This window comes from Barbus barbus, assembly GCF_936440315.1.
Source record: "Barbus barbus genome assembly, chromosome: 24".
Classification (NCBI taxonomy): Eukaryota; Metazoa; Chordata; class Actinopteri; order Cypriniformes; family Cyprinidae; genus Barbus; species Barbus barbus.
Genome location: NC_136752.1, coordinates 30,015,489 through 30,087,493, shown reverse-complemented (window position 1 = coordinate 30,087,493; position 72,005 = coordinate 30,015,489). Strand labels below are relative to the sequence as shown.

Here is a 72,005-nt window from a genome sequence, read left to right as displayed (position 1 = left end):
CACCAGCGTCAGCAGGTTTCTTCTTTGTCAAAAAGAAGGATGGAGGATTACAGTCAATGAGATCACAGTCAAGTTCCGCTACCCTCTGCCACTGGTTCCAGCCGCCCTAGAAATGCTCCATTCTGCAAAATACTTTACCAAGCTTGACCTTCGCAATGCATACAACCTTATCCGGATGAGAAGAAAATCAACTCAGTGTTAAACTGGCCCACACCCAAGACCACAACGGATCTGCAGCGTTTCCTGGGGTTTGCCAACTTCTACAGACGTTTCATACGCAACTTCAGCACCATAGCCGCTCCGTTAACGTCATTGCTTAAGGGAGGCAAGCGCTACCTCGCCTGGCCTACAGCAGCATCAGAGGCTTTTCAGCAACTCAAGGAACGTTTTAACTCCGCACCGATTCTTCATCACCCCGATCCAGAGCTCGAGTTCACGGTTGAGGTGGATGCCTCTCACACAGGCATTGGAGCCATCTTGTCTCAACGTCAAGGTAACCCCGCTAAGCTCTATCCATGTGCTTATTACTCCAGGAAACGCAACGCTGCTGAGAAGAACTATGATGTTGGGGATCGAGAACTACTAGCCAAAGTAGTTGGCTTTCGAGGAGTGGAGGCATTGGCTAGAGGGCGCCAAACGACCTTTCATTGTACTCACTGATCACAGAAATCTGGAATACATCAGGTCAGCCAAACGCCTTAACTCCCGTCAAGCAAGATGGTCACTGTTCTTTTCCCGATTTGACTTTCATGTTACTTACCGTCCTGGCTCAAGGAATGGTAAAGCTGATGCTCTCTCCAGACAATTTGAATTCAAACACCACCAACGAACCGGTCATTCCCACATCTCTCATTCTCGCTCCCGTACAATGGGACATTATGACAGAGATTACCGAGGCACAAGCCGATGATCCCACGCCACCTGAATGCCCACCTAACTTAACTTTTGTTCCAGTAGATCTTTGACAACGCATCCTACGGATGATTCACGAATCTCCCAGTTCCGGTCATCCCGGCATCACAGCTACTGTTCACCTTATTAACAACCGTTTCTGGTGGCCATCGGTACAGAAGGACGTTGCCATGTTCATCCAGCACTGTGCCACCTGCAACATTACCAAGTCATCTCATCAATGCCCAGCTGGCTTACTTCAACCTCTACCCATACCTCAACGACCCTGGTCCCATATCGCCATCGACTTTGTCACTGACCTTCCTCTTTCCAGAAATCACACCACCATACTTACAGTGATCGACCGCTTCTCCAAAGCATGCCGCCTCATTCCTCTCCCCAAGCTCCCCACAGCCTTCGAAACAGCAGAGGCTTTGCTGGAACATGCGTTTTCCGATTCTACGGACAGCCCGAGGACATTGTCTCTGACCGTGGACCACAATTCACCTCCAGAGTCTGGTCTGCCTTCTGTCAGCAGCTCAACATAAACATCAGTCTAACCTCTGGCTATCACCCCGAGTTCAATGGCCAAGTGGAACGGCTCAATCAAGAACTAATTTGGTTTCTAAGATCTTACTGCCACAACAATCAGAACGACTGGAGTCGATATCTGCTTTGGGCGGAATATGCTCAGAATTCACTACGCAAGCCTTCGACTGGTCTAACACCGTTCCAGTGTGTGCAAGGGTTTCAGCCTCCCCTATTTCCCTGGTCAGGGGAACCCTCTGATCTGCCCGCTGTCAATGACTGGCTACACCGCAGTGAGGAGACCTGGAATTCATCTGCAACGTGCTGTACGCCGGGTCAGAGAACAGGCCAATCGTCGTTGGAGACCTGGTCCCCCCTATGCTCCGGGTCAGTGGGTGTGGTTATCCACCAAGGACCTTCGCCTTCGTCTCCCGTGCAAGAAGCTCAGTCCCAGATACGTGGGTCCTTTCAAAATAATTTGTCAAATTACACCAGTTTCATATCGTTTAGCACTTCCTGCCAGTTATCGTATCTCACCCACTTTTCATATGTCTTTGCTCAAGCCCGCCGGTGGTCCGAGAGGAGAGGGAACCAGGAGGAGGCCGCTGAGGAGCGCACCCCTCCTATCGTGGTAAACGGCGAGGAGGCGTATCGAGTCAGGGAGATCTTGGATTCCCGACGCCGAGGCAGGGTGTTACAATACCTCATCGACTGGGAGAGGTACGGTCCCGAGGAGAGGTCCTGGGTCAACGCCCAGGACATCCTGGACCCCACGCTCACGGATGATTTCCATCGTCTGCATCCCAACAGACCCGCTTCTCGCACCCGTGGAAGGCCCCGGCGGAGAACCGCCCCTCGCTTCAGGAGCCGCTCGCAGGAGGGGGGGCTCTGTCACAAACTCGCCCTCTGTGGCTCTCCCTGAACACCACCGGAGGGCACCATCACCGGAATATTAACCGAACTGCCCTGTACAATGCCCTGTACCTGAGACTGATTGCAGCACAGGTGTTTCCCATCACTGTTACCCCATATAAGCGGCAATCTCCAACAACTCACCGCGAAGTCTTGTATTGCCCCGGCTACACTACTGGGCGTTTAGTCCATGTTTATTGATCTCCCGTTTACGACCTTGGACTGTTTATCCGACTCTGTGATTCTCTGCTACCTGCCTTTGTGACCTGATCTCTGGACTGTTGTTTACTTCCCCTGTCTGCCGCCTGCCTCGACTCTAGCCTGGATATCGTTTATGGATTCTGATTTATCTCTGACACCCCTGTCGCTGTTGACTGATCTCTGCCTGTTTGACCCTGTCTTATCAATAAAGCTGAAAATGGATCCCTCTGCCTCAGACCCCTCATTACAGTAACTTTGAAATCGGGCGATAATTATCTAATTCAAATGGGTCGCCACCTTTTAACAAGGGGAGAACTATAGCTGATTTCCATGCACGAGGGATAGCATTTGAGGTTAAACTTAAATTAAAAATAAAAGAGATGGGCTCTGTTATCAGTGCTGCAGCAATTTTTTAAAAATAAGGTTCTATTTTATCAAACCCTGCTGATTTTTTACAATCCAAATTTAATAATGCTTTGTAAACTTGTATATCCGAAATTGGAGTAAAGGCAAAAGACTGAGTGGAACAAGATGATGTGGTTTCCATAGCATCTATGTTAGATGTTTTAATTTGTTCTTTAAGCAGAGATAAAATGACTATTAAAAGTATTCACAATATTTTCTTTTCCTCTAATTACGCACTTATTTAATTTCAATAATCAGGCAGACTGGTAAAAGTTTTTGAACCAGAATTTGGTTAACTTCCAAAACTTTGTTGGATCATTCAAATTTTCATTTAACATGTTTAAATAATAATCACGTTTTGAGTTTTTTACCAATTTAGTACAATTATTTCTTGTTGTTCTGTAATTAACCCAGTCCAATTGATTATTTGTTTTCTTAGCTAAAGCCCACGCAACATCTCTTTTTTTGAAAAGTGAAGATATTGACTCATTAAACCATGGATTGTCTCTATTACTTATTCTAAATCTGTTATAAGGTGCATATTTATCACATAAAGCTAAAAAAGTTGATCTAAAATACTCCCATGCTAAGTCAACATCAGGTATTTGTAAAACAAAGCGCAAATCACTATTATAAATATCTTGCAAAAAAGCTTGTTCATTAATATATTTAAATTGTCGTTTCAAAATAAAACGTGATTTACCCTTTGGAATCCTGCAATCTCTCAAACATATATTGCACAGTGATCACTGACACCATTACAAAATACTCCAACTGCGGTAAATCTATGAGGAGCATTTGTTAAAATTACATCAGGTAGAGTGGATTTAGCTGGATCTTTCTGATTTAACCGGGCAGGCAAATTTATAAGTTGCTCCAAACAAAGAGAGTCACAAATACCCCTGAATGGATCAGACATATGTGATGACCAGTCCCAATTCAAATCCCCAAGTAAAATCAATTCTGATGTTGTCCACTCGTTAAGAAAGTCAATTAATGAAGTGATAGCTTCACTTGATGCCGATGGTGGGAGCAATAACATCCCTCAACGACGATATCAGGTCCATTTTGAAAAAGTAATCTAATTGCAAGACGTTCAAAGCATTTTGGTTTGCTGATGGAAATAATACAAGTGCAGTTTAGTTTAGACTTAACATAAACTGCAACTCCACCACCTTTTTTTGTACGGTCTTATCTAAAAAGTTGAAATCCCTCAATAAGTACCATGGAATTCGGCACTGATTTATTTAACCATGTCTCAGAGAGAACGATAATATCGGAATTTGTTGAATCGGCCCATATTCTTATCAAGTCCATTTTATTTACCAGACTGCGTACATTAAGATGAAAAAAACGTAATCCGTTGCTTGACTTGAATTCATCTGGAGTTTGAAGCTGCACCCTCTCTGGGCCTGGATTCGGATGAATATTGCCCGACAATAATAGCAAAACAAGAACCCACCAGTTTTTCCTCGCTGAGCCGGCTGACGGGCCATCGCTACAGATGGACACTGCGTAGGGAGATAACTTTCCATTTCCCCAGGAACAAAGGCATCGCAGACCTCTTGGTTCATCTCTCAAATCGAAAGGCGTCCGAGAAACGAGGTACTTCTCAAACGCCCGAGTCATCAGGATACCACCTCCGCCATCTGGCTCCAGGATAGTCATAGCACTCGGGATAGTCCACCTGTGCCATAGCGCAGGCTTATCTCACCCCTCATCAGCATTAGCGTTAGAGAACATGCCGACAGTGGGGATCCACAACGCCAGGCAGCCAAGCAGGTAAACGAGTCCAGAGTGTATCCGCATTTTCGCAATACAATTTAATAAAATGCAAAAAATTATACAACGAACTCAGGAACAATCGTAAAACAATCTTTGATATCCTTATACATAAAAACTGAAAACAAAACACGCGCACTACATACAAGCCGCCATTTTGGATTTGCTTCAAGCTGTATGCCAAAACCGTTGCCTAACGGTTTGCTATGGTTTCCAGATTGAACGACATGTTTCCTGGAAACGGTGTAGAAACGGGGTTTGAGATACGTTTTCTCATGTTTGGTGGGTGTGTCAAACATGTCAGCCCAATCAGCAGCAACGTGTATATAAACCACGCGGTATTAAAGAGACAGCTCGCACTATGGGTCCAAGTGAAGTCGTTTACAAATGTGTCCACTGCAGCTCAGTATACGCGACAATTGAAGATATTAAAACGTTTGTCATAAGAGTTTTATAGTAACATAGCTTATCAACATGATGATGGTGAATTTGTAAGTAAATGTAATTAACATCAAAATAAATTCAGAAGAGCAAGTATATTGTTTGCACATGTTTATTTACATTAAAAGCAAAATAACTGAAATAATAAGAGCACAAGTATAAATCTGGAACTTCTTTGTCTGTCTAAATATCATGTAGTAATTGCAATGTCTTCTGTTCCGGTCCGTATGCTTTCCTTAGGAAGGTGTGCTAGACACTGATTAATGTAACATAAAAATACTATACATATTTATATATTTTGCTATTGTATTGGGGAGTGACACTTTCATAAACTTTTCTATGCTCCTCTGATTATATAATGGTAAATATTACAATATCATAGCACAAAAACAGTGATCAGCAATAATGATAAGCCTGATAATCACAATAAAAATAATAAGGTCATATAGATCTCGGAGGTAAACAGTGGATTATCCTTCACCTGAAATTTATTTTCATCCTGAAATGCGAGGCAAATGTTGGATCACAATAATTAGGAATAATCATAAATCCTTTCACTCGACTGGGATGTTCTCTTTTATTCTGGGCGGCAAGGGCAGTGACTGTAACATCAAACGTATTTTGCAGTATTAAACACGTATTTATACCAATTTCACCAGGCTCCGAAAATTATTCAAAAAGAACACAGAGAGTGGCCTTCTCAGCTGCCATAGTTGCAATATTTGTGTCATCAGAACAAGGTGTTCAACGAACCACCGTTTCCGTTCAATAAACGATTTGCACCATTTTATAGGGGCTGAATGTGGCCCTGGATTCAGTTAATGCAGGATAAAACCAAGGCCGAATTCAAAATGGCAGAAATTAATACAAGTATGCTATTTTTAATTATGCTCAAGTTTGTTTTTCATGCATGTAACAAGGATAATTGAATCAATGAGAATCACACAGTTGCATAAGCTCCAACTCATGCAAGTCTGGAGAATCGTGAGGTTTAATCAAGAGGGAGGAGCTATCATTAATTAGCTGAAATCTGTAGCGTACAAAAAGACCAAAAGGCTGCACTTCTACTTTGCGACTAGCTGTTGAACAATGGCTGGAAGTTGGTGTTTGTTTCAGATTTTGGCAGTTTGTACTTTCTGTCATGCTGTTCCACAGTGGAGTAATTTGCTTCAGAACCCTCAATCTCTGATGTTCCAGCAAACTGACCAGTGGTTTCAGCAGCCAGCTCAACGGCAAACTGACCAGCGGTTTCAGAAGCCAGCTCAACAGCAAACTGACCAGCGGTTTCAGAAGCCAGCTCAACAGCAAACTGACCAGCGGTTTCAGAAGCCAGCTCAACAGCAAACTGACCAGCGGTTTCAGAAGCCAGCTCAACAGCAAACTGACCAGCGGTTTCAGAAGCCAGCTCAACAGCAAACTGACCAGCGGTTTCAGAAGCCAGCTCAACAGCTAACTGACCAGCGCTTTCAGAAGCCAGCTCAACAGCTAACTGACCAGCGGTTTCAGAAGCCAGGTCAACAAACTGCCCAGTGGTTTCCTCCGCAGTTTCAGAAGCCAGTTCAACAGCAAACTGACCAGCGGTTTCAGAAGCCAGCTCAACAGCTAACTGACCAGCGCTTTCAGAAGCCAGCTCAACAGCTAACTGACCAGCGCTTTCAGAAGCCAGCTCAACAGCTAACTGACCAGCGCTTTCAGAAGCCAGCTCCGATACAAACTGCCCAGCGGTTTCCTCAGCAGTTTCAGAAGCCAGTGGCCCAGGCAGAGTACCTTGATAAATGTGCTGTAGCTGATTATGAGCAGATCCAATGTGGACAACCTGGGATCAGTGGTGCTGAGTGTGAAGCTATCAACTGCTGCTTTAACGGACAGCAGTGTTACTATGGGAGGGCAGGTAAGCTTTCTCAATCTTACTGTTCATGTTAAACAGATTCTCAGCACTAACCTGTTCTTGTACCTTTTGTTCCAGTGACTGTCCAGTGTATTAGAGATGGTCAGTTTGTGGTAGTGGTGTCTAGAGACGTTACTCTGCCTAGACTGAGTCTGGATTCGGTTAGTCTACTGGGTGGAAATGACCCACCTTGCGGTCCTGTGGAGTCCACGCCTTATTTTGCTATATACCAGTTCCCTGTGACCGCATGTGGCACGAGCATGATGGTGAGCAGCTGCTTCTGGTGTAATTCTGCTTTGCTTATGGACTGGATGCCAACAGTGTTGCTATTCACAGGAGGACCGCGGATATGTGGTGTATGAGAACAGAATGACCTCCTCGTATGAAGTTGGCATTGGACCGTTTGGTTCCATCACTAGGGACAGTCATTTTGAGTAAGTGATCTATGACTTGGTGTGAATTTTAACCTTTGATAAATGCTACAAGCTCACCGTCTGTTGTCCAGGCTTCTCTTTCAGTGTAGGTACTCTGGAACTTCTGTTGAAGCTCTGGTTGTGGAGGTCAACTCTGTTCCTCCACCTCCACCAGTAGCTGCTCCTGGACCTCTCAGGGTGGAGCTCAGGCTGGCCAATGGCCAATGTGTAACCAAAGGGTGCGCAGAAGGTGAGGTCTTATCCTGTGTCTCCCTAAAGCCTTTCAAACTTGAGTGTGGTTAAACCCCAGTGTTCCTCAGGGGATGAGGCCTACACGTCCTACTACAGTGACGCTGATTATCCCGTCACAAAAGTCCTGCGGGAGCCTGTGTATGTTGAGGTGCGCATTATGGAGAGGACTGACCCCAACATTGTCCTGATGCTGGGACGTTGTTGGGCAACTTCAACCCCCAGTCCACTCAGTCTCCCCCAGTGGGACCTTCTGGTTGATGGGTGAGTGTACAGCCGATCTTATCCAGTTTGTCTACTGGGAGGCGCTTTCTAACCTTCTCTTTCTTCAGATGCCCTTACCAGGACGACCGTTATCTGACCACACTGGTTCCAGTGACTGGATCGTCTGGTCTTCAGTTCCCAACCCACTACAAGCGCTTTGTTGTGAAGATGTTCACATTTGTAGCTCCAGCCTCACTGGCTCCTCTGCAGGAAACCGTATGCCCCCCATTACTTGACCGGTTTTGTTTTTACTACTTGTGGATTCTATGACTTGCTCCTCTCTTCCCTGTCAGATCTTCATCCACTGCAGCACAGAGGTGTGCCATCCATCTTCTGGCTCTTGTGAGCAAAGCTGCACCAGGAAACGTGAGTTCTTGCTTTAACTTGACCAGCACAACTGAACATTTATAAGCGGGTTCACGCTCCTAAAATCTTCTCTTTCAGGAAGAGACACTGCTATCAAGGCCAGCTCGAGTGAGCAGACAGTGGTTTCTAGTGGAGAAATTACTCTGGTCCTGTAAATCTAGTATTTTTAATAAACCTTGCAGAACACCAAGATCTTTTTGTCTATTGGTACTTTTGACTTTGCCGAATCTGATATTACTTGCCTCTTCCGCGTTTGTGGGGTTTTTTTTCTCCCCCACACTTTTAAACCAAGGTTCCACGACCTCTTGTACAGTCATGCCTCGACTTGATAACCTGGGCCACTGCATAGGGTACCAAATTAAGGGTTAATCACTAACTTTTTGTTAACGGGACGTTTAGCCCAACCAACATGCATTCATCACATCCAAGTCACTTTTAATTATATAGTGCTTTTAACAATGCAAATTGTCAAAGCAAAACTGCACTATCAAAATAGGAAAATGTTGTCAATGTAAAATGACAAGATTAAGCTCCTTTCAGTTGAAGGAATTTCATTATTGAGTTCAGTTTAAATGGTGTCTTTTGCAATCAGGTCAACATCAGCAAGGAACCAAAACTCCATCGGTGCCAGAATGGAGAGAAACCAGGCTCTGTCGGGGGGCAAGTTCTCCTCTGGCCAAACGAACCAGCAGTTCAACTGCAGCACAGTCAGATTATAAGGGTTCCAGTGGTCTTTCCCCAATGTTGTCTAAGTGGCGGGGTCCTCTCAGGGGCTCATCTAGGTGTCCAGGGGCCTGTTACATAAGTTTACCAATTAGGTCAGGTTTATTTTAGTTGGTTTGATTTATTGTCAGTTGATTTGGTTCTAAATAAGTCAGACTAACTGAAATAAACCTGACTGACTTGGTAAACTTGTTTTATGAAACACGACCCTGGTCTCCACTGATGTTCAGGGCTGTAGAGGTCATCTCTGGGTGCTGATCCACTATCTGATCTGGATATGAACTGGATCTGGGGACTGCAGTGACCATCTTGTCTGGATACGGACCGGATCGGGTGGCTACGGTGACCTGGAAATAAGAGAGAAACAGACTAATATTAGTGTAGATGTCAATCTTCTTACGATGTAACGAGTACATTGTGTTACAGGGAGTGTTCCTGGACCTAATTAATGCAGCCTAACAATCCTCTAACGGATTTGACTATTAGAAGTGTGTACGCCAGGATAAAGAGATGGGTCTTTAATCCAGATTTAAACTGACAGAGTGTGTCTGCCTCCCGAACAGTTTTAGGTACATTGTTCGGCGCTAAATAGAAAAAGGATCTGCCCCCGGCAGTTGACTTTGATATTCTAGGTATTATCAAATGGCCAGAGTTTTGAGAACGTAATGGACGTGGAGGACTATAATACGATAAGCTCTCAAGTTCTGAGGAGCTAAACCATTCAGGGCTTTATAAGTAATTAACAAGACTTTAAAATTTATACAATGTTTAAGATTGCCATAAACGACAATTCAAGAGCCAGTGCAATGTTGACAGAACCGGGCTAATGTGGTCATACTTCCTGGTTCTAGTAAGAACTCTAGCTGCTGCTGCATTTTGAACCATAGCTGTCGAAGAATTTACAGAGCAGCCATCAAGTGTTAAACAATGTTCTAGGTTATTACTTTTGGGGATTTTAGGTCCTAAATTAAGACCTCTATTTTTAACCTCCAACCTTGTGTTTCCTGATGATATTGTACATGTAAATCGTGAAAGTAACGGCCCTAGTACTGAGCTTTGAGGTACTCCATGCTGCACTTGTGATCGATATACCTCTTCATTCACTGCTACGAATTTATGGCGGTCAGATAAGTACGATTTGAACCATGCTAATGCACTTCCAATAATGTCAAAGTTTTCTAGTCTATTCAAAATGTTGTGAACGATAGCGTCGAACGTAACGCTAAGATCCAGTAGCACTAATAGAGATACAACCACGATCAGATGATAACAGCAGGTCATTTGTAACTCAGAGCAGTCTCACATTTACATTTACATTTAGTCATTTGGCAGACGCTTTTATCCAAAGCGACTTACAATTGGGGAATACAAAAAGCGATTCATCTTGAAGAGGCAGTCAGACAGAAGAAGTGCTCGTAACACCAAGTCTCAGTCATTGTTCAAATAAGTACAAACTAGTAGGTGGAGAGAAAGATAGAGGGAAAGTTTTTTTTTTTTTATTTTTATTTTTTTTAAGTTTAGGATGAAGTCAAGTACTGCCGAAAGAGATGAGTTTTCAGTTGTTGCTTGAAGGTTGCCAGAGATCCGGCGTTCCGGATAGGGGTGGGAAGATTATTCCACCAGCCAGGAATGGTGAACGAGAATGTTCTGGAGAGTGATTTTGAGCCTCTCTGTGATGGTACCACAAGGCGTCTCTCACTAGCAGATCTCAAACTTCTGGAGGGGATGTAGGTTCGTAATAGTGAGTGGAAGTAGGAGGGTGCAGAGCCTGTGGTAGATCTGTACGCAAGCATCAGTGACTTGAACTGGATGCGAGCTGCCACTGGTAGCCAGTGCAAGGAGATGAAGAGTGGTGTAACATGCGCTCTTTTGGGCTCGTTGAAGATCAGTCGTGCCGCTGCATTCTGAATCATTTGTAGAGGTTTGATTGCGTTTGATGGCAGACCAGCCAGAAGAGCATTGCAGTAGTCCAGTCTAGAAACAACCAGGGCCTGGACAAGAAGTTGCGCAGCATGCTCTGTCAGAAAGGGCCTGATCTTTCTGATGTTGTGTAGTGCAAACCTGCAGGAACGAGCAGTACTATGGGAAGGTCTAAATCCTGACTGGAAATCCACACAGATATAATTTTTCTCTAAGAAGGACTATAACTGTCAGGATACTACCTTTTCTAGCATCTTTGACAGAAAAGGGAGATACGAGATCGCTCTGTAATTAACTAGATCTTGGGGGTCAAGTAGTTTTTTTTTAAATGAGAGGCTTAATAACAGCCAATTTAAAGGTTTTGGGGACATATCCTAATGACAAATTAATAATAGCCAAAAGGGTTATACAATACCAAGGGTTCACACAAAACAAGGGGAGTCCGCTTTTAGCTATTATGTCACACACCATTGGAACCAGCTTCCAGAAGAGATCGGGGGGCTGTTCCATAAAAGACGCTAAGAAAAGCGGGGACTAAAGTCCAAAACCTGACTTGAAATAACCTAACAAATCAATCGGGACTAAAGCGGTTCCATAAACGACAATTCAAGTTCATGCAATCTGACTAATGCTATCCAGGTTCAGTGAGTCAGGATAATGTGATGTACACGCTTATTCTGAAGCAGCCCTTAATGTCGATCATGGATCAAATCGATCCACCATAGCAAACAGCGAATATTTGTGCTGTTTAACGCATTTGAAACATTGTGTTTTCCTCAGTGCATAATTGATACGTCACAGGTATATTTTTTACATCTGTAAATGTCAGAAAGCCATGCAAATATATCCATTTAGCTGTCAGGAGTGGGCGGGGCTTATGCGAGAGAACGAGCGCTGCGCTACACACACAGAGCAGAATAGAATACTAGCGCAAGAATTCTGAATAAAATATACATTCTGCTAAAATATGTTGTTGGACATTAAATGTGACACATAGAATTTTAATTTCCTACATATAAGTGTATTTTTATAATAGCCGCAACTGTTAATCACTAGCTCAAATGAGTTAAATGTGTGTTCCTCTTATCAGTTAAAATGTACTGATTTCTATTATAAATTTACATTTTTAATTCAGTGATTTTAACTTTTGATTGTGTTTTTATGCTTTAATGCTTTAAAGAGCCATTTTAGATTGTAATGTTTTAATGTTCTAATAACCATAAAAGGTACAGCTGTCATAAATTCAGAGAGAAAGGCTGCATGGCTAGAAACTTCTGATCAACTGAAGTAGCAACTGTGTTAAAATGTCATTCGCCTACATTTTGGGCACAATACATTAAATACAGTTGGTTGTAGCCTATTTTTTTATTTATTTGATTATTTAAGGTGTATTTTCTGTATACTTTTATTTTTGGACCGATAATAAATTAAACTGACTGTATGTGAGAGTGTCAGTGGTAATATCGATGCGTTCCTATTGGTCAGAGTTAGAGGAGCTCAGCTTAGCCTGACAGTTAGCCTGCTCCGGACCAGGTTAGTTTGCCAGCATAAGTTGCCACAGTGACTGAGCTTGAGCTATGGTAATTTTGCTTTCAGAAACCAAATCAAGTGAAAATAAGTCAGAATTACTGAAATAAGCCTGGCTTATTTGGTAAACTTGTTTTATGGAACAGGCCCGGGCCTTACTCTTAAAAAGATTCTAAAAAAATAATAATAATAATAAATAAATTCAGCGGCCTCTAGTGGTGAACTCAAGCAATCTCATTCTAATTCAGATTTACAGAGTATTATGTATTAGCCTCAACTAATATACAGGGGTTCTGCAGGCGTTATGAAGGTAAAATAAAACTTTTCCCCCGGTTTCACAGACAAGGCTTAAGCAAGTCCCAGACTAAAATGCATGTTTGAGCTGTCTCAACTGAAAATATCTTGCTCTGACATATCTTAAAACAGGTCAGTGTCATTGTTCTGTGTCAAGATTCACACCTTAATGTTTTCTTCCAAGGCATTTTTGTAAAAGTTGCTTAAATATCTTAATTTAACTAAGGCCTAGTCCTGGCTTAAGCTAAACCCTGTTTGTGAAACCGGGCCAATAAGAAGTAAACCGAATGTAACACAATGTCAGTATTTTCTCCAAAGGTATAATCAATGCTTTAAAGTTTTAAAAAGACACCACTTTCAATGCATCTCCATTACTTTTTCATTCATTTTGCAAAGAACAATCAATCAAAAATGCATGGATTGAATGTGTGTGCTTCCAAACACTATAACATGAAAATAACTTTTACTGTACCTTGATCACTCTGCAAAAAATTGCTGTTCTTCCTCTTTGTGAGAAACTGATCAAAATGAAGTGAGTTTACAATTAAAACAAAAATCTGCCAATGCATTCAGAAAAATCATCTTGATTTAAAGAGAAAACAGGATTTCATTGCTATTTACAGATCTCATTCTCATTTTTAGCAAAAACTCATTTTGTTCAGTCTCTCATATCATCATCTTGCATCTCCAATAAATGTATCTTGATTTAAGGATGTTGTTTTTTCTGGAAAACAAGATAAAAATACACAAAGCATTCATGCAATGCATTTTTTTTGCAGTGCATGCAACATTTAATGCAATGACTAAGACTTTGGACCCTTCTCATTTTGTGAATATAAATATAAATGAATACAAATGTAAAGAATTGAAGCGAAACAGTCTGTCTGTATGCAAAGATCACTTTTATTCATGTCATGATTTGTGATTGTCAGTGCACCTTGAGTTTAAGCATCGGTTTGGATCGGTCCGCTGTGAGAAAGCAGCCGCTCGTACAGGTTTAAGTGCATTGTGGCAGTGGTAAGGTCAAAGGTCAGGACTCTTGACTGAGATCGAGGTTTTATTCAGTGGGTCAAACACAAGGTGCAGCATCTTCACATCTCATTCCAAAGGGACAAAAACGACAACAATCCAACAGTTTTTCACGCCATCCAGTGTGGGACTACATCATACAAAAGCAAACACGACCGATCCCGTCTGCGGTTTACTGAAACACACACGCGTTTGCGCTGGAAATGCCATTCCCGTTGACCTCTGAGAGAGAAAACCCTGTGGACGGCGATGCAGGCACATATTCGACAATCCTAACCCTGCTAACCACGCTTGTAAACTTGGACTAGTGTAAACCTGAGCTGACCCGTCGCCAGGTCGAGAATGAGTGGAACAGCATTTACTGGAGCTCGTTTGGAAGACGTAGAGACACAGAGTTGGATTTTCTGCTACAAAACGCCACGGATTCTCCGTTTCAAGCATAGATTGTGATGTCTAAGGAACACAGGCTGTCAACGACCCCTTTCTCAGTCTCAGAGAACTAGAGTAGCCAACATTTGAAGTGGATCAAAACCTTTCATCAAAGTTGTCCTAAAACCAAAATGCGGTCTTGTCTTGATGAACGGCTTCGATCCACTTCAAATGTTGACTCTTGTAGTTTAAGGGAAGCAGCAATTCCAGAGGAAAGCAACAGATCACCCAAAAATGAAAGCATGACCGTTATGTAGCCGGTTGAAAATCAATTCAAATCTGTTGAGATGTTAAACGAATCGCTATGTATGTATCTCTGAGGAGAACTGACTGTCTTTAGAAACGTTTAGATGGTATTTTCTATTCATTTAGCCTCTGTATAATGTATTTGCGCTGCTTTGTTTACAGCAATAATCAAGAAAACACTATCGCTGCTGTTCCATAAGCGCCCCCTGCTGGCTTTAAATCAGCTCGTCTGCTGTTTCTGTTTCGTTTACATGTTTTATGTAGTATACTTTCACAAAACTAAAGTCAGACCTTTCTCTTTTTGTTCAACTTTCAGAATTTGATTTAGATTAAAAATGTTTGCAGCTTCTTTGTTTGGATTGTGATTAAAACACAGTTTTTGCCTCTAATTTTAAATGGAAAGAGCACAAAGCCTTGATTTGTTTATATGAACATATGTTTTATTTGTGTTTTTTTTTTAATTCAATTTAGTTTTGTTATTTCACATATTTCAGTTTCACAAAGAAATGTGCAGCATTTTGTCCAAGCAATAATAAAAGGAGACCTTTTCAATTATAATTTTCTTAAGTCTCATTTAGTTAAAAACAAATTGAGAAAATGATACCATGTTATCAGTGTTGTGAATCGTATTGCATCATCCAATTAGTCACATCCCTACCATTATTCCGATCCAAACCCGTATGAATGCAGTCTTCATGCAGCTCTTTTCTCTTAAAATCAGTGGCATTTTAGTGTTAATGACGTTAAATGTGGTGCAATGCACCAATGCAGCATTTTTAATATGAATATGATCTGTGGTGGAGATTCAGTGCATAGTGATTTAAAGCATCATATCATTTGAAATATAGTGCATATTTATTTTTTCTAACACATTTTATGTCTTTTTCTCTTTGCATGAAAAGAGCTGCATCAAGATTCTTCAAAATGTTCCTTTTGTTGTTTTCCCCACACATACCGTAAATGCTCGTTCATTTTTAGGTAATCTGTTGCAGAGATTTGAGAATGCAAGGAACTGGCTACTGCAACGAAGCCCTGTTTCTAGCGTCCTAGAAAGCAAACAATCAAGCACGCGTCGCATCTCGTAAACACAACAATTTAGAAGCGAAAAGTAATCCAAACGCTTTATCGGCCTGTAAAAAATACGGTCATGAACTGAGGTCTCTTCTACAGCTTGTGAGGTAAAGTAGAGCTATTCTGTCTCTAAACCCTGCAATACAAAGCTTTGTCAAGTGCTTAGCTTATAATGCTCAGAGATGCACAGTGCGAGGTGTGCAGGCATACGTGTAACGATTATCATCCAAATACCAGCCCGTGTCATTGTTCTGGTGACGCTTTAGAAATATAACTTTCATCAATAACATTTTTACACTGGACTTTTAATTAAAAGTAGTTCACCCAAAAATGAAAATGTGCTAAAAATTCACCATCAAGATCAGGATGAGTTTGTTTCTTCATCAGGTTTGTAGAAATGTGTCAAGTTAAAAACATCTTAATGCTGGATTAGTTTGATCTTTAGTCTTCTCCAGATGTTAACTGATGGACTGGAGTGGTGTGGATTATTGTGATGCTTTTATCAGCTGTTTGGACTCTCATTCTGACGGCACCCATTCACTGCAGAGCATCCATTGCTGAGACACTGATGCAGAGACACATTTATACAAACCTGATGAAGAAACAGAATCTGGGATGATCTGAGGGTGAGCACACTTTCATTTTGGGGAGAAACCTTCCTTTAAAAGTTGTGACAGCTAACTGCAACAATTTCCTACAGTGCACTAATATGCATAACAGATCATTAGTCATTTTCCGAACGTATAAGCGCATCATAAAGTGTTCATTCGTGATCAAATTCATCATAAAGCACTACCAGCCTTTTAAAAGCGAAACAATTAAAGATTTTCCAGCAGTGCAGTGAAGTTCAGCGCAGAACAATTGCAATTAAAATCAGTGTTTAAAATCATCGTTAGCACCAGGGAGATTGGAGACGGTAACTAAGCGCCGTACATTCATCACACGGATTGAGCGCTCGCTGCAAAAAATGACTGTCTTAGTATTTTTATCCTTAATATTCTAAAGATTCTTGAATCAAGATGCATTTACTTGACGAGTGAAATATTAAGTCTTAAAAATTATCAAAATGTTGTTAGTTTTTGCTTAAAACAAGCAAAAATATCTGCAGATGGAGTAAGAAAAATTATCTTAATTCAAAGACTAAAGATTATTTTTCTTACACCGTTGGCAGATATTTTTGCTTGTTTTAAGCAAAAACTAACAACATTTTGATAATTTTTAAGACTTAATATTTCACTTGTCAAGTAAATGCATGTTGATTCAAGAATCTTTAGATATTTAAACTAGAAAACAAGATACTAAGTAAGAGAATAATGTCTTGCATTTTTCCATGGTTTGCTGTCGCATCGGAGAATTCTGTCTTCAGCAAGCTCTCCTGGACTCAAATCATATCATGTACAGAAAATAATATATATTCATATATATATATATATATAGAGAGAGAGAGAGAGAGTTATATATAATCTATATACTGCTATATGTGAAACACTTGTATATAAAACAATCTGACCTTAAGTCAAAAGTTTAGTAACACAGTCATGTAGAAAAATATGACATCTTGACAATCCCAAACAACTACGGCATATACTGCAGCTACAACTGTCATTAAATGCTAAAACAATCAGAAGAAGAAACAGAAGAAGAATCTAAAACCAAAAGAAAAGAAGAAAACAAACTGAATCACAAGGCCAGGTCGAGCCATGTTTGAGCTGAAGGAAGGGAAGTACTCGGCTCGAACCGCTTCGTGTCCTAGTCGCTTCATTCTACAGGGTTTATTGCTGAAAACAAGAGTTGTAATAAAGGATTTTCTAGTGTGTGCGGTGTGAGATGTTGAGGTTCGGTCCGTGTACTGAGAGCGCTGGAGGCCGTGGAGGAGCGAAAGGAGTCAATCTAGTTCGCTTCGGTCCCATTTTGGTGGTTTGGGACTGTATTACAAACCAATGCTGCCTTCAAGTGCTGCTGATGGAAATCACAATCAGTGGCTGTTGTCTGGTCCAAATGCATTCATTCTATTCATTTTATTTTTCAGGATTCCCAGATGAATAGAAAGTTCAAAAGAACAGCATTTATTTGAAATATAACTCTTTTCTAACATTATAAATGAGCTTTTGAGCAATTTAATGCAGCCTTGATGAATAGAAGTGTTAATGAACGGTAGTGTAGTTTAAATGTTAGCTGAATGTTAATGTATATACCAACAAAAGTAGCTATAAACAGCAGCAATTAATAAAAAAGTGTAAAATGCCTCTCAACTGGCGAATCATTTTTTTTAACTGATTCACTAAAGTGAATCAACGCTACACATAAGAGAGAGGAGATCTGCAATCGCAGCTGATGCAGTGATTTACACCACATATTTTTGGCAACATTAGATTGTTAGTGGAGCAATAAAGGTCACACTACTGAAACCTAGTTAAAGGGACAGTTACCCGGAAAAGACCATTCTGTCCCCATTTACGTTCCTCATGTTGTTCAAGACATGAGTTCTTTTCTTACATTGAACACAAAAGAAGATATTTCGCAGAATGCTGGGAACCAAATAGCTGACGGTCGTCATTTAATTCCATAGTATTTTTTTTTCTATAGAAGTCAGTGGCTAGCAGCAACAATTTGGTTCCAAACATTGAAATATTTCTTTAATGTTTCACTGAAGAAAGAAACTCATGCAAGTTTGACTGACATGAGTAAATGATGACAGAATTATGATTTTTGGCTAAACCATCACATTAGTCACGTTAGTTATTCCTCGACACGACTTTAACTCGTCGAGTTGGCACTTAGAGATATAAATTATGAGACTTGAAGGCAGCATATTTCTACCTATATTAATTATATTATTATCTATTTTGATGCGCATTGTGGAATTTATTCAGTAAATGTGTTTCCATCGTAGTTTTGCACGTTTTCTTATCGGATAAAAATAATTTATGAATAAGAATTTATGGCATTTTTAGAATTTATCTTGGCGTTTCCGTTCAGAGTTTTTTTATGCGATAATTCAAAAATGCACATAAAAATAGGTGGATGGAAACAGCTATTGAGAAATTTTAACGAAAGTATGTTATAGACTTTTCATTAAGACCCTAAAGAATCATACGTGTCCCTGCAGCACAAAAGCAGTCTTAAGTCGCTGGGGTATATTTGTAGAAATAGCCAACAATACATTGTATGGGTCAAAATTATACATTTTTCTTTTATGCCAAAAATCATTAGGATATTAAGATCATGTTCCATGAAGATATTTAGTAAATTTCCTACCGTAAATATATCAAAACTTCATTTTTGATTAGTAATATGCATTGCTAAGAACTTCATTTGAACAACTTTAAAGGAGATTTTCTCAATATTTAGATTTTTTTGCTCCCTCAGATTCCAGATTTTCTAATAGTTGTATCTCAGACAAATATTGTCCTTTTATTATCCTAACAAACCATACATCAATGGAAAGGTTATTTATTCAGCTTCAGATGATGTAGAAATCATCTCGATTTCAAAAAATTGACCCTTATGACTGGTTTTGTGCTCCAGGGTCTCATATCATATAAGATATCTAATAAGATATAAACGACACTGATGTGACTTGAAGGCAGCATATTTCTAACACAGACTCCTTTCGGCCCTCGTTTGGCCCCCTCATCAATCGATGGGGCCCTGGAAGATGAGGCGTGTGACCCCGGGACCGGCGGCCAGCGGGGCCGAGCAGAAGGGACAGGTGGGTCTGAAGGCGTGTGTCCCGTGAGGCAGCGGCGTCTCGGCCCAGTATCGAGCCGTGTTCTCGGAGCACACGTGACCGCAGGGCACAAAGGCGTGAGTCGGGGCCCCGGCGTCCGTGTAGAAGCCCGGCTCGGCCCCCAGCCACAGCGGTACGTAAGGCCCCAGGCTCCGGCAGAGTGGGCACTCACGGCGGCCGCCGGGGCCCTCGCTGCGTTCGCGGTGGCCCTCAGGCCGCTGGCCCCAGTCGTGCCGGCCGTGCACGTGACCGCAGCTCAGGTAGGCCCAAGGCTGGCGCTCCTCCAGGCTGTGGCTCCGCGGGAGGCTGGGGAAGGCCAGCGTGCTCAGGCCCACCGGACACTGCGGCCGCGCCGCGTTCAGCTCCAGACGCAGGGCATCCAGGTGCCGCAGGGTCGGGGCCTTCAGCAGACCGTCCGCCGTTCTCCAGAGCAGCGTCGCTCCGCACAGATCCACCAGAGAACCGTCCTGCAGAGCGCTGCTCTCACCCTGCGCCTGCAACAACAGCAACACAACTCTCACTGAACATGCCGGCTGAGTGCAGGCCTGGCTCAAATCTTCTGATTATTTACATCAATACTGCTATGAAATAATAATAAATAATACAATAATAATAAATAAATAAAAGTAACAAAATAACTAAATTATCAAATACAAGAAAAAACTAAAATACAATAAAAATAATAATAAATAATGCAATAATAAATAAATAAACCGGAAATTATTAAAAACAAAAATTACAATAAAATAAATAATTGAATAATAAATAAATAAAGAGAAAATTATTGAATACAAAAAACAAAAATGCAATAAAAATAATAATAAATAATACAATAATAAATAAATAGAGAAAATTATTAAATGCAAAAATACGAGACAATTTTAAATAAATAAATATAAAATTATTAAATACAAAAATTAAATAGAAATATACATAATACAATAATAAATAAATTAATTAATATATACAAAAACTAAAATACAATAGAACAAATAAATACAATGATAATTAAATAAAAACAACTAAACTAAGTTAATAAATACATAAAATACAATAGAACTATAAAAATAGTTTTTTATATTTATTTTTTACAATTTGTCTGATTATTTATATCAATATTGCTAAACAATTATGATAAATAATACAATAATAAATTAATAAAAATAACTAAATAACTAAATTATTAAATACAAACCCTCCCCCCCAAAAAACAAATACAATAGAACTATATAAATGAATATTTAAAGGGCTGCACAATTTGGCCAAATTCTTTGATTATTTACATCAATATTGCTATAAAATGATAATAAATAATGAATACTATGAAATATTACAATAGCAATATTTTTTATTCTGTTGAATAATTTCATAATAATACTAATATTAATAATAGCTAAAAAAACAAATGACTAAAAAACATTACATATTACTATTGTAATATTTCACTGTAAAATGAAAAAATATATATAAAAAATAATAGTTAACTAATAATGGTTAGATTTAATTTAATATAATATTATTTTATTTTAAAGAACAACTGTTAAATTACAATACTAATGCTTACGGCTGTCTTCATTTCAACAATTTACAGTTGAACTGTAAAATTGTAATGTTGTAATAATAATAATAATGATAACAATATTAAGTAAATAAAAACAAAAATTACCTAATTAAAAAAATACATAAATATTACTATTATAATTTCACTGTAAAATTAAAAAAGGGGAAAAAAATTATATAATAATTTTATTTTAAAGTACAACTGTAAAATTATAATACTAATGTTTATGGCTTAATTTCTTCATTACAACTAAGCTATAAAACAAATGTATTATTATTTTCTTAAATACTACTACTAATATTATGAAATTGTACAGTAATATTAAATAGTACAAAAAAATCATATCATTATTAATAACAATAATAATAATAATGTATTAATATCATTATTATTATTATTTGTATTATTATATTGATATATCAATCACACAAAAAGGCCAAAACTTTGAGTTTTGTTTTTGTCCCCAATGGAAATCACAATTACATTTTTTATTCATAAAGTAAAAAAGTATAAAACGTTTTTACAACTTATTATTAATTAATTTTTATCAGAAAAATCGCAGTTACATTTCCCTCCACATCATGCAGCCTGACAACAAAATGTTCTTTTAAACAACTTATTTCTCCAAAATCTGCCTCTCTCAGTTCACTGCAGGTCTTTAACTCAATCTGTGGATATAAAGAGGAAGTAATCAGCTGCTGACTGAGGCTTTCACAGGTCTCCCATCGTTCAGAAGCTCTCACTGCAGATGTGAATCACATTAAGAGTGCAGACGCGCAGGCCAGCGATCAGAGCGTTTGTGCGCTTCACAGAGTAATGAAGAGCAGTAGTGATTGGCAGTAATGAGTGGATGTGGTTGTTATTAGGCCAACACATCATTTAACTGCATTATAACACGTGTGCTTAGAAACACTCAGGATTTAAAGCTCTGTCTTCACAGCATATTCAGTCTAGAGCGGCCAATTCTGGATAATTCGAGAATCACGATTCTGAACTAAACTAAATAATGTGTGACAAAATATTAATTGCTGCAGTCTATTCGATTCAATTCAATATTGATTATTTTGTATATATATCAGGTACACATGCCAAAAAATGCTGTAAAATATACACGAAGAGTCAGTTGGTACTGCATTACTAAAATATTGAAGTTTAATACAATTTTTGTTTATTGATTTTTTAGGCTATACAACTGCTTAAATTACACTTAATGAAGTTTTTATAATAAAAGTTACAATTACATAATATTTCTACTTCAATTAGATTTAAATGGTAGCTGTCATAAAATATAAATTAAACATTGAAGAACAGTAAAAATTATAATGAATGTATTATATGGTGCATATATTTAGCAAAATGCCCCTCTGTACAGTTTATTTTTCTATCTGATTAATGAGTTTATGGTCACTGAATATGTTTTTTCTGAGATAAATGTGACGTTACATTGTTTACAAGCCGTTATATTGACGTCTTTGTGCGGCTGAAACACTGATTGAGTAATTACAAGACAGGGTACGGAGTTGTACTCTTTCAAGTTTATTTTGTGCTATAACTAGTATTAAAGCGCAGGAGATGATCAGTTCATGTGCGCTACAGCGCTCTGTCACTCCACATTAAACAGCGTCAAAACGGCATTTATTGTATATTTATTATCTCTCGAATGAATGATTCAATGACACATACATTGTTTAACAGTCACCTGCTGCCATCTAGTGGAGAAACAATGCAATAGACACAAACTTTATTTGAAGCGCCAGCTACTTTCAAAACGTGATTAGCTCTATTTTGATCACAACCATAGACATCAATGTTTATATCCGAACGATAAACTTTGATCCCAGTATTTCTGTGATGATATGAATGATTGTAAGACAGAAATAATACCGTGTAGTTAAAAAGACTGTTTATGAAGCTGTTTCTTACCCAAACATGGTAAATATCTGCTCTCTGTGTCAGCGGCAGATCTGAATGCTCCGGGATGATTTTATTCAAAGGTTTAATAGACACAGGTGAATCGCTGTCATTTAGAAATTAGATTGCGTGGGTGTTTGAACAGAGATCGCGATCTTTTAACGATTAATCGTGCAGCTCTAATTTAGTTCCATCATGAGCCCTGAATCTGGCCGCTTGTGGTTAAGAGGTTAGTTAGTTGTGGTGTTTACCAGCTGGCCGCGGATGGGCCCGGATCGGGTTTCTCTGAGAGCGTAGACGTCTCCACACACCGAGATCTCTCTCCACAAGCCCTGCTTGGGCTCTTCTGGGAAACCCACAGGATGCATCACCAGAACACCGTTAGTCGTCAGTCCATCCATGTGACCGTCCGGGTTCTTCCATTTAGTTGCTTTCTCCTGCGTGACAGATGCATCAGTTAGGAAAGTGCATGAACTGATCAAATGTATTTCCCGAATGCAACAGTTAAGGCTGCTCTGTGCCTGTGTCAAAATGCAACGTGTTTAAAAGCTAGATTAAGCTATACGAGCTCTGACCCAACTCGAAATCTGCTGTGTAAATGCATTCATGCCACATCTGAGCTGCATTAAACAGTGTGTAAAGATGCACAAATGCCACTTCAGAAGCGCCTCTGTGTGCCACCTTTGCATGAAAGCGTGATGCATTACTGCCTAATGCATCAATGTGGGAAAAACCATGATGCCTTAAAAATACAATGCTCAAGCACGATAAAAATATTAAGGTAATAAAAATAGTGAGGTCTCTATGAAAGCTTGTTTTGCCACAGAATATAAAAAAATAAAACTAACTTTTTATTCTGTGAATTCTGAGTTTGAGTGTTGCAATTCTTTTTTTTATGCCATGGAATAAAATATAAAAAAGGTAACTGGGACATTTTTTTCTCACAATTCTGACTTTTTCCTTGCAATTCTGATTTTATAATCACACAATGCAAGCTTTTTTTCTAAGAACTGCGAGATATACATTCAGGAATAAACTTTGAGACTTTCGAAATACTGACTGTTTCCTCAGAAAAATCTTGTAAATCAGTAATTGTGGCTTTTTCTCTCACAACTTCTATATCTCGCAATTCTGGCTTTATTTCCTCATAATTCCAACATATTTTCCATTTCAAAATTCCATACTTTTCCAGATTCAAATTTCCAAACCTCTCAGATTTTCTCTTTTTATTATTATTATTGAGATGAGCTGAATAAATAATATTTCCATTGATGTATGGTTTGTTAGGATAGGACAGTATTTGTCTGAGATACAACTATTTGAAAATCTGGAATCTGAGGGTGCAAAAAAATCTAAATATTGAGAAAATCTCCTTTAAAGTTGTTCAAATGAAGTTCTTAGCAATGCATATTACTAATCAAAAATTATGTTTTGATATATTTACGGTAGGAAATTTACTAAATATCTTCATGGAACATGATCTTTATATCCTAATGATTTTTGTCATAAAAGAGAAATGTATAATTTTGATCCATACAATGTATTGTTGGCTATTGCTACAGATATAGCTGTGTTACTCATGACTGATATTTTAACAATATTATTATTTCTATTAATAATTGGCGGCCCCCTGCAAACCCCTGCTGTCACACTGACCCCGAGGAAGATGTTCTTGGAGGAGTCGAAGCCGGCGGCGTAGATGCGGGCGGTGTAGGGCGGGTTTCGGTCGCAGACGATCCTGCAGGCGAAGCGGGAGATGGTGCTGGGCGCCGAGGACGAGTCTTCGCTCTCCTTGGATCCTCCTGGAGTGTCTGTCACCACGAAGTCTATGGGGCTCTCTGTGGAGCGGCCGATCTGCAGAACATCAATCACACACATCACATCTCACCTTTAGATTATGGGCTGCTCCGTTTGACCCGTGAGTCAGTGATGGGAAGCTTACTTGGGAAATGTAACAGGTTACAGATTACAAGTTACACTAACTAAAATATAATAAGTAGTGTAACTATTTCAATTACTTTAGTTAAACTGATTACAAATTTCAACTGTTTTCAACTATTAATCATTTTCAAACATTTAAAGCAGGCAGAGGTAACCTTAAAGTAGTGCTCAACACTGATTACTGTCAAAATCCTTCATCACTTAAAGGATCAATTTAGTTTTAATGCACAGCCAGCACAAAACCAGACTTTAGCTCCTCTTTTTACTTTGAGATCGTTCTGAGGTTAATTCAGATTTAAATGCCGCGACGCATCTTTATCAGCACAAAAACACATTCTGTGTGAATGCCACCTAGAGATATATTCTACTCACGGTGCTTCACTGAATGCGGTCGCTCTTTTCTCTTATGATTGTGTTTAAATGTTTAAATCTAACGTTTGATAATATTTCCATTCAAAACCGCAATTCCTTGATTTCTAAAAAATAAAACCGTAAATATAACCGCAAATATAATATATAATATAAATACAAACACATGCATATATATATTTTAGAAAAATATGTTACGTTTATATATTAAATATATTTACATATAATACAAAATATAAGAATATGGATATATAAATGTATTAACGTAAATATTTTCTAAATATATACTGTATGTGTGTATATTTATATATACATAATAAATATACACAGTACACACACACACATATATAATGTAAACAAAAACTTTTATTTTGGATGCGATTAATCGCGATTAATCATTTGACCGCACTAAAAACTCAGTGTGCAAGGACCTTTAATGTTCATTTAAAACTGATTTTTGTGCAACTGAAATAGTATTTGAACATTTACTGAATTGATAGGTGAGTTTGACCTGGAACATGTCTGTGTCGTTATCATGGCAGTACTCCACCACCACGGTCTGGTTCCTGGAGAGCGTGAAGGAGATGCTGTGCTGCCCCCTGCTGTTAACCGCCTGCAACGAAAGGTCAGACGCAGCGTCACTATCCCACAATGCACCGCGTGCAATGCACTACAGCGTGAAGGAAGCATGCACCTTGCTGTCCTGTGGGTTGCTGAGGATGTGCACGGCGCTGGGCTTGACGCCGTTCGCTTTGGCCCTTCTGTAAAGAGCGAAGCGGCTCCTCTTGTGACCGCGGTCTCCTCCGGGCAGAGAGCCATTATACCTGCAACACAGCAGCACAGACGCTAAAGACTGCAGTACAACATGCTTTACAGCACATCAGACATTATATCATAGAATGAGTAACCATATAGCACAATAAAGATATTGTTTTCCTTCAAAAATGGTGCAACAACTAATCAGAAATTAAAGGTGCTTCATGTCACTTTATTATTCTCTCTTTTATGTGGACTCAAACCAAAATATCACACGATTCATTCATTAATCGAACGAATCAATTTGAATCAGTGTGATTCACATTATGAACAAACTAAAGACTCAAAACAGACAAACTAATATTATAAATAACGAGTCTGATTCTGATCAGATGAGATGGTTTGCACAGGTTTGTGTTTATCATCTAAAACAAACCAAAAAAAACAATCTACAAAAAGAAAAAAAAGAATTTTTAATAAAAAATAAAGCTGAAATTTTCATCAATTATTTACTTATTGGCTTTTTTATATATAGCTGAAATTTTATATAAGATGAAACATTATTTCACTTAGTTGCCAAAGCAACATTTTTAATTTTAATTTAGTGTAAGATGTATAATTAGTAACTGGAAATAAAACTAAAACAAAAAAATAGAACAAAAACATTTATATCTGGTGAAAAACTTTTTAATTTTTAATCACAATTACTAACTGGAAATAAAATAATTAAAACTAAAATTGAACAAAAATTAAAACGAAAAGAAAATTAACACTGATCAAAATGACGTCACACATCATCAGCATCACTAATAAAAATTACTGCTGTCAAACGATTAATCGCTTCCAAAATAAAAGTTTTTGTTTACATAATATATGTGTGTACTGTGTTTATTTATGATGCATATATAAATACACACACATACATGTATACATTTAAGAAAATATGTTAACTTTATATATTGAATACATTTATATCTTATATAAAATATCTTATATAATGTGTGTGTATTTATATATGCATCATAAATAAACACAGTACACACATATATTATGTAAACAAAAACTTTTATTTTGGATGCGATTAATCGTTTGACAGCACTAATAAATATATAAAATTAAAATGCAAACTGAAAGTGTAAAAGTAATAATTTAATTTAAAAAAAAAAGTGCAATAGTATATAAATAATATTAAAATGCCACAGTTCTAGATTTATATAGTGAATTTACTGTAAGTCTCCAAACTTCATATCACACAATCTCTTCGTTCTTCTAGTTCTGAGTTTTTTTGAGACATAACATCCCAGTCTATATTTCTGCATCGTTCTTCTGTGTAAATCATGTTTATACTCTGAAAAACAACATTAGTATCACAACTTCTGTCACCATCAATGATAACGAACGCTTCTGATGATGTCAGGCTTCTCACGAGCATCTAGTTTTCTGTCCCAGCAGCTTCGAGGGATTCATAAACATTTCTCTACTGTTGCTTTTGGCTAATAATATGTCATTACAGCATACACACTCACACTCATTGTTTGTAGAACATACCATTAATTATTATTAAATTATTTTCTTTATTTTTACTGTTCATGTTATATGAATTGCATTGTATTTCTACATTGTTTAAATTTATACATAATTGTAGCGATTTTTTATTTATTTTTCCTTTATACGTTTATTTTTGTTATTCATGGTGCAAGAAAACAAAACTGATTTTGCTGTATTTTATGTACATCTGCATGAATATTTTACATTTTACATATATTTTATTTTTATTTTTGCTATTCATGGTGCGACCAAACATAATTGTGCTGTATTTTTATATTTTGCATATTTACATATAAATTTTTTTCATTTATATTTTTATTTTCATTATTCATGGTGCAACCATAAAAAAACATATTTTCCTGTATTTTATGTACATCTGCATGTATATTTTATATTTGACATGTTTTTAGGGTATTATTGCCCTCTCTGTTTTTTACTAAATCACAGTCATTTAAACTCTGATATGATGTTTTACGGTGTTTTTCAGAGCTCAACCATGTCTGTCTACATCGATGGCACAGAAAACATCAGCATCTCTTTTCAAGCTCTATAGAGGAAAGAACAACACGAGGGTGAGTAAATGACAGATTGCTCAATTATGATTGAATAAAGAGTCGTCATGAACAGATTCACTCTAATAAATCAGCAGAAATTCACTCCAGATTGTGAGCCGAGCGCAGAACGAACCCAGATCAAACCCTCAGACACCGAGGTGCCAGATTAGGGCTGGAAGCGCTGGAAACTCTAGAGATTTGAGGATATCGAGAGGAAATCGCATGCATGTGACGTCCATAATAAGTCCAGGAGACGGCGCGCCGGAGAAAGGCGCTTTTGTTCACTCACAGCTGCACTTGCACTGACGCTCGTTTACAGAAACCCCAGCGCTTTAGTGCATTTTAGTGCATGCACAGGTGAATGTTCACATATACCTCACTGATTCTGCTGTTAAACGAGCCGGAGCGTCCAGAGGAGCGAGTGCTGCAAACACATCGACTGCATGCACAGCGGTCAAAGTGCCACTTCAGCACTGCACACACACACACACTCACACTCACACACACACACTCACACACTCACACACTCACAATGAAATATTCAAACGCATCTTCTTCCTCTATATAGTGGCATTCTGACCTGACAGTGGGTTTCTGTTGAGATGCACCAATGCATGTGTTCATGTTGAGCCACAATGCACAGAACAATGACATGCCAGGGCGTTGCTATGTGGTTGCTAGGGTGTTCTCACTCTCTGGACCAAAAGTCAAGTCACTAATATGGCGCTTTATACAATACATATAAGGGATGCACGAAACTGGATTTTGCCGATATTATTTTTGAGTAAATAAGTATTTTTCGACTCATTTTTGCCGATGCCGATATATTTCCTTTTGTTTTTAAACAACACCAAGTCTCTCATGTGCAGAGATTCTAAACTTTTTTTTTTTTTGGTTACTTTTTAACAAAAACTTATTTGTTAGAATTACATACAATAATGAAGTTATTTTATAATGAGAGTACATTGAGAGCTTTGAAAATAATTACAAATCAACTAAAAATCAATCACTTTTTTTCAGACGGATGCAGTGGTAACCTTTTACATTTTATTTAAAGATTTTACATTTGTAGATGGTTTAAAGAAAAAAAGTTGTAAACATTCTGAAAATCTTTCAGCGCTCATAATCTGTTTGAAAAAAGAACTATATATACATATATTATATATATATATATATTACACATTACTGACATCAGTTACTGCTTTATTTAATCTGCTTCGCTCCGCAAATTTGCTTCAAGGACCACAATCTACATATCAGCATAATTGTATATATCAGACCGATGACTATGTTTACATTTAAAGCCATTATCGGCTGATTCCGATATCGTGCCGATAATATCTTGCATCCCTAATACAGATTGATTCAAAGCAGCTTCACAGAAATAAAACAAAGTTTCCATCCCAAATTCAATGCATAAAACTGGAATATCGCATAAAACACCTAAAATAAAGCATTCAATGAGTTTGAGAGAACAAAACAGCCACTTCCTGTGAAACTGGAGCCAAATATCAGAAAGAAAAATTGAAGTTTTGGCTCCTTTCTCATGCATAATAAATTGCAGATGAAACGTAATAAACATGTTATCTTGTATTTGGAGGGTGGGATATTCTAGGATGTCATTACACCGACTTTGGCTCAGGCATTTCAGAACGATTAAACCACCGTCTCATATGCATGTTTAATGTGATCGGCCCGCTGGTTGAGGCAAAATCACATTATTTTTGATGCACATCAAAGAATTTATTTAGTAAATGTGCTTCCATCATAGTTTACATGGATGACGACTTCTCAATTGAGTGCATAAGATTTTTATGCACATTTTTGTGCCTTTTTATGTGCATTTTGGCATTTCCATCCAGCATTTCTTGTGCAATATCACAAAAGTGGGGATGGAAACACAGCTAGTGCTAATGTTGTAAATTCATCAAATATGAAATTAATTCAATTTCAGCTCTACAAAACTGACAAAAGTGTCATTATTCAATGCAGTTCATTGTGAATTCAGTTCAGCGTTGATTAAATTCAGTTCAATAACTGTCAAAATAATTGATCTAAGTTCTAAACTCTTAAAAATAAAGGTTTCAAAAGTGATTTTTTACAGAGATGCCATAGAATAACCATTTTTTGGTTCTCAAAGAACCTTTCAGTGCTTACACTTTTATTAATAATGCTTCTTTATTATCTGATCACTTAATAAAGTAATAATAATACAGATGCATGCTGTAGCAAACACCACTAATGATATTTTATAGCCTGTTTCACTTCAAACTGCTCTCAAGTGGCATTATTAATTAATATTAATAGAAAAACAAAGCATAACAACAACTAAATCCATGATGCATGCAGCCGTATGAAGTGTTCCTGATGCAGATCTGGTTTTAGAGCAGGGGAATGCAGATTATGTTGTAATTGCATGTTGATGGCGCATGATTTGAGCGTGTGCAGATCAGAGGAGTTCCTGATATGACAAACACATGTGGGTGGAAACATGTTACGCTCTCGTTTCCTGATCCTGTCACGCGCTCACAGCTGCGCTCCGCTTAATAACACGCTCATAAATCAGACTGAGTCGTGAATCCGGGATATTTGGCTGATGCTGGCACCTGATTGGCTGATTCATCGATTCAAATAAAACACTTCCTAATCCAGCTTTCTAACAAAGCTGACATTGTTATACACTCTTAAAAGGGGTTTTTCACAGCAATGCCATTTTTGGTTCCTGCTTTCAGTGAAAAGTTCCAAAATGAGCCACAGAACAATCAATGCCAATAAAGATCCTTTATTTGTGAGACCGAACTATGAATATTTTTGATGAATTGCTTCTGTTCCTCTATTGTAAGTTGCTTTGGATAAATGCATTACTGCAACCATTCTGAGATTATCTGCTTAACTTCCAGAATCTACATTGAAAAAGACACTCTTTTTGCTCAGAAATTGTTACATTTCACAAATTTTCACAAAGGCACATTGACGTTTAAAAAATAGAGAAACTGAAATAGAGTTCTTGTAAAATGTACTTGTTTTATTTACAACGTCAAACATCTTTTCTTTTTTTTTTACAGTGTAATTTTATATTTTCTTATAATTAACCTTATAAATTAAACATGAATTTTTCACCAGAAATACAAAGAAAAAGAATTACAAAGAAACGGCATGTAATACACTGAATTAAATGTGAAAGTAGAAAAACCGAAATGGTGTTTTCTTGTAAAATGTACTTCAATATTCGGTTTTATTTATAACACACACACAAACAAACAAAAAAATTTTTTTTACAGTATACATTTTTATTATTTTTTAATTAATTAATTAAATGTGAAATTTTCAATCAGAAATTGCTGGTAAATTTCACAAATAATTACATAGAAACTGCGAGTAACACATTGAATTGAATGTGAAATATTGAAAGAATCAAATTGTGTTTTCTTGTAAAACACACTCCAATCATGTTTGTTATATTTACAATTTTGAAAAATATTATTTTTCTACAATGTATGGACATGATTGGTATCATAACACTAAACGTAATGCAATTTAACAAATACTGTGTCAAATAAACATTCAGTTTCATATATTTCGCGTTTTAAAAAGTTATCATATAAATATTGGCCATATCATTCAGTAAATATCAGTCAACTACTAGTACTAGTTAACAGGTTTATTATACATAATAATATTAATAATGTAAATGTGATGCAAATATGCCATAATAAAGATCGGATACCGCGTGCATGTGGTCATTTTTATTTATTTTTTGTTTATTTACAATTTATGGACATTTCATTATCGTTGAATATCGTTAATTAAATGTTAGTGCCTTTTTAATAAATACTGTGTACAATAAGAATTCAATTTCCTACATGTCTCATTTTCTATCATTAAAAAGTTTCCATGTAAATATCGGCCATACCGTTCTGTAAATATCGGCCAACATCCAGTACGAGTTAATAACACTATTTGATATAATAATGTAAATATGCCATAATATCATATATGCCATTTTTTATTTATTTACAATTTATGAACATGTTTGGTTTTCATTATCGTTGAATATCGTTAATTAAACGTTAGTGCATCTTTAATAAATACTGTGAAAAAAAACAATCAATATCCTATACATCTGGTTTTCTATCATTAAATATTTTAATTTAAATATCGGTTGACTACAAGTGCTAGTTAATAACGTTATTTGACATTATAATAGTAATACTGTAAACATGCGTTTTTTTATTTTATTTTTGGACATGTTTGGTTTTCATTACCATTGAATATCGTCACTTAAATGTTAGTGCTTTTCTAATAAATACTGCATAAAAAAGCATTCAATATCTTATACGTCTAGTTCTCTATCATTAAATATATTTTTGATGTAAATATCGGTGGACTACTAGTACTAGTTAACTTTACTGACAGGTTCTAAACACTAATGTCTGGTTAACCAGCACCACGATGTCTAATGATCTTAATAACAACACAAATCATTTATAGCCTAGCATTTCATGTAACTGTGATGAAAATATGCTCAATAATCGGTTTTACGGGAAGCTCAACTCAAGCTCGCGTTGAAACACTCGGTAAACGAGGATCCGTAGTAAACGCGAAGCACTCACCCGAGAATCACCAGTTCTCCGTATTTCACCGGATCTTTGGAGCGGTCACGGTCGTGTTGGTTCGGCTGCAACATGGGACCGGCGCTCCGTTACTCCGGTCCGCGGATCGAGCCCTGGAATCCGCGCGAGTCTCTCAAACACACCGAGCGCTGGTTTAGACGGAAAACGCGCGTCAATCTCCGCACAGCGGCTGTCGCGAGCGCATGGCTCTTCCGTGACTCGTAAAACGTGAAAATCCGGACCGAATCCGTTCATCTGCTCCAGAACTGAGCGGTGGCGGATGAAAGAACGGCTCGCGGCGGAGTGGACCGTACCATGAGCGCGGCGGGGGAGACGCGCAGTAACACGTCTTTCACATCACTTTCTCTCCGCGTCCAAGATGATTGTAGATTACTGATTTGGTGACATATAATGGATTAACATCTTTAGCTGAAAGCCTTGAAGGATTAAAGTGAAGTTTATGTTTTCATTCACGAATCTGTGACCCCCCCCCCCCCCCCCCCCCCCCGCGTTGCGCTCAGTCACGTGTCCCGGATTATCTTTGAGCATTACGTCAGTGTAAAACAGATGCTGGAGTCCAACATAATCGAATATGGATCATAAACGAGACGCTAAACAGCTTTAGAAGTGATGGAAGTGATGCAATTAAATACTTCAGTAGTCATGGGATCACACAATAGAATAAAAATGTTCAAATGCTTATTTCAGTTACTTATTTATTTTTTTAGTTCATAAAAGGTTATTTAATTTTAGTGTTTGCATTATTTAAACCATGTAAACTCACATCAATGAGAGGGATGAACTCTAAAAGTGCTGTTCTTTTTATTTGGTAAAACATGTATATGTTGAAACGGCTAATAATAAAATGTGACATTCTGTAGTTTTGTCTCATATTCATCTTTTAATCATATTTGCACTTGACTCCACAGCCAACAGAGCAATTTTGTCCTTACTGTTACAATACTTATGGAGGGCACTGTATATATATATATATATATATATATTTAATTTATATTATTTATAAATATGTATAATATATAAACATAACATATTTTTCTTAAATATATACATGCATGTGTGAGTTTATAAATACATAATATATATACACAGTACATACACATATATTCTGTAAACAATAACTTTTATTTTGGGTGCGATTAATTTTGATTAATCGTTTGACAGCACTAATATATATATACATAGATACACACACATTTATTTTTATTTTAGTTTGACTTATTTTAGTATATCAAGTTGAACTAAATTAAAATGAGAAATATGACAGCTAGCTGAAATAAAATGTTAATTTCAAGGATTTTTTTTAAGTTACCACAACACTTTCAATCCTGCTTTATCGTTAATATAAAACATCAAGTGGCTCTAATTACATTTGAAGTATTAATAACTGAAAATGATTAGTTACAGAACTGAAAAACCCAGAGGACCTCGTGCTAATAATTACACCACTTTATTTTGCTCAATCAAAGCTTATGAGCTTAATTTACTGAAATATGATAAGAATTAATATATGTTTGAGTTCTTTTGGCTGTTGTTGTTGTTATTTCTCTGGTCGTTGTGTTTAAAGTCACTGTTTGATAGCCAGTGATAGTGAGCGTTTAATGCCTCTTCAGTGTTTCTTTAAATCATTCAGACTTGTTGTTTTAATAGACTGTCTCTGTTCCTGGATGCTCTGCAGTGAATGGGTGCCGTCAGAATGAGAGTCTGATAAAAACATCACAATAATCCACACCACTCCAGTCCATCAGTTAACATCTGGAGAAGACAAAAGATCAAACAAATCCAGCATTAAGATGTTTTTAACTCAAATCTGAGTCCATAATCCATAATAACTCATTCTGTGTTCCACTGACAATCTATTATACGAGTTTGGAACAAAGTGCATGTGAATAAATACTGGCAGGTGAACACGCATCAGAACAGATGAGCTCGTTTTATATTCATCACGAGAGTTAAGTTGCTGTGACGGACGGGTTATGAGCGTATGGAAGGCATTATGTTTCAGATTTATTGCATATGCAGAAAAGTAAACAGAGCGTCTTTTCTTCATGGCTTCAGGCATAAACACATGAAAACACTCATATGTTTGACTCACAGACGCAACAGAAACCAAGTCAGGCCATTAAAGCAATGATCTTTTTTTATGATAATAGTTGCCATATATGTTTTAAAGTTCCAGTGCATGATGGGAAGGTAAAAGTGTTTGTTGAAATGACTCCATTTGGAAAGTCAGGAGAACATTTGGACAAGTATGTGAGCAAAGATCATCAAAACAGCGTCTTATTCTGGTTCAGTTCATACAGAATAATAAACTATAGCATGTTTGCAGCTTTCCATCAGCAGGAAGGAAGGAAGTACAGCTCAGGACGACTTCCTGTCTAATTGTTTGCTGCTTTAGAACAGAATAAACAGCAGTTCATCGCCACGGAAACAGAAGAAACACTTCCTGTGCTGTAGAGCGGCTCGTCCACTACTGAGGGTCCCTAGGAAACCAGCAGCAGTGTCTCTCTCTCGATGTCTCTGATGGGATTCAGTTTTCAGAAACACTGCAGATGACAGTAAATGGTGTTAGTGATCTGAAGAAACACCAAGAAATGACAGACAGGACTCCTAGACTTGTCTTGAAGGGTTATTATAATTTACTAAAAATAGAACCATTAAAGAGGCATTTGTGGTCCTCAAAAAAAACAAATATATACAGTATCTATCTATATATATATATATATATACAGTCATGGCCAAAAATATTAGCACCCTTGGTAAATATGATCAAAGGTGGCTGTGAAAATTAACCTGCTTTGTTAATCCTTTTGATCTTTTATTTAAAAATTCACAAAAATCTAACCTTTCATTGGATAATAAGAATTTAAAATGGAGGGAAATATCATTATGAAATAAATGTTTTTCTCTAATACACATTGGACACAATTATTGGCACCTTTTTATTCAATACTTTTTGAATCCTCCATTTGTCAGTTTAACAGCTCTAAATGTTCTCCTATAATGCCTGATGAGGTTAGAGAACACCTGACAAGAGATCAGAGACCATTCCTTCATCCAGAATCACTCCAGATCCTTCAGATTCACAGCTTCTTCTCTTCAGTTCTCACTCATTTTCTACAGGGTTCAGGTCAGAGGACTGGAATGGCCAGCAGAAGCTTGGTTTTGTGCTCAGTGACCCATTTTTGTGTTGTTTTTGAGGTTTGTGTTTGGATTATTGTACGGTTGGAAGATCCAAACACGGCCCATTATAAGATTTCTAACAGAGTCAGTCACTTATTGATTTTTTTATCTGTTGGTATTTGATAGAATCCATGATGCCATGTGTCTGAACAAGATGTCCAGGACCTCCAGCAGAAATATAGGCCCACAACATCACAAATACAGCAGTATATTTCATTGTACACATGGGGTACTTTTTATCCCTGTGTTCACCAAACCCATCTTGAGTGTTTGCTGCTAAAAAACTCATTGTTTAGTTTCATCTGATCATAGAAGCCAGTCCCATTTGAAGTTCCAGTCGTGTCTGATAACTGAATATGCTGGAGTTTGTTTTTGGATGAGCTAGGAGAATTTTTCTTGAAATCCTCCCAAACAACATGTGGTGATGTAGGGGCTGTTTGACAGTTTTTTTTTAGGTTTTCTGACCCCGAGACTCAACTATTTTCTGCAGTTCTCCAGCTGTGATCCTTGAAGAGTCTTTAGCCACTCAAACTCTCCTTCTCACCGTGCATTAGGACGATATAGACACACGTCCTCTTCCAGGCATTTTCATTACATTTTCTGTTGATTGGAAATTCTTAATTATTGCCCTGATTGCCACTAATTTGTGAAGCTCAGTTATCTTTTGCTGCTCATCAGAAATATATTCTGTGGTTTTTCTCATTGTGATGGATGATTAAGGGAATTTGGGCTTTGTTTTCCCTCCTATTTATATTTCTGTGAAACAGGAAGCCATGGCTGGATAATTTCTTGTTCATAATCACCTGGAGTGCTCAAAATTGTGAATATGAATGGAATATACTTCAGAGATATTTTACTCATAAGAATTTATAGGGGTGCCAATAATTGTGTCCAATGTGTATTACAGAAAAGCATTTATTTCATAATGATATCCCCCCCCCCCCATTTTAAATTCTTATTATACAATGAAATAATAGATTTTTGTGAATTTTTTCTATAAAAGATTAAAAGGATTAACAATGCAGATTAATTTTTACAGCCTTCTTTGATCATATTTACCAAGGGTGCAGATATTTTTGGCCATGACTGTATATATATATATATATATATATATATATATATATATATATATATACACACACACACATAGATAGATAAAAAACTTTTTTTAGCATTTCCCATTTTCATTTAGTTTCACTTGATGTACTAAAAAAAATAAAACTAAAACTGAAATAAAAATGAATAAAATAAAAATAATAAAAAAAATAAAAATTACGAAAACACACAACAAAATTACTATAGCTTTTATTAAAATAAAAATGGAAAATATTAAAATACAAAATAATTCAAATTGTTACTTAAAAACTCAATACACTTATATCAAACTGACTTGTTAAAAAATATATATCAAAAACTTAATCTTATTTTATTTCAGCTATTTGCCAAGGCAACATTTTTCATTTTCATTAGTTTAGCTAGATGTACTAAAATAATGAAAACTAAAACTGAAACAAAGATTAATGAAAACGATAGACGTATTTAAAAAAAAAGACAAAAAACAAACAAATAAGCAAACAAACAAACAAAAAAACATGTCAAATCCATCACTAGAGGAAGCGTTATTATGGATTATGGACTCATATTTGAGTTAAAAACATCTTAAGGCTGGATGTGTTTCAGCGTTTGTCTTCTCCAGATGTTAACTGATGGACTGGAGTGGTGTGGATTATTGTGATGTTTTTATCAGCTGTTTGGACTCTCATTCTGACGGCACCCATTCACTGCAGAGCATCCATTGCTGAGACACTGATGCAGAGACACATTTCTACAAACCTGATGAAGAAACAAACTCATCCTAATCTCAGATGAACTGAGGGTGAGGATATTTACAGCAGAATTCATTTTTGGCTGAACTATTCTTTTAAAGCCCATTGATTTGAATCCATCTGAACCCAGACGGAGCAGCCTGTAATGTGTGTGATGTGTGTATGAACACACACTTATAGTGTCCTGAGTGAGTCTATGATTGATGAGCGTCTCTGACTCAGCTTCATCTCATTCGCTGCTGATAAACCTGTTGTGTGGGAGAAAACTTTATGATTTAGTTTTATTACCAAAATATGGCAGAGATCAGTGCTGCAATGTTTCAGGTGGAGAAAGCAACTCAAGAAACACTAAAAAAAGGCATGAATCTGAAGTGTTTTCTGTGTTTACAAGACTGAACCTGATTAAAAACTGTGGCGTCAAAACCAGCAAACAGACCGCCAGCATCCAGCCACAGATTCCATAACGTCTGAAGTGTTTAGAGAAGAAAATCCTCAGAAACAAGCAGATGTTCAAACATTAACCCTGAAAGGATCAACCCTTAGTGGGTTTCTAACACAAACATTGCTATGCAGGTAATAGTGATACAGAAATGTTATAATGCATGCAAAATATACAATATATGCATAAAGAATTTTTCTAAGTTATATTAAAATGAAGATCATTGGAGTGTGTTTTACAAAGTATTTCAGTTTTTCTACTTCAGAATTTCACTGATTCTTCGTAATTGTTTGGTGAAATGACTAAAGATTCTTAAATCAAGATATATTTACCAGAGAATTAAAATGACATCAAATAAAGTCTTGATCAAAATGAGTTTATGATTAAAACAAGAACAGATATCTGCACTCAATGGGCTCAAAAAATCTATTTAATTCAAGAGGAAAGGTTTTCACACGTCACTGGCAGATATTTGTTCTTGCTTTAAGCAAAATCTCACTTCATATCTTCATTGTGCATCAAATGCATCTTGATTTAAAATGAAGAATAAATTGAAGGGAAAACACAAGGGAAATAACTTTTACTGCACTTTCCTTCCTCAGTATTTTGTCTTGTTTTCCAAACATCTAAAGATTCAATAATCAAGATGCATTTATTTGAATGAGAAATTCATCAAAATTAGTTTATAATTAAAACAAGAACAAATCCGGCCAACGGAGTCAGCTTAATTTTCCTTCTCCGCTGGCAGATATTTGTTCTTGTTTTAATCATGAACTCACTTCATTTTGTTCAGTTTCTCAGAAAACAATCTGCATCTCCAGATTTAAGGATGTTTGTTCTGGAAAACAAGACAAAAGTACTGAAGATGATATTCTTGTTTTTTCAGTGCATGCAACCTCATGACTTTTGGACCTTTTTAGGCCTTAATTTGTGAAATTAACACTTTAAGACCCGCAGAAACCACATTCCTCCACATCAAGAAGATGCAATCACATAATACTGGATATATATATATATATAGATTTTATTATTTCTTCAGCATAACAAATGTCAAAATAATAGAAAGCATTAATTTAGTAAGAGAAAAAGAGGCTTGGTGTGATTTGTGCGGTTTGAGGAGAACTGTGATAGATCAGAAACACTGAAGATGATGCAGGGTTCATTGCTCAAATCACTCGCTCCTGGCTTCTCAACCGGTTCTGAGGAGCACCTCCAGAAAAGGCCAAAAACAGTGTGAATATGGAAGGATACTGAATCAAGCGCTGCTTCCAGCACAGTTTCTTCATGAACACAATCAGATCGTTCTGCTTGGACTGCTCAGTTTATTTAAAGAGATTTTCTCCATACATTCGTGATGGCACAGAGGTAAACAAACAAGCTGCCATTCTTGGACTGACAAACCAGATCTTCAGACACAAAAACCCTTTTTCTGGGAAACGACCCCAACAGCTTCTGAAAGGAATACTTTATGGACATTACAAGGTAACAGGAGGACTACAGAACGGGTGTACGAAAGAAAAGTCGGGTTACATGTAAGAGAGAAGAAAACCGAACTTTACAGACAGAAGCCAGAGTTATTGGTGAATTGGTTCTAGTTATGATTTGTAATTGGACGTGAGCCAGGTGAGCCCTTCGTAGAGTCCGTCGCCCGTCGCAGCGCAGGACGGCTGAACGTACCAGTTACGATCTCTGATCCGAGTCAAACCCAGCTTCTCCTGGATCTCGTGCGGCTTCATGGCATCCGGCAGGTCTTGCTTGTTGGCGAAGATCAAGATGATCGCGTCGCGCATCTCGCGGTCGTTAATAATGCGATGCAGCTCCTGTCTAGCCTCGTCGATCCGGTCGCGATCCGCACAGTCCACGACGAAGATCAAGCCTTGGGTGCCGGTGTAATAGTGCCGCCAAAGCGGACGGATCTTATCCTGACCGCCCACGTCCCAGACGTTAAACTTGACGTTCTTGTACGTAACGGTCTCTACGTTGAATCCCACCGTCGGGATGGTGGTGACCGACTGACCCAGTTTGAGTTTGTAGAGGATTGTGGTCTTTCCCGCCGCGTCAAGTCCAAGCATCAATATCCTCATCTCCTTGTTGCCAAAGATCTTCGAAAGCATCTTCCCCATCTTGTAGGCTGTGCATATATTAAGTTTATTGCAGGAAGAGGAAGGCAAGTTTTTGGTTTCGCAGCTTTGGCGAGCGCCACTCACTCAGAAACACACTTGAACTTTGTAGGTTTGGCTACAGTGCTGGAGCAGCTTAGATGAGAGAGAGATGAGGAACAGTGGTGTGTTTGGGTCTGAGACAGGCCTTTCTGATCTCCTCAGAGCTGCTTCTGCTGCCGGGCCGCCTTTCTGTCCTCATTCCCTTCAGATCCTTCGCTCGTCACAAAAACAGCTCCAAACGCCAGTCATTCATCCTTCGGTTCTCTCTTCCGTCCCTGAAACACGAGAAAGCGGATGAGAAAAGGGAGGGGTGTCAAACACAACTTTATTCTCGTAGTTTCGCTTCGCGGGCGACTCGTAATAAGCGCTTTACCTCATATAACAGCCCCTCTCGCGCGCCCCGGCTCGGTTCGGTCCCTTCTGTTCCTCTTCGGTTGCTCTTTCGGTCCCGCTCGTGCTGCTGTCGGTGTTACCGGAAAAGGTGCGGAGCTGCTTCAGCCGCCACTTCCTCTGTTTCTTGCTCAGGCGCACTGCGCCACTCGAGCGCTCGGATCCTACTACAGCGAAGGCTCCTCATTAATATTCATGACGCGAGTGCCTGCCATTGGACAGACGGCGGCTGCGTCAGCAAGGGCGTAGTTAATATTCAGTAGACTAGCCTTTGATACAGTGGGATCACATATTCATGTATTAAATAATTCGCCTTAATAATAACTTATATTTTTATTTATTATTTTCTACACTTGACCCACTAGCACTCTCTAAGTAACTTCAAGAGCAGTGAATGGGAAAACACCACTAATATATTTTTTGCATTCCCACTTTTGCTCAAATAACAAAAGAAAAACTCCACAATAGTGTTTTCATTTTATTGAGATACGCCCTCGCATTAGCGTTAACTAGATTTTTGTTTTGTTTTTTGTAATTTGATGCGAATGTGATATAATACAAAGTATAGTGTTATAAATGTACATACATTAAAAAAAAAAATCAAAATATAAAAAACATTCAAGGATTTAAGATGCTGACGTAAACTCGTCATCACAGTCTTGTGAAAATGGTCCGTTCTTTTTCTATTCTATCTAATTTATTATTAGTTATATAAAACCCTTGCTATGTGTACAGTGTTACGCTAACTGAGACTTATTACAGCACTTATATTATTGCTCTTTTGTTGTTTTGATTGCTTCCGTCTTCATTTGTAAATCACTTTGAATAAAAGCATCTACAAAATGCTTAAATATAAATGTATTTTTCTTTGCATTTCTACTCTTCTCTAGCTAGTTTTCTAATTTGTTGTCAATTAAACCTGATATTTCTAGGCATTTTTTTTTATGATTCCAGCAACGGACGCACGAGCTCATTAATATTCATAAGATGGGCGTGTGGTCCTTCGCCGTAGTAGACGAGTCAAGCCCGATCTGAATGAAATGGACCCATTGAGACTCGGAAGAATATAATTGTGGCGGTGTTTTAGAGGCTGTTTTGTTTAAAATACCGTTCAGATATGATATTTGTTTTTAATGTTCGCCCACGTCCACTGAGGGACTTTTTGCGTCTTGGTGGCATCATGTGACGTCTAAGGGGCGGGGCTCATGACGTCACATCGACTTCAAAAAATGCCTCGTTTAAATAAACACCAGACAGACCTATAAATGCATGCATATTTGCATTTTATTATTTTTTATTTTTTTTTCAGAAGAACTGACTTCCACGTGTAGCAAACAAATCAAACTACAACTGAAGTGGCTGTTGTTTGTTTTATTTGGAAAGAATTCACATAAATATAGTTTTGCCTTTACATTTCTTCCTTTATATTATAATATCCTGAACTCGAAAAGACATTTTACATCCATAAAACACAGAATCTGAAATACCCAAAATGCATTTCCAATTAGCCTCTTAAATACACCAACATGATGTCAGGTTTTATTATTAAATTCAGAACAGATAGCTTTATTAGCTTCAAATGTGCTTGTTTTTGTTCCTGGGGTCCAGGTCAGGAAGCAGACAGACTGGCTAAACCGACCGCCTGCTAGCCGCCTCACACCACAGAAGTCAGTTCATTCTCAGCACATAGAGAGACCTAGATATCACACTATAGAAGGACTAAGATAAACTGAAGAAGGACCATGAAAACTGAGTAAACTTGTAGTTCTTGTACAACATTATTTAGATACCCTAAGCAGAAAGTACCAAACCTCCAACTTCTATAGAGACTGTGTCTGTTCCCCGAACTAGAAAATACAGAAAACGCCCAAACCAAATTAAGAGTAACAATTTAATTGATGTTCAACAAATAAAAAATGTTTACAATACAGAGAAACAATTGATAAAGCTTGGCTTATTGAATATCAGGTCCCTTTCTACAAAAGCACTTTTTGTAAATTATTTGATCAGTGATAATAATCTAGATTTGCTCTGTTTGACAGAAACATGGCTAAAACCAGATGAATACATTACTTTAAATGAGTCCACCCCCCAAGATTACTGCTATAAAAATGAGCCACGTCCGAAAGGTAAAGGGGGAGGTGTTTATAGCAATATTCTCAGTATTTCTCAGAGGGCAGGCTTTAAGTATAACTCCTTTGAAGTTATGGTGCTGCGTATAACATTAGAGAAACATGTGTTAGTGATAAATCCCCTGTGATGTTTGTACTGGCTACTGCATACAGGCCACCAGGGCACCACACAGACTTTATTAAAGAATTTGCTGATCTATCTGAGTTATCCTCATCACCTCCGCTGTTTAAATGCAGAGCGCGCCTCTCCTCGAGAGACTGGTCTCTTCCCCGTGCATGGTGTCCTCGTGGGTCCAGGAAGGGAGCATTGAGGGATCGAGTGCTGCCGAAGACACGAGCTGCCAGACCCGTGGTCCGGATGAGTACCACACCCGTGAGACGGATGCCAGGCTGTATAACCCCTGGAAGCGCCGCGGGCCAAAGGAGGACGAAGCCGCTAAACGAAATCACGGCCCCTCGTGCCCTGGACCCGAGAGGGGAGCGCGTGTGGCCACCGGACTCTGCCCCTTACCTGGACCCTTCCTTCTAGAACACTGCCCCTCCTTCACAAACCCCCCAGCACGACGAGGACACCAGATCCCCTGTTTATTTTGAACACTTTAACCCCTTTTGGACACCTTATTTTATTATTTGTTTAATAATAGGCTCTCCGAGGCCTGACGCCTCACCCACTGAGTCTGTCATTTGCTCTTCCTGCCACAATGCGTTTATGACCTCAAGGTTAGACTATTGTAATGCTTTATTGGGTGGTTGTTCTGCACGCTTGATCAACAAATTACAGCTGGGCCAAAATGCAGCAGCTAGAGTCCTTACTAGAACCAGGAAGTACGACCATATTAGACCGGTTCTGTCAACACTGCACTGGTTCCCTAACATCGTATAGATTTTAAAATCTTGTTAATTACTTATAAAGCCCTGAATGGCTTAGCTCCTCAGTACCTGAGCAAGCTCTTGTCACATTATAGTCCTCCACGTCTGCTGCGATCTCAAAACTCGTTTGATAATACCTAGAATATCAAAATCAACTGCAGGCGGGAGATCCTTTTCCTATTTAGCACCCAAACTCTGGAACAATCTACCTAACACTGTTCAGGAGGCAGACACACTCTGTCAGTTTAAATCTAGATTAAAGACACATCTCTTTAACCTGGCTTACACATAACACACTAATACACTTCTATTATTCAAATCCATTAAAGGATTGTTAGGCTGCATTAATTAGATCAACCGGAACCGGGAACACTCCTCATAACACATGATGTACTCGTTACATCGTAAGAAGAATGGCATCTACGCTAATATTAGTCTGTTTCTATTCTGTTTCTCAGTCCGTGTCTGGATCAGATGGTGGATCGGCGCCGGGAGATGATGTCTCCCTGATCGTCAGCGGAGGCCGGACACCTGGATGAGCCCCGGGGACATAACCCCAGTGAAGACCTCGACTTAAATACAATAAAACTAAAAATAAAACAAAATAACTAAAAATATAATAAAATACCGAACTACATAATACTATTATTGTTAGAAATTGCAACAATATAAAGATAGAAATATACATTTTAATTAAATCAATAGGTAACTGGCCCCTGACTGAGCCTGGTTTCTCCCAAGGTTTCTTCTCCATTCTGTCTCTGAGGGAGTTCTGGGTCCTGGCCGCTGTCTCCTCTGGCTTGCTCGGCTGGGGACACTTCATTTCTAGTGATTATCATCAATTTGATTTCACAGATACTATTTAAACTAAACTGAGATAGACAATGACATCTCTGAATTCAATAATGAAATGCCTTTAACTGAAAATTGAGTGTTTAATCTTATTATTATACATTACTGACCCTCTATCCTCCAATCTGATACTGTTAAGTGCTCTGACACAATCTGTATTGTTAAAAGCACTATATAAATAAAGCTGACTAGACTTGTTTTTAATATATTTTATGTAATAATTAAACAAAGAAAATCAGTAATACAAAAGTAAAGCCCCTGTTCATTTAACTTTCCTGTAACTAGGGCCAACACAAACACTCCTGTAGAAATATAACCAACAAACTTAGTATCTGCGTGTTCTTCATTTATATACACTAAACTAATTTCACAAATTAGCCAGAGAAGAGCTAAATAAAGCTTTAGGTTCTAGTTATTTAACAGTTTGAATTGAAATGATTCAACACAGTTTGGTTATATTGTTTCATAATTAGTTTACATGGGGATATTATCTTTATAGTAATGAAATACTGTAATTTATGGAAGCATGTTTCTGCTACGGGATAAAAAATATTTTTTTACGTCACAATTCAAAGTTTGGGTAACACTTTATTTAAAGGTGTGCTTGTTACACGTTACATGCACTTACTAATATAATAACAATTAATTATGCATAATTACATGCAAGTAACCCTAATCCTAACCATAACCAGAACCATACATGTAGGTAAATTAATATAACTCAGTACTTAAATGTATAATTACACTGTAACAATACTATTACGTCAACAACTAATACATGACGTCAACATATAGTTATGAAAGCCATGCGATAAATAAAATTGCGGTAATTGCGACCTTTTATATTACGATTTTTTTTATCGCATGGCTTTCATAATTATACGTTGACGTCATGTATTTCAAATAAATATCAAATTTTGACACGTATGATTTTTGTGGGCCTATCGGTAAGCAGGGAATGACGTCACGAGTGTTGTGAGTGTCTTGGCTCAGTGCGCATGCGCGAAATATTCGCGTCCTTCTCTCGTCGCAACGGGTGTTGAATGCGTTATAGCGCTGCTGTTTAACCACATGTTATCAACCGCATAAAACTTCGAAGAAGTTGTGAAAATATCCGCCGTTTAAACCCAGTTTCATGGAAGATTCTGGTAAGTATCCTTCCCGCGATTCGCGCGCGTTTGTTTCTAGAAAGCTCTGAGGTAAATGAGCGGCGACGGATTGTTAGCAGTTTAGCTAACTTAGCATGTGAAGAGACCAGGCCAAAACCAGACCGTTTTCACTGTTTAATAACACCTTGTGCTGGTTTTGCTACTGAAATGCCACTGAACGCGTTTTAAAGCGTTTTGATCGTTTCTCGCACGCGTTCGTAAACTAACTTCGACGAATCATCGCGTGTCGTTTAAGCAGGAAACCCGATACTAACATTTCATATCACCGTAAATAACTCCTTCGTTATTTCTCCGTTCCTGTGTGTTTCCGTGGGCATCTTTAAAGCTGTCGTTTGTACAGAGTTGTGCAGGTTTGTTAAAACAGACCGAAATTGTCGAAACACGAGTATCTTTAGCTGTGCAGAGCTTATATGCAAATTAGGCCTAATAATATGCTTTTGCATCATGTTCTGTGTAGTCTAGATCATAGCCTTGTGTTTATGGTTAAATAGGCCTTCCGCTAATTAAGATCTTAAATCAGAGCAACAAGTCTTAAATTCATCAAGTCGTGGTATTGAATGTTGCATGAGTAAAAAACCCTTCCTCAGTATTTTGCCTTGTTTTCCAGTACAAATCATTCTCAGATCAACATACATTTACTGGAGATGCTAAATGAGCACATGGAGTCTTGTTTTCTGATCAATTAAAGCAAGATGAGAGAGTTTTTGGTTAATGTTTCACTAGGGAAACAAACTTGTTTTCTCTTCGAGTTAAATTTATTTTTTTATGAGCCCAATGACAGATATGTTATTGTTTTAATCACTCACTTCATTTTGATAAATTTCTCAAAACATGACGACTGAACTTCTGCTATTTTGCTTAACTAATTTTTTTTTGTGTGTATGTAAAATAAATGAAGTGATGGAGATTGTATTTGCATGCTTTGAAATGTTGCTAAAACATCTCATTAGCCGGGTTTCCATCCAAAGTTGCGAATTTAACTTTGGAATATCGCATTAAACATTTGAGAATAAGCACCTTTTTCATCAACGAGTCAAAGAGAACACTTCCTGATAAACCGGCCCTAAATATCACTGAGAAAAATAGGAGAAGCCCCTGAACATGATGATTATCTTATATGATAAACTGCTTGCGTCTCAGAGCGAGCAGACAAACACAGTAAATGCACTCAATTAATTTAATTGGTTAGTCAGGTTTTGCCGTCCCATAAAACAGTCACATTTTTGATGCGCAGGGAGGAATTTATTTGGCAAATGTGTTTCAATCTGCCATTATTTGCATTAACCCTTTCACACGAGTCAAAAACCACCTCACTTTTGCGAATTAAGGGATTTTTATTTGAAATTCGGTGTTTCCATCACTTGTTTCTGATGCCATACCTACTTCAAAACCAGGGTGATGGAAACATAGCTACTGCGCTCTTTAGACATTCACAAGTAACCCGTTTAATCCCAAATTTCTCCCAGGCATGAACACATCCAAATGATGTGTCATTAGTAACCCTTTAAAATAGTTTTGGGAAAAGTGTGAAAAATTGTGTGTTATTGTAATCGCAGGTGAGATAAGGTGTGTACTGAATTAACATATTTCTGCAGTCATAAAAATGATTATATATCTTAGCCCAGCAATTTTATACTGTTTGATTGCATTCTAGGGTTACTATTATGCATAAAAACCCTTATACAACATAGATACGAATACTGAGATAAAAGACAAAACAAAATAAACCATCAACATGTTACTTTTTTCTTAACCTCTATCATAAAATTTTATATTAGTACTACCAGTATTATAACATCAATATTGTTACTTATGTTACATTTGATCTTTTAATTGAGTGCAATATTTTAGTGCAATTTTCACTAACAACTGCAATTTAATTCATATTGTATACCTAAATCCCACTGGTCACTGTGACCATCGAGATGTTCACTCATTTTATGACCACACTCAATAAAACTGACTAAATGTGAATTCATATATTAATACTAGACACCTTAAAGATAATGTGAACCAAAAATCTTAGCTTTAACATATTTTACTAGCATTTCGTTTTGGAGATTTGATGCAGTTATCTTCTCAAGGTGCAAACAGGAAATAAACAACTCAGGTCATGTGACAATTTGCACTAAACATGTGAAACTGCACATTTAATTGAGACTTCAATTTTTTCCATATTTCCATAAAACATCAGTCAGTAAGGTTTTTAGAGCTTTATAAATGAAAACCTTTTTTACGGGGACTATTGTGTGGGATTAAATGGGTTGAAGAACATTGTGTTCCTTAAATGTTACCTTCATAAAGCCAGCAGAAACCCTGTAAATAGTTTCAGCAGTCGCAATGTTGATTGATTTTACATTGGCATCTTAACTGTAATGAGACGATCATGTTATCTTCAGGCTTACATGTGTGTTTGATGTGTTTGTTTCAGGTGAGCCCATGACCGGGATGTTGGACACGAATGCCCCTGATAACGGGGACGCTCCTGATATGGAGGGCAGCGGGGCCGATTACGGCACAGACCCGACCGCGACCGACTGGACACAGGCTCCTCCACAGGCTCCTCTGGAGAATCCGGAAAGCAACGAGTACGAGCAGATCCAGCAGCCGTCTGCACTAGAACAATACCAGCTGTACTCCGTGGAGCATCTGAAATCTGCAGTGGAGAACATCGACCACACGGCCAGCCCTTCAGACCCCGGTGCAGAGAGCCTCGGGCAGCAGACGGAGCCAAACGGACAGCAGGCAGAGTCAAACGGACAGCAGGATGAGGCAAAGCCGGCCGAAGCAGGCGACTCGGAGAGCCCTTCCAATATGGAGCTGGAAGACGCTCCCAAAGAAACAGCAGAAGCGGTGGAACCAGCGGCAGATGCAGCCGCCGCACAAGAACCTGAGTTTCCTGCAGATTACGAGCGGCTCTTTAAAGTTGTGGAGGATAATCCTGAAGACTTCAACGGCTGGGTCTACCTTCTGCAGTATGTTGAACAGGAGGTGAGTGTTTTTAACACTAAAGCATTACATGCAGTGCAGACGGTCATCATTAGCTAGAATTCACTTAAAGAGTTTAGTATAGGCTAATTTTGCCAGAAAAAGTTTTAGAATTTGTAATATGTGACCCTGGAGCACAAAACCAGTCATAAGTGTAACTCTTTCAAAATTGAGATTTATGCATCATCTGAAAGCTGAATAAATAATCTTTCCATTGATGTATGGCTTGTTATGATAGGATAATATTTGTCTGAGATACAACTATTAGAAAATCTGGAATCTGAGGGTGCAAAAAAATCTAAATATTGAGAAAATCTCCTTTAAAGTTGTTCAAATGAAGTTCTTAGCAATGCATATTGCTAATCAAAAATTATATGTACAGTAGGAAATTCACTAAATATCTTCATGGAACATGATCTTTACTTAATATCCTAATGATTTTTGGCATAAAAGAGAAATGTATCATTTTGAGCCATACAATGTATTGTTGGCTATTGCTACAAATATACCCCAGCGACTTGATTTGTGGTCCAGTGTCACCATATGTTAATGTAAATAATCTTGTTTTTGTTTGCTGTTTTTTATTGTATTTGTAAACCACTCATCATTAGCTATGTTTCCATCCAAAGTTACGAATTAAACCTGTGCGCAGCATTGGAATATCGCATAAAACATTTGTGAATAACGCACCGTTTCCATCCAGTGAGTTGAAGAGAACAAAATCATCACTTCCTGATAAACTTGTGCTAAATATCACGAAGAAAAACTAAATTTGCCACAATATAGTAGAAGGCACTGTATATAATAATTTGTGTATACAATAAATGACGAGCTTCAGAGCTTGCAGACGAAACGCGGTCATGTTATCTTATTTTCAGAGTCTGCTGTTTGAGACGCAGTTCTGGGAGTTAATTATAACGAAGCACTTTGACAAGACTTTGCTCGAGCATTTCAGATGCTGTGAAATGAGATCGGTCCATTGGTTGGTCCAGTTTTATGCTTTTCCCATCACAAAGTCACATGTCTTTTTAGTATCGCATGAAGGAATTTATTCAGTAAAAGTGTTTCCATCGTAGTTTGTGCATGTTTTCTTACCGGATAAGAAATTTATCCTACTTGGTTTGGCGCATACGGTTTTTTTATGCACATTTTTAGAATTTATGCACACATTTCAATCCAGCGTTCCCAAAATGCACATAATAACAGGTGGATGGAAACCTAGCTATTGGCTTATGAGCTTTTCTTTTGTTTCAGAACCACCTGGTGGCTTCAAGGAAGGCGTTTGATGCATTTTTCCTGCATTACCCCTACTGTTACGGCTACTGGAAGAAGTATGCAGATATTGAGAAGAAACACGGCTACATACATGTGGCCGATGAGGTGAGTCGGAATGACTTCCGGACGAAACTCATGGGAATAATCACTTTTTAAGTCACCAAAACAATTTCAAATATGCAAAACTCATGCAAATTATTGATTTTGTTGTTATAATCAGGCAAAACTCACAAGAGTTGTTTATTTTGTTTACGTATATGATGCTATATAAATGCATCATTCATTCATTTTTTTTTAAGTTACAAAGATGTATTGAAATGAGCAAAAACTTTTGTTTTCAAAGCTAACAAAAATGATTGAAGTGGGCAAGACAAAAAGGATGATTCTCATGAGTTCAGTTACTGAAACACATTAGAATAAGCGAAACTCATGAGAATCAGATTTTATTTGTTGTTAAAATTTGCTAAAACATCTTAACACAGGCGAACCCTGTGAGAATCATTCATTTTTGTTGTCAAAGTCTCAAAAAATGGCCTTTAATACAATTTCTTGTTTCTTTTCTGTGATGTTTGGAGTGACATCTGATGTGTTTTCATGAGATTCACACTTTAAAGTTTTCTTCTCAGCGTGTTTTGTTAAAAAGCATCACACAAATGAATTGATTTGAATCTTTCTCGCACAGGTTTACCGTCGAGGTCTGCAGGCTATTCCGCTCAGCGTCGACCTGTGGCTGCATTATATCACTTTCCTGCGAGAGAACCAAGACACTAGTGACGGAGAGGCTGAAAATCGCATCAGAGCGTGAGTGGGGCTTTTAGGAACCTCAAAAATACCTAGTTTTTAGTCAAAACACTGCACTGTTGCACATTCTACAGGCTTGTGGATTCAGTTTACAATTGATGAATACTGTGCATTTATGCCAATATGCTTATTATCAACAGTTGATGATTTATTATATTGTTAAATAGTTATATGCATAATTTATCTTCCTCATTTTGAGCAGCTGGAAGTAGTAAAGCAAAGCCATTTCAAAATAAGAGTCATGGTTTTAGGTCTGTGTTTTTAATTAAAAGTTATCCATGCATGAGATCTTTTTTTTTCTGGTTAATATTGGTGTTTTGGTGACACAAACTTTCTGGCATTTAATTCAATGTCTCAGGAAGGAATAACTAAAATTTAAATCTAACACATTTAGTTAATATTAAATATCGCCTTTTATTATCGTTCCAACATCGTTCAAAATCTAATTTGAGTTAATATTTTACATTTATGCTTTTAGCAGATGCTTTTATCCAAAGTGACTTTCAAAAGAGAAACAAAAGCAGATTTTCAAAGACCGAACTAAATTTAATGCCAGGCTTATCAGACGACTAGATAAGGAAGCAATCATGTGTGTTCATCTATTAGTGCATTATACCAGTTTCAGTAGGTATGCATATGTTGAGTATTTTCAATTAGTGAAAAAAGTATTTACATATACTTTTTATTTTAGGGTTTGTTTTGCATGTGCATGTCCTAAAAGTCCTTTATTGAAATTACAAACACCTGGATTAAATGACTTGCTTGTGTTCTTTCAGGTCCTATGAACACGCCGTTCTGGCCTGTGGAACAGATTTCCGCTCGGATCGTCTGTGGGAGACTTACATCGCATGGGAGGTGGAGCAGGGCAAGCTGGCCAACGTCACGGCCGTCTACGACCGCATCCTCTGCATTCCCACCCAGCTGTACTCACAGCATTTCCAGAAGTGAGCGTCTGACTACCTTGATTTAGTCCCTTTAGATTAGGGATGGATGATATCTTATCGATTGCAATATACCGGTAAAAGTTCTCCCCACGATAAGAATTTGTCTTCCTGTGATAATAACGATAGTCTAGTTGTTGACACATTTCTGTGTGCGACCGTGCGGAAGGCAGACGTGAAATTGAGGAGGAGTATATCACTAAATGAGGAGCTCGAGCTGCTTTTACAATCTGGAGCTGGTTTGGTCTGGGCTGTACAGTGTGACCAAAACAATCGGTCTGAATAAATGTACTACGGTAGCACAGTTTTGCATGAGCCTGTTTACAAACTTGTTGTCCAACAAAGGTATCATTTACTGACATGCTTTTTCTCCAAATTAGCTTAATAACATAGTCGAGTGTTTGAAATAACTTGTTTTTGTGACCAGACGTGGTTTCATATCATAATAGCATTATATACAGTGATAAAGGCCATGTCGATTAGCATTGCATTATAAAAATACCCAAGATTGCTTGAACACACATAAACCATACATTTTGTGCACTCTTATGTTTATTGTCTTCAAGTTTCATCAGTTGAAATTTCTCTTTTATTCAGCGATAACTGGATGCCTTTGTCTATATTAGGGATGTAATTGAGCATCGTCAGTGCTGTTACTTCTGCGATGCATGTGGAGTTTCTGCGCAAGAGCGCCCTCCAGCTTCCAGTATGAATTAAACAGTCTTTACATTACGTGTGTACCTGGTAATGCTCACAACACCCTATTTTGGGTAAAAATAGGAACGATAATACTTAACTCTAAAGAAACAGATTCCCTGAATTATCGTCATTGATATTGTTATCGCAATAAATACCAGAAATATCGTGATATATTTTTTTTAAGCCCATATCGCCCATCCCTACTTTAGATCTGCTTCTGATGTCAGTAATGTTATTAAAACATCATCGCTCTTTCTTTAGGTTCAAAGAACACGTCCAGAGCAACAACCCCAAGCACTTCCTGTCTGAGGAGGAGTTTGTGCAGCTGAGAGTGGAGCTGGCTAACGCTAACAAGCCCATTGGAGACGACGCGCCGGGCGAAGAGCTTCCGCCGGGGACGGATGACCTGCCGGATCCTGCTAAGGTAAGAGCACCGTCTGTCTTCCGGGGCTTCTAATCATGGCAGAGGTAGGCAAGGGCGTCTGATCCTGGACACGTGTGCAGGTTTGAAGAGGTGTCTTTCCGTTAGCAGCCAATGAAAACCTGAGGGTCCAGGTTGGCATCCAATCAGGGACTTGGGCTAAAAGTGGGACGGGCTCGTGACGAAATGCCACCGTCCCAGCACCGGCCAGAGCTGATTCACTGGGTGTGCAAACCGTACTGTTTCTGTCAAACTCATGGTGACGTAGACCTTTTGCGTAGCTGGACATCAGACGAGATAAAATGTTTGCGCCTTTGATGCGGTGCTCAGGATGCTGTGTTTTGCCCTCCAGAGAGTGACGGAGATCGAGAACATGAGGCACAAGGTGACCGAGACCCGCCAGGAGGTGTTTAACCACAACGAGCATGAAGTCAGCAAGCGCTGGGCCTTCGAGGAAGGGGTGAGTGTTCCTCAAAATATCTTAATTTATATTTGACAGAAGAAAACTCAAAGCAAAACATTTTGTAGTTTGGGTGAACTGTCCTTAAGTCTTAAATTCAATTTGATCAAATTAAAGGTAATCATTTAAATTCCCTGAATGGTACAATAAAAGCCTTGATTATCATTTTCAGAGGTCTGTGGTAATAGATTGTTTGATTCACTGTTGATGGATTATAACAGTGTTTACTTTGTTGTTTGTATTGAAATATATTTTATCCCCCTCGTCTCTACAAATGTGCAGCTGGTAGTAAAGGCATTTCAAAATAAGAGTCCTGGAGTATTTTAGGTTTGTTTATAGTTAAGGCCGCGTTTACACTGCAGGTCTTGATGACCAATTTCCGATTTTGTGACTATATATATATATATATTTTTTTTTTGGACAGCGTGCTTACATTTCTTTTAAAAGTGACCCGTATCGATGTGTGCTTTTTAATAAGTTTTTTTAAATTATATAATAAATAAAAAATAAAACAATAGTATAATTAATAGCTAGTGTGTTAGAGGCCTTTTTTTTTGCTTTTTGTTAATTGTGTAATAAATTAAAAGAAAACCGAATACAAAAAGAATAGCGAAGCTATTTTTTTTTAAAGAATAGAATTAGAATAGAATGTGCTAGTGTTAGAGGGTCAAATAAAGATGGAATACTCTGCTACTGAACTAGAGATGTTTCATTTGTTACAGGTATGTCTGTTCCGTGAAATGTTTACAAAAAAAACTCACTTTTCAGTGACGGAGGAGTCTCATTTATCTGCTTACACGGCAGGCACTAATGCACTTACCTGATTCTTATCTAAATTTATTTCCACATATGAATGAGGCCTGAAAGTGATCTGAGAAAATCGAAATCCATGTGATTTTTATTAATTTTGTCTTTCCTGCTTACACAGTCATGGGCCATATCCAATCTGAGCTACATGGGAGGAAAAAAATCAGATTTGTGTCATTTGAAAAAATGCAGCCTCATAGTCCCACATTATGCAGGACAGAATTTATTCTGGTTATTATTGGTATTGACACAGCAAACTATATCTGGCTATACTACATCTTTGGATCAGAAACATTCAATCTAGTGTACTTGTATTTAAGTAAATTGGGCCTAAATTTATCCTTTATTAAGGGAGAACTAATTATGATGTAATTTTCGTTTCTCTTATGCAGAAGAGAAATGTAAAACATTTACACAGAAATTTAAATGTATTCACGGCAACCCTTCAAAATAAAAGTTTGGTTTAACTTGAAGACATTGCAGCAGAAAAATATAACAATTGTTTAGCAGAATATACATACTACTACTTCTACTAAGATTTATTAAAACTTAATCTTTTAAGGAATGATCACACAACGTTTCCATGTTTTAAATGAAATGACTAAAGTGTCTCAGCTGGCCAAAAACTCTTTGGTGGACACACATTATTGAATATTTATTGTTAGGGATGTGGCCTATTAGTCTTCTTTGGAGCCAAACCTGAGAAAGTAGACCAGATATTCCACTGCGTTCCTTGACACGCAATTTGCATAGCTGTAATTCATAGGCGGGATTATGCTAATTTATGCCTATTTACCAATGATTGGAATTCATTAACATATGCTTGTTTAACTATCAAATCGGATGTTTACAAAGCGTTTGTGAATCCGGAGGAGAGTTTTCGGGAAGGTCTGTTTTACACGCAAATTACTCAGAATTTACTCTTATATTTACGCAAGTTTTATGAATGAGGTCCATTGTGTGCACTTGATCAGGATGGTACCACCTCCGCCTCATTTTGAGCCAGGATGCTGGAGAGATTGCTAATGAAGAACGAGTGCGACACACGGCTCGAAAGCAGCTGAGGTTTTATTATGCGTATGTCATGCGTATGTAGCAGCGCTTTTTAATCATACTAGATGCATTTGAGTGTGTTGGAAGTTGTTATAATGCTACTCTGTGCGTTCGTCACCCGCATAACAAAATGCATAACACATTAAAGTGTCTTTGGGGTTTCCACGTTTTCTACAAAATAAGACGGGGAATCGAAGATGTATGACGTCATTGGCAGGTGAGGCACGGACACGTTCCGTGTCGCTAGTTAAAATAGCTATTTCTCTGGATTTAAACATTCTTCAAAACATTTGGAATAATGTAAGTACACAAGTCAGCAAAATATATAACACTGTTCTACTGGTTTTTGGATGCTTTAATCAAAAAAATCGTACATATTGTGGCTTTAAAGGAAAAATTAAACGTTTATATGCTAGACCGCCGCATTTCGCCATTTTAACGAACGCCGTTTTCCTTCTGCAGATAAAGCGGCCGTATTTCCACGTCAAAGCCTTGGAGAAGACCCAGCTGAACAACTGGAGGGAGTACCTGGACTTCGAGCTGGAGAACGGGACTCCGGAGCGCGTGGTGGTTCTGTTCGAGCGCTGCCTGATCGCCTGTGCGCTCTACGAGGAGTTCTGGATCAAGGTAGCTAGACGCTGCTGTCGCTCGTGCCTCACTCCCTCTGTCCACCCCTTTGCTTCCCAATCAACGATATCATCACTTCCACAGTAAAACTTGCTGCACTCTTTGCGTGTAACGTTGATATTTGACTGTATCTGTTATATTAGGGGATGGCCTGCTTGCCACACAAGATTTGACCGCAGCATTTGCCAACTACGTTGCACCTCTCCGTCTCCTTCTACCTTACAGAAACTTATCTTATTGGTTCCATGAAGGTGCTGATGGGTTTAAAACAGAAATTCTCAAAACGATCTTGTCAATGGAAATTCAGCAGTGCGGGGATGTGAAACGAAAGCTCAATTTTTATGTGCTCTTTTCCCATCTTCTCCTCCTGTTATCTCTCTCTGTCGCTCTCTCTTTCTCTCTCTTGTGCTGTGAAGTACGCCAAGTATCTGGAGAGCTACAGCGTCGAAGGCGTCCGACATATCTTCAAGAAGGCCTGCACCATCCACCTGCCCAAGAAACCCACCGCTCACCTGCTCTGGGCCGCGTTTGAGGAGCAGCAAGGTAAAATATCAGGCATGCTGTCCAATTGGCAACACATTGCGCTTTCCAGAATATAGGTTGCATTTGTAGTCTAAAATGTGCTGAAACTTTTATTGATCCACGTTATTCCTAAACGCAGAAGTAAGCCTGTGTGCAAGGCTTCTGTTCATTAGCTGCTGTAGGGAAATAATGACTGTATGATTTTAAGATGCATCTTTTCACACTGAAGACAACTGAGGGACTCATATGCAGCTATTACAAAAGATTCAAACACTCACTGATGCTGCAGAAGGAAAAACCATGTATTAAGAGACTGGGGCAAGAAAACTTTTGAACAGAATGGAGATGTGTACATTTTTCTTATCATATTTCTTTCATTTATTACCGCCCTTCAGAAGCTACAAAAGATACGTGTTTCCCAGAAGACAAAAGTTAAATTTAACCTGATCTTCAAATTCAAAAAGATTTTCACCCCTCGGCTCTTAATGCATGGTTTTTCCTTCTGGAGCATCAGTGAGTGTTTGAATCTTCTGTAATAGTTGCATACGAGTCCCTCAGTTGTCTTCAGTGTGAAAAGATGCATCTTAAAATCATACAGTCATTGTTGGAAAGGGTTCAAATACACAAAAATGCTGGAAAACCACAGAATTTGTGGGAGCTGGGGGATTATTACCCTTGTCAAACCAAGACAAACAAGGGACTCATGAACAACTATCACTAAACAAATCACATCTGTGGGTCATTCAGGGAACAACACAGTATTAAGAATCAAGGGGATGAAAACTTTTGAATGGGGTCATTTTTATAAATTCAGCTATTATTTTCTCTTGTGGACTATATGTAAACGTCTTTTGTGAAATATCTTATTCGGGTCAGTACTAAATTAAACAATAACATGCATTTTGTATGATCCCTCTTATTTTGGTGACAATTAACATTTTGCAGATTCTGAAAGGGGGATGTAAACTTTTGACATCAACCGTATAAAGAGCTGGATGATAATGGTTATATTTTATGTTGAGATTTACTGTAAAGCACAGTTTGATGTCAGTGTAGTGTATGTGTATAATTGTGTTTTCTGAAGTTTGACGTTGGAATCTGTATGGACGTCCCTACAGGCAACATGGACGAGGCGCGGCGGATCCTGAAGGAGATGGAGGAGGCTGTTCCTGGGCTGGCCATGGTGAGGCTGAGGAGGGTGAGTCTGGAGCTCCGGCACGGGAACATGGAAGAAGCCGAGGCCCTGCTGAGAGACGGCATCACCAACGGGAAGAACAGCAGCGAGTCGTCCTTCTACGCTGTCAAACTGGCCCGACAGCTGGTCAAAGTGCAGAAGAGCATCGGAAAGGCCAAGAAAGTGCTGCTGGAGGCCGTCGAAAAGGATGAGGTACAGATTAACTTTCACTAAATGAACATGCGTCTTACAGATATTCAGTTTCAGTAATTATAATAAAAACATTTTAGATTTATATATTTTATCCAAATAAATTATATATTCAATTATTTTTTTTACATGCATTAAATATATAAAATTGTCTATTTATATATTTCGTGTGTGTGTATATGTCTGTGACACTGGAACAAAAAAGTCATGAGTAGCACAGGTATATTTGTAGTAATAGCCAACAATAGTCAAAATTATCAATTTTTCTTTTATGCCAAAATCATTAGGATATTAAGATCATGTTCCATGAAGATATTTTGTAAATTTCCTACCGTAAATACATAACTTCATTTTTGATTAGTAATATGCATTGCTAAGAACTTAATTTGAACAACTTTAAAGGAGATTTTCTCAATATTTAGATTTTTTTGCACCCTCAGATTCCAGATTTTCTAATAGTTGTATCTCAGCCAAATATTGTCCGATCATAACAAAGGATTTCAACAGTTAGGATAGGATAGTTTGTTATTTGGTGTTCATGGTCAGAAATGAGCGGCTTGTAAAAATATTTAAAAATTGCATGTAAATCCGTCTTTATGCTATTATCACCAAATCCTATATTCAATGTTTGTATCGACCAATCAGCAGAGGTTTTGCATTTCTTTATGGAACTGATTGATCTTTGGCTTCATTGATCTGAGCTCATGAATCTCAGTTTTTGAGTGAAAAAACATTGTTTGTGAATGATTTTGGCAATGTTCACTTAAAAACATGAGATGCATGAACTCAGATAAATGAAGCCAAAGATCAATCAGTTCCATAAAGAAATGCAAAACCTGTGTTGATTCAAAGAAAAGAAGATTTAATCCAATATTTGTTAATAAAGCAATTTTTGTAAGCAGGACATTTTTGAGTGGGAACACAAGGTGGGGGGAAAAATCCCCAAAAAAGTACAAATTATTGCAGGAAGTTGTTCTGTGTGAGCAAACTCAGTGTTTTAGTCCAATGCGATAACATTAACTAGCATTTTCTAGAAAAAGAAATTCTCCCTCCCTGGGTCAAAATGATCACAACATCATGCCACAAACTTTTCAAAAGATTTTTATTAGAGATGCACAGATTGCAATTTTCTTGGCCGATTCAGATTTTTTGGGAAGTGTGGCCTGCCAATACTGATTATTGTCGATTCAGATTTTATTTCTAAGAACTATAATTGACTGCATATACAAACAATCTATGCAGATTTCAACAAAAAATTATTTGCGTAATAAAATAAATTATTAAAGATTACAATTCCCCCAATTTGGACTAATTTACAGATTTTCTCTCACTTAAACAACTCAAAGTGCTCTGTGACTGGAAAGAGGAAGAAATAGTTAACTTAAAATGAGTTGCTTTGTGTAACAAAACAGATGTAATTTCCCACTGTTTATAAGTGCTCATTTCTTTCCCCTAAACTTATTAAATGTCATCTTTCACATCAAATTTTTACTTTTTCAATTAATTCATTTAGCATAATAAGAAACTGTAGAGTTGTTATTATTCAAATGAAATGAGTATTACCAAACTCTATCTTTCCACTGCGAGGAAACAGAAGCTGCGTCTGAAGTGGCATTAGATGCATTTACACAGACCGTTTGATGGAGCCGAGAGGCATAAATGCATTTATACTGCAGAATTTCAAATCTATAAATAATTTTATAATAGTTTTTTAAACGCATGTTGAAAAAATGCAATGATACTTTTAAATATGACTAAACCACGGCAAATGTCTGTTTTAATGAGCGAGTCATTTATTCATTCAAACGGCTGATTCATTCAGAAACGAGGCAAGTGACTCCTTATGAACGGGCCACTGAATCATTGACTCACTCGATTCGTTCAAAAACATGGATTCATTCAGTAACGAAACACTGCTGTGTGTTGCTTATAGACAACAGTTCTGCTTTGATCGGAACGATTTTCATCAGAGAAATTGAGCAAAAACATTGACTAGATTGTGTCTAAAAATCTAAGTCACTTAATTTGAACCTTGTTTATTGAAATACTATTGTATAAAATCAGTGTCACATTGCAATCGGGCTGATATTTTTATTCGGGGGAACATCATGGCTGTCTAATGTAGCTTACCTAAATCATATTTTATTTATTTTTCTTCTACCGCAGTATGCATCTATAAATTTCTGAGTTACTCACACACTCACTCAGGCTGTGCAAGCCTCATCTGGCACGACATGAATACTTTGTCAGTCGCTGTTTACACTGAATGCCATTAAAATTATAATCATTCTCACGCGCAAACGATGTTTACACACTCGACTGTGAGTGTCCGCGTGGCTGTGAGATCTCTGCCTGCGCCGCTGGCAATAAAGATCGGCTAGTTTAAATGCAGTTTGAGACTATTGTCATTTCCCTACTGTAGTGTAAAGCAAAAATAATATACCTATGAAATTCATTTTCTTTTTTTACAATATATGGCTATTACTGTCATTGTTATTCTATTCTAATTATTTTGTCTCCTAAAACAGCAGTGTGAATGTGATTTAGACTGAGACAGTATTTCACAAATAAAAAGGCTTGAGTCCCCTTTAAAGTTCAGCTACAACTCAATTCACTGACATTAGAATGATTTAACTTTAACATGTACAAAATTAAGTTTTTTCCCATTCTTCATTCATTCATTTTTTTTTTTTTTTTTTTTTAATATTGCAATAAATATCGTATCGTGGACTTCATATAGTGATATTATCGTATCGTGGGGTTTTGATATAGTTACATTCCTATTTGTATGTGATGTGAAGAGTATTTAAATTGATTCACAGAAATGAATTGAGCTCTAGCAGTTGTGAGGGTTATTTCATGCCTCAGGTTTTTTTTTATGCATTTCGTGCTGTTTTTCTGCCTGCAGACGAACCCGAAGCTTTACCTGAACCTGCTGGAGCTGGAGTACAGCGGCGATGTGCAGCAGAACGAGGCCGAGATCATCGCCTGCTTCGACAGAGCGCTAAACAGCTCGATGCCGCTGGAGCAGCGCGTCACCTTCTCCCAGCGCAAGCTCGAGTTCCTGGAGGACTTCGGGACCGACATCAATGTGTGAGTTAGGAAACTCTGAGCGCTCTCTTTCCGTTAGCTAGGGCTGGGCTATATGGCAAGAAATCTACATCTTGGGTCTTGCAAAACAGCACTCTTCGTGTGAAATTGATTAGCTATTTGAGGGAGAAATGGCCCCGCCCTACTGTTAGGAAAAGTGTTTTGAATATGTTTTGAGATGCTTCTGGCGTTCTCTTCACTCAGGCTGGTGGCGGCGTATGAACAACATCAGAGACTCGTATCGGAGCAGGAGTCACTGAAGAGGAAAGCAGAGAACGGGTGAGTTACCCAGATTCACTGAGACTCCATTAAACTGCAGACAATCTGTGATTATTTCACGGCTATCAGGAAAAGCTGCAGGTTTCTGCGTCTCTTAAACTCTTAATTCCACAAATGAAGGTCTTAAAAATAGGAGCAGAAAGCCTTAAATTCCTAAATGTTGTATGAACTGCAAAAAATGAATTTCTTCCTCTGTATTTGTGTTGTTTTCCAGTATAAATATACATACATAAAGGTACATTTGCTGGAGATGCAAACTGAAGATATGAAGTCTTGATCAAAATGAAGTGAGTTTATAATTAAAACAAGAACAAATATCTGCCAATGGGGAATGAAAACCTTGTCAGTTTGAAAAGTTGATTTCTGACCACATTGCCAGATTTGTTCTTGTTTTAATCATAAACCCAATTTTAATTTCTTAATGTTATCATCTGTTTATTTCTTAAATTCTTCTTTAGTCTCATGTTTACATTCATAAAACCTGCAGAAATTTTATTGTATTTTTAAAAAATTAAGAAATTTGAAATTGAGCTAAAAAACGGACTAAATGGGTATTTTCTTGTTAAACATACTCATATAATCTTAATTATGATTATTGTAACTTTAGGGGTCAGTGTTCATCAATCATTTCTCCTGGTAGTGTTTCAAAATGTTTTATAGTAATGTATTCTGTATTCCCTACATCTTCATCTCTGTCCAGTTTACTGTAAATCTTTTGTAAAATCACTTTAGGTCTATAAAAGTAAAAAAAAATTGAATCTGATTTGTTTGGTTTGTCGTCTGCAGCTCAGAGGAGCCGGACTCAAAGAGACAGCGGACAGACGACCAATCAGCAGCCTCGGGTCAGATGATGCAGGACATGCAAGCCAATCACGCCGGATACAACTACAACAACTGGTACCAGGTCAGTCCTGCCTCCGACTGCATATACAATCAAACACATTTATTCAGACACCTTCAATGTCTCTCACATCATCACAGTTTATTCACTATAGTGTAGACAATGGTAATAAAATACGAGAAGAACTCTGAGTCAAACTGTCAGAACAAATTCACCTTTATAAAGTCAGATAACTTTGATAGGAAGGTATTTAATGGTTAGGGCTGCAAAATTATTAGCCGTGATTATGTAATATTAATCATATGTATATATATTAGAGATGCTGCACCTATTGCAATTTTCTTGGCCGATTCCGATTTTTTTTTTTTTCTCTCAGTATGACCTGCCGATACCGATTTTTGCCGATATTTGTTTTTATTTTATTTTTTCCTAACCTTATTAAATGTCATGTTTCACATAAAATTCTTACTTTGTTTCAATGAATTCTGTTAGAGTAATAATAAAACTGTAGAGTTGTTACGTTCAAGTGAAATCCGTATCAAACTCCATCTTTCCACTGCAGGAAACACAGCAGCAGCATCTGAAGTGGCATTAGATGTATTTACAGACTGTTTGATGAAGCTGAGGTGCCATAAATGCATTTACACCCCAAAATTTCAAATGCATAAATATATATTTTTATTAATGTTTTAATGTTATTAATGTTTATTAAAGATTAATGGTTTAAATATTTTTAAACATACAAATAAGAAATTTTGGGAAAAAATGCAATGATGTTTTAAATATGAAATCAAACCAGCAGTAGGTGGCAGTAAATGGCTCTTTAAATGAGTGAGTAACTTAGGCCTCATTTACACTGCATGGTTCAACTGACCCAATTCCCATTTATTATTATTTTCCTCCCATGTGGCACAGATCGGATATGGCCCATGACCGTGTAAGCAGGGAAAAGTCACATGGATTCTGATATTCTCCGATCGGTTTCAGGCCTCATTCATATGTGGAAATAAATCAGATATGAATCGGGTACATGCATTTGCGCCTGCCGTTTGCAGAGGGCCGGACCAATACACTTAACTCCGTTCTGCCCAATATATTTGATATATCTTTATTAAAAAACAGTAAATGGAACATCAGAATCATACAGTGTTGAGCACACAATTATACCACTAGCTAATGAACGTTCACAAAAATAGTTTTGAAAATGTGAATTAAAATTTTTTTCGCAGTGTTACAAAAATTACCATCTCAACTTTGAACAAAAAAATCAAGTATTTCAAAGATTATGGACATGACATTCGCAGGCAAAACCTGAAACATATATTCTCATAGAATGTATTCATTACCAATAGTTATATTGAACCATCTCTTTATATTTTTCTAAACCGCTGAAAATAGAGTCCAGACTTCAGTAAATTTTCAGTCTATAAACGATGAGGAAAATAAGATACGCATGCGTTACAGACGTGACAAAAGACCAGAGTTTTTGGAAGACAACGTATTTGTAGACTTTCTGTGTTTTACAATACACAGCCCAGAAGCAACAATATCTGACGAATAGAGTTGGCTATTCACAACATAAAATAGAGCCTACATAGGTTCTTTTATTATTTAAATTTGTTTTGGTTCATTTAAAAGTATACATTTTAAACTTTCTATAGATATAGCCTATTTCACATGTCTGTGAGGCAGCCGTATGATGAGTTTGTATTGCGTACACCTAATTACACCTATTTGCGATTGACTTTTAATTCATGAATTACCTCATGTGGGCCGGTCAAGGATAGCCAGGGGGCCCAGGTCTGGTGTAAGCGGTCAATGCCACTCCCACGTCACTGAAAAGTGAGGTTTTTTAAACATTTCGCTGTAACAGACATACCTGAAACCAATGAAACATCTCTAGTTTAATTTGTTACAAAGAATTTCTATTAGGCTGTTTAATTATTCTGATGCATGTAACTATTGCATTAATGCTTCTATATGATTTCCATGTCAATATATTAAACTCAATGTGCTATTCAAATTGATTTGTGATATCATATATGCTATTTTTGGCTTGTTTCACCAAGTGCAGTGTATCAGATATGAGTCACTTTTAAAAAATCGTAATTGGTCATCAAGACCTGCAGTGTGAATGCAGCCTTCGTCATTTATTCAACAGATTCATTCAAACAGCTGATTCATTCAGAAACTCAGTTTTCATCTTGTTGTTAGGTTGAATTGCTGTCAGCTGTTAAATTAAAGTACACAATTACAGACCTGAGTTGTCACGCAAAACCCTGGTGACGCCTCCGTCCACGCGCAGTATTCTAAACAAGCAACAGAAAAAGATGGTTCAACCGATCACAGCTCTTTTCCTTTCCTTCCTGTTTTGCATTTCCGTGAATTTTATTTCTCTCCAAGCTGGCTCTGTTTGTGCGTGCTGAGTTGAGGAAACGTATGCATCTGAAAAAGCAACATAAGAGTAATAAAGGCTATATCGATTAGCAATGGATGATTAATTATTCAAATACCCGAGGTGGTTTTAAGAACACAGATAAACATTGTCGCAGTCGAGTGTTTATTGTCTTAATGCCATCATTCAAAGCGTTTCTGTCATCTTTCTGTCGATAGCTGGGTGCTTTTGTCCATATTAGGGATTTCCTGGAGCATCAGGAGTTCTATGTCTTCTGTGATGCATGTGGATTTTCTGTGCGAGGGCGCCCTCTGGTGTCCAATATGAATGAAACTGACATTACGTGTGTTTATAGCTCTAAATAATGGCTAATTCATAAAAAATAATACTTCTCTCAAAAGACATTTGAAGTAGATATATGACAATCTGTTTTTATATAGTATACAGAAGTGTACTGGAGTTTTATTTTTTTTAAAATAGCAATTAAAAACAGCAAAAAAGAACTAAACGAGGCATGTATTGAACCGTGGGCTAACTGTATTGTTGCATCTCTACGGTTTACTGTAAAATACTGTATAACAGGAATATCACAAACAGTGCAGACCCTGAGTACTAACCTATGAAAAATATTTAACATTGAATTTTTGGGTATAATATATCACAGTTGACTTTATTTTGCTCTCCTCACAGAAATGAACTATAGAGTCCTGCACCCACTAGTAAGAATATCTGCTGTCTGAATGGTTTTTGGTTTGACTGTATGTGTTTTCTGTGTTGCAGCAGTATAACTCATGGGGCGGTCAGAACTCCTGGGGTCAGTATGGTCAGTACGGTCAGTATAACCAGTACTACCCACCACCTCCAACATAACGGACTGCGCCGGCCGTTTCTACTGCTCCTTCAGCTTCAGCATTCACCCTGTCTCCAATCACACACTGTGTTCCTTTTTTGGCTCGAGCTCTTTTCCCTCTTAGTGCAAGTGAGTTTTTAATGAGCCGAGCTGGTTTAGTTGTGTTCTCTGACAGATCGACGTTTGTTTGGAAGACTTGATCCTCATCTCTGCTCCTCAGTGTGATCCTGTTTTCAGAGAAACGTGAAACATGAAGATGTTTTTTATTTTGGTTTCATAATAAAGAGATTGACATCCTCCACGTCTGAGTGATTGATTTACTTCTGTTTGAACTGTGCAGTAGTTTACAATTATATAATACTATCTAGAACACAGTTGCAGTTTGACTAAATAACATCGTCTATGCAATCTGACAGTGTTCTGAAATATGAATCTGGGTAAAAGCTAGTTTGTAGATCCTCTATAATCACTAAACTTTTAAATCAGATTTTAAGTAATTTGAGAGACGTTAGTAACGGAGTAAAGATTTATGTAGTTTGACTCTGATGTGGATTATTATTATTTTATTTACTTTTTTTAATATAATATATCATGCAGCTTCTGAAAGACCAAATTAAATAAAGCATCTTAAAATAATTTACAATGATTATTTTATCAGTTAAAATTATTATTATTATTAGCAGCATTGTTATTATAAAATGTAGGACATTTGCTTTGCCCATTTACTCTGGTGAATATGGTATTTTCGCAATAAAATAATTACATAATGCATTATTTACACGAGTGGCAGATTCATGTATATATATATTAATTCATGCTTTATTGTCAATAAATATCAATGCCATCTCCAGTATAACAGTATAATTCATGCATCAGCAAGAACAAAAGAGATACATTTACAGAAATATATATTATACTGCTTTTACACATCCATAGATCTTACAATGCAGTTTTAATACATAAAATGTGGTTTGCAGGTAAACACCACTGAATGTTTTTTAATGTGAAAATGTTAAAGGAGCATATATTAATCGTTTTAATGGCTTTAATATTTCTAGACTTTGCCATCACATCTATATACATTTAACTTTATTTTTCAAGCGCTATAAAAACAGGTTTGCCCTTTGTAAACTTGCATTTATGAATGTGAAAATTACATCAAAATAAAATAAAATGTATAATAAAACCAAGAGCGATCCTTGATATAATAACCCAAAATCACACGAATGAAAACCTCCACATTATTCCCAGAAATGCTGGGCCAAAACAAATCAGAGATTGTTTCAGTGGCTCAAGATCATTTTAAATCATTCGTGTATAATATTCACTTTTTCTGAAATAAAAATGATTGACCGGACACGTGACGGCCACGTGGTCAGCGCGCTTCCCAGAGTTCTTTGCTCCGCGCATGCGCGCTGTCCTTTTCTCGCACGGTTGCGGATCGACTAGCATCATCTAATGTAAGGCCTGCTAATCAAATCACTTATTTGTCGCGTTTGAGTTCTTTAATGTGCTTTAACGATACATGAATGGCTGTCTTAAGTGTTCCCGTGTTTTACAGTCACTCCTCGAGCAGAAATCCGTCAGAATGAGGCGTTAAAGCGCGTTTATTTACTCCGCGTGTTCTCTCCGGCGCGCACACGCGTCTCGCGCGCTCTCCAGTTAAACGCGCTTCTGAAGAAAAACACCCTACTACTGTATCTTTATTTGTTTTGCGAGGATATAAATAAATAAATAAAAACTTATCCAATTGTCAAATCTTCAAGCTGTTTTGCGGGTGTTTGTCTTTCTCGGTGTTGATTTCTGTAATTGTTACATTTAATATTTAAAATAGTTACAAATAACGTTTAAAAGTGTTGTATGAAGTTAACCTTTATGATAGTTTTTAAAAGTATTACAGTACATTTTAAATTTGAAATTGTTCATTTAACGTTTAAAAAATGTTTAATTATAACTTTGCTTTTTACTTAAAACAATTGTTGCTTTTACTTTGTTTTAAGATTGCTGATATTTTGATATTTTAACTTTGTAAAATAGTTGCTTTTAACTTTAAAATGACCTTTTCACTTAAACTGTTGCATTTAACATGGTTACTTTTTAACTTAATTTTTTTTTCGGTTTTAACTTTAAAAGTTAAACAATCATTTTAAATGTTAAATGCAAAAAACAATTACAAATTGTTCCTTTTTAACTGTAAAAAAAAAGAAAGTTTTTTAGCTTTTAAAAAAAGTTTAACATTTTAAAAATTGTTGCTTAGTTTTTAGTTTAAATTATTTTTAAGTTTAACATTTAGAAATGGTTGCTTTCACCTTTTAAAAATAGTTCATTTAACTTTAAAAATCTTGTTTTTAGAGAAAATTTTGCATTTAACTTTTTAAAAACTGCTTTTAACTTAAAAAAAAAAAAAGTTTAATATTTAAAAATGATTGCTTGCAACTTCTAAATTGCTTAAGATCTGAAAATGTTGCAGGTATCTGAAGTGTTACTGGTGCTGTTACTCGTGCTGTTACTGGTAGTGTTACTCGTAGTGTTACTCGTGCTGTTACTGGTGCTGTTTAAGTGTGTGTTCTGCAGTGAGCTGATGTGTGGTGTGTTTCAGCGCTCATCATGCAGCTGTTCCTGCGCGCTCAGACTCTGCACACGCTCCATGTGTCTGGACACGAGAGCATCCGTGACCTGAAGGTGAGCCGCTCCGCTCTGCAGGCCGTGTTGAGTCCGTGAGCGGGCTCTGATCTCAGATCTGTGTTCTTCTGTCTGCAGGCTCAGGTCCAGACTCTGGAGGGTCTGTCTGTGGAGGACCAGGTTCTTCTGCTGGCCGGAGCTCCTCTGGAGGACGATGCCTCTCTGCTTGACTGCGGCGTCTCGGAGCAATGCACCATCGAGGTGACCGCCAGACTTCTGGGAGGTATGAACTACAATTATACATTTGTGTCATTTCATATTACTTTTACTTTACTTTTATATTTATGCTTTGCTTTTTTTTAATACATCAAAAACATGAATAATGTCATTAATCATTCATTTTTAATATTAAATTGATTAAATTAATTATAAAATAAAATTATATTTTTTCATAATTGTATAAATATATAATATATAATTAAATCTAAAAAATATGAAATTATATATTTTTATATTAGTGCTGTCAAACGATTAATCGCATCCAAAATAAATTTGTTCACATAATATATTTGTGTACTGTGTATGTTTATTATGTATATATAAATACACACACATACAGTATATATTTTGAAAATATTTACATGTTTATATGCATATAATTTATATATATGTATGTAACATCTTTCTTAAATATACTGTATGAGTGTGTATTTATATATACATTAATATACACAGTACACAAATATATTATGTGAACAAATTTATTTTGGATGCAATTAACTGTTTGACAGCACTAATATATATAGAATATAAATTGTATGAATATTAATATATACATGTAAATATTTTCAAAATGAATACTGTGTGTGTGTATGTGTGTATATATATATGTGTGTGTATATACATTAATCATTTGACTGCACTATATTTGTAAATATTTAATATTAAATATTTAATTCTATTTCATGTTTAATATTTATTTTATATATTGTTATAAATATAATTTAATATCAAAATAATTGTTAATGTTTTTATATTTAAATTTATTTATTTTTTGTAGTTTTCTAAATAAAATCATTTATTTGTTCATATTAAATATAATGCTGTTTAACTTTTAAATGTTTTTTATGAATAAGTATAATTGAAACTTGTATAATTATTGATATAATTTTATTTATATCATAAATAATCACAAATCTGAATATTTCTTCATGTTGCCGGTCTCAGACACCCTGGTAATGTTTCTTGTGGGATCTTTCTCATCAGTTGATGTGTTTGTGTTGATCAGGTAAAGTCCACGGATCTCTGGCTCGCGCCGGTAAAGTAAGAGGACAGACACCCAAAGTGAGTCGATGATTTAATCAAATGTAAATGTGCTGCGGTGTAAGACAGACGAGGTTTAGCTGACTGTGCTTCTGTCCGTCTGTAGGTGGATAAACAGGAGAAGAAGAAGAAGAAGACGGGCCGCGCCAAGCGTCGCATCCAGTACAACCGGCGCTTCGTGAACGTGGTCCCCACCTTCGGCAAGAAGAAGGGCCCCAACGCCAACTCCTAAACGAGCCCTAACGAGCGATTCCTCTGGAGAAACCAGTTCAGAATAAACGCTCATCCTGATCCGCTGTCTGTCTGCTTTGATTCATTCAGAGAGAGTTTCACAAACAGTTCCATGGGTTTTCAATAATTAATATCCACTGTGCTGTGAACCTGTACTTTATAAGAAATGAAGTGCCTTCTAAATGAAGCAACAGTACTTTAAAGAATAAGCTCCACTATTACTGACTCAGAACTAAGATGTAAATCATCAATAAGAGAAAACTTCTGAATTTAATTGAGGTGTTTAAGTCTGGGAAATATAGGAAATATTTAAAAAAAAATTATCTAGATGAGCTCTTCCCTTCTGATCTTCCAATTTCAACAATAAGAGCACGTTAAATACGATCTATTAGTTTGTCAAACGAGTCGAATACATTCAATGCTGTTCAAATGTATTGTTTTTTTTTTGTTCCTGCATTTTCAGTGTTTTAGAAACGCAACGTAAAAGTTAATGCTGATGCTGGTCTCCAGACTGGAATAATGAAGCGTCGCTGAAGAGAGGCTCTATATATATATATATATAAATCAACATTAACACACAAAAAAAGAATTTATGTAATTTAATATTAACTCAACCTTGAATTAATCTTAAAGTATCTTAATTTGATAGGTTTAAAGGTATCAACATTATTTTGTAAATATACAATGATTTCTAGTTATAAAAAAATATATAAATTCTAAAGTTTTATTAATGGCGCTATATATTTTTGTATATTTAAAAAAATATTCATATATATATATATACACAGTATACAATATATATATACACGCATGTATGCATAAATTATATGTATTTATAAATACATTTTTCATACATATATATATCTATATATACACTGAACAAAATTATAAACGCAACACTTTTGTTTTTGCCATTTTTAATGAGCTGAACTCAAAGATCTAAGACTTTTTCTATGGACACAAAAGGCCCATTTCTCTCAAATATTGCTCACAAATCTGTCTAAATCTGTGTTAGTGAGCACTTCTCCTTTGCCGAGATAATCCATCCACCTCACAGGTGTGGCATATCAAGATGCTGATTAGATAGCATGATTATTGCACAGGTGTGCCTTAGGCTGGACACAATAAAGGCCACTCTAAAATGGGCTGTTTTACTGTATTTGGGGGGGGGGGGGGGGGTCAGTCAGTATCTGGTGTGACCACCATTTTCCTCACGCAGTGCAACACATCTCCTTCGCATAGAGTTGATCAGGTTGTCCACTCCACTTCAATGGCTGTGCGAAGTTGCTGGATATTGGCAGGAGCTGGAACACGCTGTCGTATACGCCGATCCAGAGCATCCCAAACATGCTCAATGGGTGACATGTCCGGTGAGTATGCTGGCCATGCAAGAACTGGGATGTTTTCAGCTTCCAGGAATTGTGTACAGATCCTTGCAACATGGGGCCGTGCATTATCAATTCTCTGAAACGCCTTAGGAGAAGGCTCATGGTAGAGAAATGAACATTCAATTCACGGGCAACAGCTCTGGTGGACATTCCTGCAGTCAGCATGCCAATTGCACGCTCCCTCAAAACTTGTGACATCTGTGGCATTGTGCTGTTTGATAAAACAGCCCATTTTAGAGTGTAAATAATCATGCTGTCTAATCAGCATCTTGATATGCCACACCTGTGAGGTGGATGGATTATCTCGGCAAAGGAGAAGTGCTCACTAACACAGATTTAGACAGATTTGTGAACAATATTTGTGAGAAATAAGCCTTTTGTGTAGATAGAAAAAGTCTTAGATCTTTGAGTTCAGCTCATTAAAAATGGGGCAAAAACAAAAGTGTTTATAATTTTGCTGTGTACATTTATATACACACACACAAACATACATATACACACAAAGAAAAATACATAGTGCCATAAATGTGTGCTTTTATATTTTATGACATTTACATAATTTTTATATCATGTACACATAATACAGGTAAGGATTTGTATATTTAAAACGTAATGTTTTTCAGATGCATTTATTTTCAGATATTGTAATATTTCTAATCTCTATCTCCATATCTCTAGTCGAGACAGAGATAAAAAAAACATTTATAAATAGATTGTGTGTGTGTGTGTGTGTATATATATATATATATGTATATATATATACACACGTGACCCTGCAGCACAAAAGCAGTCATGAGTAACACAGGTATATTTATAGCAATAGACAACAATACATTGTATGGATCAGAATTATGCATTTCTCTTTTATGACAAAAATCATTAGGATATTAAGATCATGTTCCATGAAGATATTTTGTAAATTTCCTACCGTAAATATATCAAAACATAATTTTTGATTAGTAATATGCATTGCTAAAACTTCATTTGAACCAGTTTGAAGGCGATTTTCCCAATATTTCGATTTTTTTTTTGCACTTATGACTGTTTTGGGGTCCAGGCTATATATATATATATATATGTACACACACAGCTATAGAGATGTATGTGTAAGAAGAGCACAAGACATTGCTCAGGGTTTGCTTTTATTGGAACTTCACAATCATGCAAAAATAGTCAGAAAACTCTTTGTGAGACTGAAGAACATGTTATAGTGAACGTTTCATCCTTTCCTCCAGACGGCGTCAGTGCTTGAGCAGCTGATGATCGATCAGTCGATGGAGACTAGCTCCACCTCAAAGATCAGCTTGGCGTTCGGTGGGATTCTGGGGATGAAGGTTAAGGTCATCTGTACAACATCCAGGGCTGCTCACGTGTATGCAGAGCCTACAACAGCTTACATGAGCTG

The 72,005-nt window shown here is 37.3% G+C and overlaps 6 protein-coding genes across 7 annotated transcripts in view; 3 read left to right on the top strand and 3 right to left on the bottom strand.

Annotated features, from left to right (window-relative positions):
• Positions 1–4,678: 4,678 nt before the first annotated feature.
• Positions 4,679–9,059, top strand: LOC306843536 (zona pellucida sperm-binding protein 4-like; the record flags this gene model as incomplete). The annotated part of the gene is made up of 11 exons (XM_079375064.1): positions 4,679–4,719; positions 5,401–5,404; positions 6,748–7,051; positions 7,127–7,314; positions 7,385–7,482; positions 7,554–7,711; positions 7,782–7,974; positions 8,043–8,190; positions 8,268–8,340; positions 8,419–8,491; positions 8,933–9,059. The coding sequence occupies 11 exons, from the start codon at positions 4,679–4,681 to the stop codon at positions 9,057–9,059; spliced, it is 1,407 nt and encodes a 468-aa protein (XP_079231190.1).
• A 9,939-nt stretch (positions 9,060–18,998) lies between these two features.
• On the bottom strand, positions 18,999–32,870 carry LOC306844068 (E3 ubiquitin-protein ligase pellino homolog 2-like). Its single transcript, XM_079375930.1, has 6 exons — positions 32,563–32,870; positions 25,786–25,915; positions 25,603–25,704; positions 24,438–24,635; positions 23,033–23,218; positions 18,999–19,803 (listed from the first exon to the last, which is right to left on the bottom strand). Exons 1-6 carry the CDS (start codon positions 32,634–32,636, stop codon positions 19,216–19,218), a joined length of 1,278 nt encoding a protein of 425 aa, XP_079232056.1. The 5' UTR covers positions 32,637–32,870; the 3' UTR covers positions 18,999–19,215.
• A 6,156-nt stretch (positions 32,871–39,026) lies between these two features.
• On the bottom strand, positions 39,027–40,754 carry LOC306844238 (ADP-ribosylation factor 6-like). Its single transcript, XM_079376211.1, has 2 exons — positions 40,564–40,754; positions 39,027–40,465 (listed from the first exon to the last, which is right to left on the bottom strand). The coding sequence occupies exon 2, from the start codon at positions 40,149–40,151 to the stop codon at positions 39,624–39,626; it is 528 nt and encodes a 175-aa protein (XP_079232337.1). The 5' UTR covers positions 40,152–40,465; positions 40,564–40,754; the 3' UTR covers positions 39,027–39,623.
• A 4,652-nt stretch (positions 40,755–45,406) lies between these two features.
• Positions 45,407–65,913, top strand: LOC306843685 (pre-mRNA-processing factor 39-like). 2 transcript variants are annotated; one of them, XM_079375301.1, is made up of 14 exons: positions 45,407–45,582; positions 48,035–48,594; positions 49,846–49,971; positions 50,549–50,667; positions 51,444–51,611; positions 52,569–52,731; positions 53,081–53,188; positions 55,511–55,675; positions 56,092–56,218; positions 57,316–57,584; positions 60,490–60,674; positions 60,876–60,950; positions 61,737–61,854; positions 64,967–65,913. In XM_079375301.1, exons 1-14 carry the CDS (start codon positions 45,570–45,572, stop codon positions 65,054–65,056), a joined length of 2,286 nt encoding a protein of 761 aa, XP_079231427.1. In that variant the 5' UTR covers positions 45,407–45,569; the 3' UTR covers positions 65,057–65,913. The 2 variants fall into 2 exon arrangements, with proteins under 2 accessions (XP_079231427.1, XP_079231428.1); XM_079375302.1 differs by lacking the exon at positions 64,967–65,913 and adding an exon at positions 62,354–62,417.
• Positions 65,914–66,425: 512 nt separating this feature from the next.
• On the top strand, positions 66,426–69,272 carry LOC306843684 (ubiquitin-like FUBI-ribosomal protein eS30 fusion protein). The gene is made up of 5 exons (XM_079375300.1): positions 66,426–66,496; positions 67,636–67,718; positions 67,797–67,941; positions 68,947–69,002; positions 69,088–69,272. Exons 2-5 carry the CDS (start codon positions 67,644–67,646, stop codon positions 69,211–69,213), a joined length of 402 nt encoding a protein of 133 aa, XP_079231426.1. The 5' UTR covers positions 66,426–66,496; positions 67,636–67,643; the 3' UTR covers positions 69,214–69,272.
• Positions 69,273–71,729: 2,457 nt separating this feature from the next.
• Positions 71,730–72,005, bottom strand: part of LOC306844286 (peptidyl-prolyl cis-trans isomerase FKBP3-like) — a 3,576-nt gene continuing 3,300 nt past the window's right edge. The window contains exon 7 of the mRNA XM_079376291.1: positions 71,730–71,922. Coding sequence (XP_079232417.1) covers positions 71,868–71,922 — 55 coding nt within the window. The 3' untranslated portion in view covers positions 71,730–71,867. The remainder of the gene's footprint in view (positions 71,923–72,005) is intronic.

What these genes read in the sequence shown, in the direction of transcription:
- LOC306844238 (XM_079376211.1), bottom strand. Translation starts at nt 40,151, where the DNA reads ATGGGGAAGATGCTTTCGAAGATCTTTGGCAACAAGGAGATGAGGATA.
- LOC306843685 (XM_079375301.1), top strand. An exon ending in ACATACATGTGGCCGATGAG is followed by an intron (nt 49,972 to 50,548) that starts GTGAGTCGGAAT and finishes TTTCTCGCACAG; the next exon opens with GTTTACCGTCGAGGTCTGCA. An exon ending in CGCGTTTGAGGAGCAGCAAG is followed by an intron (nt 56,219 to 57,315) that starts GTAAAATATCAG and finishes ACGTCCCTACAG; the next exon opens with GCAACATGGACGAGGCGCGG.
- LOC306844068 (XM_079375930.1), bottom strand. Translation starts at nt 32,636, where the DNA reads ATGTTGCAGCCGAACCAACACGACCGTGACCGCTCCAAAGATCCGGTG. An exon ending in ACGACACAGACATGTTCCAG is followed by an intron (nt 24,636 to 25,602) that starts GTCAAACTCACC and finishes GATGTTCTGCAG; the next exon opens with ATCGGCCGCTCCACAGAGAG. An exon ending in GGCCCATCCGCGGCCAGCTG is followed by an intron (nt 19,804 to 23,032) that starts GTAAACACCACA and finishes CTGTTGTTGCAG; the next exon opens with GCGCAGGGTGAGAGCAGCGC.
- LOC306843684 (XM_079375300.1), top strand. Translation starts at nt 67,644, where the DNA reads ATGCAGCTGTTCCTGCGCGCTCAGACTCTGCACACGCTCCATGTGTCT. An exon ending in AGAGCATCCGTGACCTGAAG is followed by an intron (nt 67,719 to 67,796) that starts GTGAGCCGCTCC and finishes TTCTGTCTGCAG; the next exon opens with GCTCAGGTCCAGACTCTGGA. An exon ending in TAAGAGGACAGACACCCAAA is followed by an intron (nt 69,003 to 69,087) that starts GTGAGTCGATGA and finishes GTCCGTCTGTAG; the next exon opens with GTGGATAAACAGGAGAAGAA.